Source organism: Cannabis sativa, chromosome 2 (assembly GCF_029168945.1).
Source record: "Cannabis sativa cultivar Pink pepper isolate KNU-18-1 chromosome 2, ASM2916894v1, whole genome shotgun sequence".
Classification (NCBI taxonomy): Eukaryota; Viridiplantae; Streptophyta; class Magnoliopsida; order Rosales; family Cannabaceae; genus Cannabis; species Cannabis sativa.
In genome coordinates, this window is record NC_083602.1 from 57,834,554 (window position 1) to 57,906,642 (window position 72,089).

Here is a 72,089-nt window from a genome sequence, read left to right on the forward strand (position 1 = left end):
TAAATTAGGTAGTTTTTATAATGTAGCTTAATATGGAATCTCTTATTATTCATATATTGAAACATACAACTTAAGGGATCCCTTTGTATGTAGGGCAGGTAGCATGGGCGGACCTAGAAAGCATTTTCAGCAGGCATATTCTTTGTTTTTTTTTTTTGTAAGATCTAACAGGACATATTCAAATACAATTTAAGTAACAAAATCAGATTAAAAAGTCTTTAGCACATTAGGAATATGCTCCCATACTTAGTCAGAGGTCTAGAGTTCGTGTCCCCATATCTTCAAAATTATAGTACATTTTCTAAATAAAAATAAAAGATAAAGATAAATTATTAGGAGTACTATTTGTTGAATATAGTAACTGTCTTTATTAGGAGTCACAAAATTATTAAAAAAAAAAAAGAAATAAAAAGAATATAAAAAGAATTAATTACTTATTGGTATAAAATAATAGAGTGACACGTAATGAAAAAAAATGTATGTATATACAGATGTTTTTCGTGACTCTACCTAAGTATTATTCAGGTTTATCATGCTAAAACTAAAAAAAAATTACTTAAATATGACAAATTTAGTGCATGTTTGGCATCATAACTAAAAAACTGTTTTTTGTTTTTAAAAACAGAAAATTGTTTTTAAAAACAATTTGACTTGTTTGGCCTTGTTTTTTAAAAATAGTTTTCAGAAAACAAAGTTACAAAAAACAAGAATTTTGAAAACAACAAAATGTTGTTTTCTGTTTTAAAAACCAATTCACTTTAGGTCAATATTGTTTTTAAAAATCACTAACCAAACGTGACTTGCTTTTTAAAAACTTCAAAAACTATTTTTTGTTCTTATTTCTAAAAACAATTTTTTAAAACAAAACAGAAAATAATCCCAAACATGCTCTTAACCTTATCCTTTTTTTATGGTATTTTGTTATTTTAAAACCTTTTTTATATATTTGTCATATTGTTGTAAATGATTTTCTAAATCTCATATTTAATGTTTTTAAAGCTTCTTTCTCTCTTTGAAGCACAACCAGAAAAGGTAAAGGTATCAAAATATCACAGAAACGAGTTTCTTAAACTAAAAAACAGGTTTCATAACAATAAAAAAAAGGCGAAATATATAACATTAACAGATTTTTGAATTTAAGTATGAGTACTTATTAGATTTTACTATTTTCTAGACGTATGTAAGTAACTATTTTTGTAGGCTACTTATATAATATTCTATAGTGATTCAGTTCAAAAACTGGTTATTGGATATTGTTTTCTTCATGTTATTTTTCTTTGATTTATTTTTTAGATGATTTTCATATTACATTAATATGTGGGTTGTTAAATATTTGTTTATTGTAATTGGTTTTTGTATTTAATTTTTATTTTAGTTATTTAGGTAACTGATTTATGTGAGTTAATTTTTAATTTAATTGTTTTACATATCCGCTTTTTCTGTGTTAGATTTTTACTAAGGCATTTAGGATTCGTTTGGAACGTCGTATTAAGTCGTATTGTATTGTATTGTATTGAATTGAATTATATATCATATTTTTATATAATATATATTAAACTTTAATTTATACTAAAATATTATATATTTAGGTGTCCATGAAAGTTAATACCACATATAGTTTTACATAAAAATATTACATAAAATACAATTCAATATAATACAATATAATACAATACAACATAATACGACGTTTCAAACGAGCCCTTAATGTAATTGGCTTCTGTGATTTAATAAATAAGTACATATATATAAATTAAGTAACTAATTTCGTATTTGATTTATCTTTTTATTATGTTTAGTATCATATAATTAGTCGATTGTATTATAAAACTAAGTTTAGATGTAATTATTTTTTTTTTATTATTTTACGTAATTAGTTCTAAGATTTAATTTTTATTTGATAAATTTATATAATTTGTTTTTCAGTGTCATATTTTCAACTAGCTGATAAATATAATTAGTTTCTCAGTCTCATATTCCAATGTCCAACTCCGCTAACAACTCCAACATCTAACACTGGTGACAACTCGGATGTCTAACTTCGGAGACTTCCTGGTAATAATGACAATTCTAATGACTTTTTTGATGATTTTTCTGACAATGATGACAACTCTACTGATAAATATTCTCATTCTATTTCTTTTTTGTCTTAGTGGATATTGACTATTTTGGTAAATGGTTGATGGTCGAATCTTGGAGCTTCTTAGAAGTTTGTAACTGATTTTAATTTGATTATTGTGTTGGTTTTACCTTTGGTGGTGGGTTGATGGTCGAGTCTTGGAGCTTCTGAGAAGCATGTAAAATTTATATGAGTTTTGGTATTTGTAACTGATTTTTTCATTAAGAAATTGATTTCGTTTATATATAATTAATTAATTTCTTAGCTTATTGCATTAACAAAATTATTTTTAGTATTGCTTTAACTTCTATAGTTTCGTTTTAATAAAAAAAAATAACTTCTGTAGTTGCTATCTCGCAAAAAAATCATGCTTTTTTTTTATGGTATTCCTCCTCTATAATTGATTTATTCTATATTTTTAGTTTTTTTTTTAAATATCATATTTAGTGCAATTAAGTTTGTGTCATGCGCTAGGGACGTTGCATGTGTGTTTTTATAAATTAGTTTATAATAATATATTGACGGTTAAATATGTAACGTCCCCGCTTCAAGCCTCCATTGGGTCCTTACACCCACAGAATGAATGGCTCTTATACACGAGTAAGTCACTCTGGCTGCTTCATGGACTGATGACTGACCCTACAGACCAACACAAGTGTTTCCAGCGTGCTTTGTCCTCACTCACACACTTCCTGGGAAAACTTCCCAGGAGGTCACCTATCCTAAAATTGCTCTAGGTCAAGCACGCTTAACTGTGGAGTTCTTTCGTGATGGGCTACCGAAAAATAAGATGCACCTTGTTGATATAGGTAGTATCAATCAATCCATTTAAGCTCTCTTCAACTGTGTAGTCCCATACCTACACAGTCTCAGAATCATCCCACTTGACATTCCCTAGGCGGTGTGGGATTGCACAGCTTACTCGGTATTTCCCCTTACGTATCACAGGACAGTCAGTAGTCCCGTGATCCATAAACAGTCAGTAGTCCCGTGATCCGTATGGGGAAACACTGGGTAAGCTGTGCAATCCCACACCGCCTAGGGAAGGTCAAGTGGGATGATTCTGAGGTTGTGTAGGTATGGGACTACACAGTTGAAGAGAGCTTAAATGGATTGATTGGTACTACCTATATCAACAAGGTGCATCTTGTTTTTCGGTAGCCCATCACGAAAGAACTCCACAGTTAAGCGTGCTTGACTTGGAGCAATTTTAGGATGGGTGACCTCCTGAAAAGTTTTCCCAGGAAGTGTGTGAGTGAGGACAAAGCACGGTGAAAACACTTGTGTTGGTCTGTAGGGTCAGTCATCAGTCCATGAAGCAGCCAGAGTAACTAGTCGTGTATAAGAGCCATTCATTCTGTGGGTGTAAGGACCCAATGGAGGCTTGAAGCGGGGACGTTACAAATGGTATCAGAGCCTTGACCCAGCCAGAAGTGTGGTCGACGAGGACGTCGAACCCTGTAAGGGGGGTGATTGTGACAGTCAGTAGTCCCGTGATCCGTATGGGGAAACACCGGGTAAGCTGTGCAATCCCACACCGCCTGGGGAAGGTCAAGTGTGATGATTTTGAGGCTGTGTAGGTATAGGACTACACAGTTGAAGAGAGCTTAAATGGATTGATTGGTACTACCTATATCAAGAAGGTGCATCTTGTTTTTCGGTAGCCCATCACGAAAGAACTCCACAGTTAAGCGTGCTTGACCTGGAGCAATTTTAGGATGGGTGACCTCCTGGGAAGTTTTCCCAGGAAGTGTGTGAGTGAGGACAAAGCACGCTGGAAACACTTGTGTTGGTCTGTAGGGTCAGTCATCAATCCATGAAGCAGCCAGAGTGACTTACTCGTGTATAAGAGCCATTCATTATGTGGGTGTAAGGACCTAATGGAGGCTTGAAGCGGGGACGTTACAAAATAAAATGTATGATTTAATTAAAACTTTACTAATTAATTTAAAATATAAAATTCATGGCATTACAAACTTTTAGATTCGGGGATCCCATTTAAAATTCTTACAAAAAGATTTCCACACTATATTATATCAAAATACACAGTGTAATCTAAAAGTGCTATAAAATCAAATCCCGGCAATTTAGCACTGTTAGTTGGATGAGTCGATATGTATATTTTTTGGGAAAGACCTCTAACTCATGGCTGCCCTAACTTGTCATTTCTCTTACTTGCACCATAAAATACCTGTAAGTCACATAGACTTAGCAAGAAAAAAAAACACAAACATTCATAACAATATGTAGATATAATCAAATATACACAACTAAACATAAGCAGGTAATCACATGCTTTATCCCATAAGCAGGAAATCGTACTAAGAATACAATCCATCATTACAACCTTTATTGAAGAGAATGACCAGATCGTAGATGATTATCCAAGAGTAATCACTCATTTTCTCTCTCACTTCAAGGGTTTTATGGGGTCTTCAAGTGTTACTACAGAAGCTATACTGCCACAAATTATTAGAGAAGGGCCTTTTCTTTCCTTAGATCTTCAAATCAATCTCATCAGGCCTTTTACTCAACAAGATGTGAAGAAAGCTCTATTCTCTATTCCTTACTTAAAGAGTCCAGGGTCGGATGGTTTTCGGTCAAAATTCTACAAGAGTACGTAGAAAGAATTGGGAAATGAAATCTTCTCTGTTGTTATTCAGTTTTTTCAAAATGGGAAATTACCAAATCAGGTGAATGAAACTCTTCTCATGCTCATTCCAAATATAGAAACGCCTTCACAAGCTGTGGACTACAGACCAATAGCATGTTGTAACACCTTGTACAAATGCATATAAAAAATGCTTTGCTTGAGATTGTCAAAAGTTCTACCAAAGATTGTTGATGAGAATCAAAGTGCATTTATTAAGAATCACTCTCTTGCTCATAATGTTCTTATTTTACAAGATTTGTTGAAGGGTTATCAAAGAAAGAACATCTCTCCTCAATGTTTGATGAAAATTGGTCTAAGCAAAGCTTACGATACAATTGATTGGGAGTTCTTGGAGCTATTACTAAAAGCTTACTGCTTTTCGAGGCAGTTATTTTATGGCTGTTGGTCTGTGTTAGGAATTCAAAATATGTATTGGTACTGAATGGGAAAGTTCAAAATAATTTCAAGGTGCAAAAGGATTAAGACAAGGGGACCCTGTTTCACCCCTTATCTTTGTTCTTGTAATGGACTATTTTACTCGGAACCTAAAATGAAAGACTAGAGAAAAGTATTTTGATTATCATCCCTTATGCAAAAGCTTGAAGCTAATTAACCTATACTTTGATGATGATCTAATTGTTTTCTGCAAAAGAAGTGCTAATTCAGTCAAGGGCATTGCTAAAGCTTTCTCTCATTTCAGCAATTTTTCGGGGCTAAAAGCAAATCACCAAAAAATCAAATATTTACTTTATAGGTGTTAATGAAAATGCTAGACAAGAGATTCAGCAGCTGGTTTCTTTTAACACATGGAGTCTTCCATTGAATTATCTTGGGATTTTCCTTAGAGCTACCAAATGGAGACAGGAGAATTGTGAGACCATCATCAAGAAGCTCAAAATGAGACTACATACTTGGGCTAGTCGACATATCTCATTTACAGGTAGAGCTCTCCTCATTAACACAATCTTGATTGGAATTATATGCTACTGGATGAGTATATTTCAGCTTCCTCAAAAAGGTGGCTAAAGAGATAGATTGGATTTGCAGGAATTTTTTATGGGGAGAAAAATGAAACACAAGTAAGTTGCACATGGCTTCTTGGGAGCTTGTTTGTAAACCAAAACAACTTGGAGGAGTGGGTTTCTGAGAGGGACCCAAATGGAACAAGGCGGCTTTAGCAAAGTACCTTTGGGTGATCACTTCAAAACGGGATATGCTTTGGGTTAAATGGGTGGATAACATTTATCTGAAGGACAAAGACATCTGGTCACTAGAGCTAAAAATTGATGTAAGTTGGTACTGGAGGAAGCTCTTGAGACTTAGAGATGTCTTCATCAAGGAGTATATTGATTAAGCAGGGATCACTGGTAAATTTAAGATTGGACAGATGTATAATAAGCTCGTATGTGGGGATCAATATGAGTTCTTGGCAGCTACTTGGTGTAAGCTATCGGCTATGAAGCACAGATTCATTATGCGGCAAGCTCTCCACAACAATCTCCTAACTAGAGACAATCTAGTAAAGAAACACATACCAATAGATACAAGATTTTGTCTTGTATGTGAGTGGGAATTTGAATCACATAGTCATTTATTTTTTGACTACTCTTGTAGAGTGTTACGAAAGATTAAGAGTTAGCTTAGAAGTCATCTTTGGTCTAACTCTTTTAAGAATCTTTGAATTTGACTCAAGGCAAAGAGATTGAGAAGACTTATTTTGGATGTGTTCTTTGCTATCCTAGCAAGTACAATTTATTGTATATGGTTAAATCGAAATGCATGTATGTATGAGAACAAATGTTTAAGTCCAAGATGTATAAATGAGAGTATTAAGAAAAATCTAAAGAGTAGACTTAATCTTGTAAATTAAAGGAGATTTCTAGTATAGATAGGTATGTTCTCAATATAGTAAAAGGGTTGTAAATTTGTACTGTGAGGGGCTTCCTTGAGTTGTCAATTCAAGTTGATTAATGGAAAATATTTTTCTTGATTGAAAAAAACATTAAATAAAATTTAGACTTGGAATATTAAATATATTATATACCAAATAGGTATTATTAAAAATATAAATACTATGAAATTTGTATTTCGATAAAAACACATAATACCAAATAGTTATTCGCCCACAACAAGAGAATAACAGAAGACACCAATATCCAAATATATCATAAAAGAGTGAACAAAGTCCAGCTTTACTTTTTCTGAGGCGAAACATACTACACTACTAGACACTAGTGCATCTTTCAATTCGTGGGGCGAAAAAGGCTGACGTTGGTTATAACTTAAACTTGTATTATACAATAAGTAAAACGCCCACCATTGGTACAAAAGGGTGAGAGCTGTGCTGCTGGTTTAGGAGATGTTGTAAACTGTTAAGAGGAGCTCAAGGAAAACAAAAAAGAGCAGGAACTCCATAATCAGTTAGCACCGGGAATGCCTCTCTCAGATTAGCGTTTGACCTTCTTATTTATCGACTTGTAAGATTTAAGATTGGATTTTTTACCTTTCGAGTTCTTTTTCTTGGAGCTGAATGTGTCACCATCAGAATTATCGCTTTCATCCCCATGACCACCACCGCGCTTCATGTCTTTACCACAAACTACAATCTTTCCTTCATCTTTCGGTTCCACACTCTCAGACTCCTTTGGCCGCCAGACAAAAAGAGACCTGGAAGTGTGTAGCAAGAGTACGTTAACACTTAGCATTAACAACTAAGAACCAACAAGAAAAAGTGAAGACGAACCAGAAAACAACAAAGTTTCATTCATTCCTTTCAAACATATATGACTCCAAACTTCAAATTAAACAGCTTTTATAATGGCAGTTAAAAGCGCATCCATGTTATCTATGTATAAGAAGTCAGTACAAACCACCTAATACAAATCAAAACCAGGTTGACCAATCTATCAAATGCTAATTGACTTGAATTCTGAATTACAAATCATCAGAAACCATGCAGGGATGTCAAAAACTTGAATGTGCAAGTGTTCATAACAACAGACCTTGAACTACCAGTTACCAAAATGTCCTCCCGTGGATGTAGCTTGTTTACAGGGCTAATAGTTGTAATATTTGGATCAATAACCTCAGCAACTAGTTGGCCTGTGCTAATGTCAATGAAATCAATGGGATGCAGGGCAGCACCATTATAGTTTTCGCTTATGTAACGACCTATAACAACAAGGGACTCAGATGGGTCCTGCAACGTAAACCATTTTAGATTCTCCAAATAATAAGAGATGAAAAGCATAAGTTAATGAAAGATAAATACTACAAGAAAATATGGATCACCTTTGGATCCCACTCAGCTCGAAAAGGAGTCAAGTGACGATTAAAATCATGACTGTGTACAATCTCTCGGCTTGGGGAATCTAGATTGCCAAATATAGAGTCCCATACACGAAGACGATTATCCTGCGAAGTGGTAACAATTTTGCTTCCTGATAGTGGGGAGAAATATGCAGAATTAACAACACGTTTGTGTGATAGCTCATATAATGAAGAACGTGCTTCAATATGACGCATGTCCCATATTCGGGCCTGAGGTGAAAACAAATGTCAATTTCAAGAGTTGTATGACCAGAGGTACAGACAAAATATGTAAATAAACATCACGTATTTCACATTGTACAAAGGAAATGCTTCACTAAGCATTTCATTGTCAACAATAATGTTGCATAAACATAAATTTGTACATTTTAATTTATACATACAAAAATCACGGATAAAGGTGTTGACCACACTTGGATGGAAGGAAGGATAGAGAGCTCAATAATCATTAAATATTCACATACAAATAAGCATTACAAAGCTTACATAGTGATCATTTCCACAACTCAAGAGAAGATCTGGCTGAACAGGGTTACAATGGAGTCCAACAACTTTGCTCCCTCTCTTATGGATCAAAATTGCCTCACCAGTTTTAGTGTTGGAGCGAATATCCACCCTACGTATTTAATAAAGAACATATATAAATTGTAGCGCATTAGAACTGCAAATAAATATCCCACATGAAAACGTAAACACTATACTCAAAGGGAATTCAAGATTGACACACTTAAGCTCATTATCTCTTCCAATGAAAAGAGTTAAAAGACCTAAATCAAGAACTCGATGGATATAAATGATTGCATGCCAAGCCACACCTGAGGTGTGCAATTAAAATGAGCTGACACGAAAATGATTAGACATTAACTGATCAATTTATGTAAGTGAACAATGTAGAGTGATGAAATTGAGCAAAGAAAGACAGCAACAATTGCTTAAACAAGTTGTTGACAATTTGCTTGAGTGTCCTCCCGATCAGTTAATAAAACTTTGTACCAAAAAGAAAAGAAAAATGAATACTTACGAGTAGAGATAACCAAAGTTATCAGCAACTAGCACAGCATTTCTCTCTTTGTTAAGATCCATGCCATACAACATCCTCCAGCTGTTTGGGCCCTAAAGGCAAACACAAGAATTAAAAAATTATAAAATAAAGAGAAACAAATTCCATTGCAAAAAATGTACATTAATTGTATATCTAAGCTCACCATTTAAAACAAATGAGAAATAGACCCCTTAGCTATGAACGTAAACTATTGAATAAATTTGCATAATGATCATTTTGAAACATAAAGAAAGAGAAAGTGAATCAATACCTGCCAACCATCAGGGTTAAGGTTCAGAAGGGATAATGAAATCCCAGTCTCCAAGTCAGTGCAGCTAATGGTTCCATCTGATGATGCAGCATAAACCGTACCATCATTTGCTGGACTAAATCTACAAAGTTTATAAAAAGAAAAAAAAAACGGATAAAGGGAAGGAGAAGCACAAAGTAAAACATATACAGAGTGATGAAAAACAGACATACAACAATGCTATGGCACAATAAAGAGATTACTAACCTCATGTTATTGACAATACAAGAGTGTATGTTTCCATATACAATCTTCTCATATACTTTACCAAAATCCCACACTCCAACTTGTCCTTTCTTTTTTGTGTAGCAATAGGTGTAAACCAAAAAGAGAGAAAGTGTCAACTACTAATGATTAACAAAAGCCCAAACAACTCATCAAAAAAATAAAAAAAAACACACAAAAGCCCAAACAAAGTACTCAAGTAGTGAATTTCAGGTTGCACAAACCTTATCACCAGATAAAAGGATGTTATTATTTGTTGGGTGAAATTCCAAGGTTGTGACTCGTCTACTGTGGTATCTAATAACTGCACAGCAAACTTGATCTGGAATGATGCGCACTGGTTTGACCTATCATGAAGCAAAATATAACAAACAACAAATTAAAAAAAATGAACAAATAAACCACCGAAATTAACTAACCTGCAATGGTTGCCCCAATAAATCATAATAAGAAAAGCCTGACGATTTCAAAGAGTTCTAGATAAGAACATTTGTATGGATTAGAACAAAGTGTTTATTTTCCATTGTAGAGAAAGAATGGTGACAATATTATTTTGAGACCTTGTATCAATATTTTTTCTTTCCTCTCTCCTTCTCTCTTTCTCTCATTGTGTATACTTATGCGTGTCTATTTACAACAGCAACCTCCATTTATATAATATATTCAATATACATCTCGCTTGCAAAAATAATAAGACCTAAAATGCCAAGAAAGTTAGGCCATCACTATGTTAGTTGAAAAAATCTCAAATCCTTAACTTCCAAATGACCAAATAATCAGACAGCAGAATGCTCTACTTAATTCCCAGTTCCAGTTCTCAATTTGAAGAAGGCAAGTACATGACTTGCCTCCATTTATTTTCATCTCGTACACTTAACACAACTCACAGAGAAACAAGTTCAAAACAGAAACTGAAACATACATGTATCAAGTCTTATTTAGACAGAAGTAACAGTATGTATGGATACATATATTACACAACACTTTAAAGTCCCTTCGTTAAAAACAAATGATGATCCATACCTGGGATCGCGTATGTCCAAGCTGGCGCTCAAAGACATAGAACAATTGGTTACTGCTACATTTATGGGATGCAGGGATGACCCCAAACTCGGTTGCAATTCGATGTGGGCATGACATTGTAGTGTGACCTTCACTCCAAAATCCACCATAACACAAAATCAAATCATTTCTGATAATCTCATTAAGAAAAAAACAAACTATTAAGTCAGTCATTTCTATGATTACCAGGCATTTTACAGAGGAAGCATGGTTTCATCGGACAATCAATGTAAGTAGCTCCTTTGAACCCCGCTTCATGTCCCGCCTTTTTGCATACCTACTCAATTTGAACCCCAAAAAACGCAAAAATAGAAATAAATAAATTAATAATAATAATTTTAGGAAGTGAACGAGAAAAATAGTACAGGGAAAGTGTAAAAAAGGTTACTTTGCAAACTTTCTTGAGACTAATACAGATGGGTGCTTTTCCTTTGTTCTTGGGGTCCAAAGACTGTTCGGGTTCCATTCCATTATTCCTCACGGCAACATCCTCTTCTTCCTCCACTTGCTCTTCTTCCTCTTCTTCGGACGAACTTTGTTCAGAGTCTGTATCATTATCAATGATCACACGCGGAAACGACGTCGTTCTCCTGGTTTGAGGGGCCATTTTATTAAGCTTTTAACGAGACGGAAACAGTGGAGGAGAGGAGGGTAAATAGTATCAAGGCAGAGAAGAGAGAAACTGAAATGACCCTGAAAACTAAGGGTTTGATTGGTTTGAGATTTGAAAATTGTGTTTTCTAAAAGAGTGTTTTGGAAACAAAAAATTGAATTTTGTAAGTGAAAAATTATTTTTAAAAATGTGATTGTTTGTAGTGTAATTTTGTGTTTTTGAGTTTTAAAAAATTAGATTTGTGATTGGTTGGGAATCCCAAAATATAAAAGTAAGAGAGTATTTGAAGAGTTTTTAAATTCATTGATTTGAAAACATAGAAAACATAAAATTGATGTTTTCATTTTTTGACTTAAAACTCAAAATCATATTCAAATTTAGTTTTTGAAAACACCAAACCAATCATGTATTTTTATGTGGACCCCCACATTTTAAGTTTTTAAAAACATAAAATTGTTTTCAAATTCCAAACCAATCAAGCCCTAAACTCTCATTAAATGGGAGGTTAATGAATTTACTGAAATACCCTTCATCTTATTGTTGGTGTAAACTGTAAAGGCGTTTGGCGTTGATAAGAAAAGGGAAGGTAGTGAGGATATTATTGGAAATGAAGTGTTAACGGTGGTGAGGATATGAAGAGTGGTGGGTTTATATTGTGGCGGGAGAGGACGTGGCACCAATACTCACCGCTTACGGAAGCTTGCCACCCAAGTTCTGCCTGTCCTGCCCAATGCCTATAAGCCTACGTTTGAATGTACCCTGTGCAAAACGGTGTCGCTTTGACCTTCAAACGCTAAAGAAAAAGAATGGGAATATTAATCAATAATGAAATTTGTACACATAAATATTTCAATGAGGCTACTAAAACGCAAGGAGCCTCAATAAAAAATTTCGTTTCCACATTTGTATGTAAATTATATGTGCATATTTTATTACTAATTATGTGTGCACATTTATGTGTGAATTATAGACTTTATTCCGGATGTAAATGTATTACGTGGTGTACGGTGGGTTTGTTTATAAGAGGTGATGAAAATTCTTACTTGGAATTGTCGTGTCCTGAGAAAGTGAGGTCGTTTGACAACTCAAAGAGTTAATTCATTGCAATCAACTTGAGATCATTATTCTTTTGGAAATGAGATTGTCGAAAGAACATTTTAACACTACTATTTGCAAGCTTCACTTTAATGATTTTGCTTATGTTCTTCCTCTTGGGTTATTAGGAGGTTTCACTCTCTGGTAGAAAATTGATGTTAGATGTTCGATAGATCAAAAAGATAAGAACTTAGTTGTTGGTACTAGTGTATCAGACCCTCCACACCAACAGTGGCAACTTTGTGCGATCTATGGCCCTCCTTTGGGCAAAGACAAAGAGGAGTTTTGGACAAGAATCGGGGGTTGGATTTTCAATGCTTCCACTCCTTTCCTCCTCCTAAGGGATCTCAATGGTACACTCCAAGATGAAAAAAGTATCAATTATGTGAAGCTTGGTAACACTTCTTGTTATTCTTTTGACCTTAGAAGGATGGTAAATAGGGCAGGTGTTATTGATTTTGGGTGTGTTGGGTACAAGTTTACTTAGACTAAAAATAAAATTCTTTTAACTCAGGGTTAGCTATTTAGAAAGCTATACTAGATAGAGGCTTCGGTTCCATTGATTGGAGGCTCCTTTTCCCGAATGGTATTGTTACTCATCTTATGGCTGCGACTTTTGATCATAAGCCCATTCTTCACCATACTAATGGAGGGGTTGGTCGACATCGAGGCCAATTTAAATATGAGAATATGTAGGATAGAATTTTCGATATTGGTTGTCTGAGCAACTTGGTTTGAGCGGAGGCATCAACACTTGATGATTAACTTTAACAGGAAATTAAAGATCACTAGAAAAGAGCTTTCGAAGTGGAATAAATCTCAGTTTCTCCACATTAGAAATCAAGTCGAAGACGCTAAATCTTACTTGGAAAAAATTGAGACTGAGGAACCTAATGATGTGGCCAAGTAGGAAGATGTTATGAATATTCGGAGATAAATGAAGCCTTGTTAAGAGAGGTTATTCATTGGAGACAGAAATCTAAGGTTAGCTGGATGGAAGAAGGAGATAAATGCTCCAAGGTTTTCATGGCTTCTACTATTGTCTGGAGAAGAAGGAATTTTATTCAGGCCATTAAAAACTCAGATGGAATTTGGGTGGATGACCCCAGCAAAATCAGTAACCTTTTTCTTTCCAAATTTAAAGAAATTTTTAGGAAAAACTCTTCATAATAAACTTGATCTTTCATGATGTAGAAAATAATGAATCGAATTATCTATATATTTCATAGAATAGTATATATATATATACAAAGCTAGAGACTAAAAAGGGAAACTACCAATAAAATAGGAAATTACTAAATATCTAATTCTTTTACCGCTAATATCTAACACTCCCCCTCAAGTTGGAGCATAGATGTTAATCATGCCCAGCTTGTTACAAAGAAAATCAACCCGCACCCCATTCAAAGCCTTTGTAAAAATATCTCCTAGTTGTTCTCCGGTCTTCACATATCCTGTGGAGATCAGACCTTGTTAAATTTTCTCACGAACAAAATGACAATCAATCTCAATGTGCTTAGTTCGCTCATGGAATACGGGATTTGAGGCAATATGAAGAGCAGTTTGATTATCACACCACAATTTTGCTGGAATAGAAGTCTTAAACCTGAATTCAGTCAAAAGCTGATAAATCCATATTACCTCACACACAGACTGTGCCATAGCTCTATATTCTGATTCAACACTGGATCTAGATACAACATTTTGTTTCTTACTCTTCCCAGAGACCAGATTGCCCCCAACAAATACACAATATCCTGAAGTGGATCGTCTATCTACCTTGGAGCCTGCCCAATCTGCATCAGAAAAACACTCAATCTGGGTATGCCCATGATCCTTGTAAACTATACCTCGTCCTGGTGCTCCTTTCAAGTAACATAAAATTTGCTCTAATGCTGCCCAATGATGAATTGTTGGAGAAGACATGAACTAACTGAGGACACTAACCGGGAATGCAATATCTGGACGAGTTACAGTTAGATAATTCAACTTTCCAACTAACCTGCGATATTTCTCAGGATCTTCAAATGGTTTCCCATCACGTGCAAGATGCACAGCTAGATTCATCGGAGCATTACAAAGTTTTGCTCCCAATTTTCCTGTCTCAGTTAACAAATCAAGTACATACTTTCTTTGAGACAGAAAAATACCTTGTTTACTCCGAGTAACTTCAATACCCAAGAAATACTTGAGCTCCCCTAAATCTTTCGTGTTAAACTGGGTGTGAATGAAAGACTTAAGGGATGAGATTGTTGGGTTTTATGCCCTAAATAAAACTCATTTCAATATAATCAGATTTACTTATTAATATAGATCAGAAATAACATTTAATGTTGCATGGTTCACATGATTTATTTCATGATTATATGTACATAATGTATAAATTCATCTGAAACCCTTTTCACATACTTGATCCTGTTTATTGTGCCGTCAACACATTGGAAAGTAAACATGACTATGTGAATAAAGTTTCCTAGATTTATCAGACACAGGGTTTTACTGATATGATAATCTACAACAAGAGTTTACTTGTATTTGGAGAAATACTATGTTCTTTCCAGAACATTGGTTAAAGTAAAGCTCAGGTTGGATGCATGGAGTATGCATCGGAAGGGACCGATATTGAACTTTGACTTAGATTTAATTAAACTTACCGTAAAATCTATTCAAGTCAATATCGCCAAGTTGACCCTAGATCAAATGATCTTAATCCTGTTATGATTAGGCTCAATCTTAAAAGGTTATTCGTGTTCCTTGAATTGTTAGTTAAGCCTACTTTTAGGTCAGGGTGATACGTACTTTTTGGGAACACGGTAGTGCAATTGAGTGGGAGCGCTAGCATAAACATGAAATCTATAGCTTCTATCTGGCGAATAGTAAGCAAAGGATGATCTCCTTCGAGCTTGACCAAACGAAAATAAATGGTGGAGATCTCATTTCACATAAGCTGAAATATCATTTATACGGGGTCAAGTGTTTTAAGGATAAAATACATAGTAGGGTGTTACGGTAATTTAATCCCTTTACTGTGTAGATCATTCATATAGAGGATCATTGATCAAATTAGGATTATAACAATGGATAACTAATGATGTGTCTATATGGTGGAACATATAGAGCATTCTATATACTGAGAGTGCAATTCTAAGTTCTATGCGTGGATTCAACGAATAATTAATAAGTTAGTGAATTTTAGTGCTAAATTCTTGATCTACTTATTGGAAGCTCGGTTATATAGACCCATGGTCCCCCCACTAGTTGAGCTAATATTGCTTGTAAGACTCATGTAATTGGTTTTGATTAATTTATTATAATTCTCAAATTAGACTATGTCTATTTGTGAATTTTTCACTAAGTAAGGGCGAAATTGTAAAGAAAGAGTTTATAGGGGCATATTTGTTAATTATGATACTTTGTATGGTTCAATTAATAAATATGATAAATGACAATATTATTTAATAATTATTTATAGTTATTAAATAGTTAGAATTGGCATTTAAATGGTTGAATTAGAAAATTGGCGTTTTTGAGAAAATCAGATGCAGAAAAAGGTAAAACTGTAAAATTGCAAAAAGTGAGGCCCAAATCCACTAGTATAGGGCCAGCCAGTTTTGTAGGAAATTTAAAGTGATATTTTCATTATTTTAATGCCAAATAATTCAAACCTAACCCTAGTGGAATGCTATAAATAGATAGTGAAGGCTTCAGGAAAATTACACTTAAATTTTTCTATTTTTCCTTCAGAGAAAAACCTGAGCCTTTCTCTCTCCCTATCTTTAGCTGCCACTTCTTCTTTCTCTTCCCTCTTGAATTTCGAAATCCTTAGTGTATGAGTAGTGCCCACACACATCAAGTGATACCTCAATCATAGTGAGGAAGATCGTGAAGAAAGACGTTCAGCAAGAAGGAGGTTTCAGCATCAAAGATTCAGAGAAAGAGATCCAGGTTCAGATATTGATAATGCTCTGCTACAGAAAGGAATCAAGGGCTAGATATCTGAACGGAAGGAGTCATTATATTCCGCTGCACCCAATGTAAGGTTTCCTAAACTTTATATGTGTTTATTTCATCGTTTTAGAAAGTTCATATTTAGGGTGTTAATCAACGTACTTGTGAGTAGATCTAAGATCCTGGTAAAATGATTTCCAACAACTGACCTTAGAGCCATGGTAATTGATTTACTTGCAAGAAATTTAGACTTTAAAACGATTGTTTGTATGTTTTTTGGATGGTATCATGTTGTATTGAGTGTTATTTGATGATTGATTGATGTTTGTAAATTTTCGTGAAAAATAATTGCGATTTTGTTTCTGGAATTATTTTTATTGGATAGTATGGGAAAAATTAAGCAAGTTAGCCTTTTACAGAACTCAATTTCGACTTCCGATTTTCGGTATAGTTTTGTATTTATACTATTACTATTCCTAATTCAATTCTAATTATCTTTTTGAATTAATTTAATATTTTTTAAATTTAATTCAAGATATTAGTGTAATTTGAATTTGAATAGAATTAGTATCTATCTTCTTGCTTAAAAATCTATCTTATTTTAAAATTTGATTATATGTTATCTTATTTTAAATTTAAAAATAAGATATTTATAATCATGTAATTTTTAAATGATATAAGATATTTTGCTAATTTTTTAAATTTTGTTATTTTATTTATTTAAATTACATTTAAAATTTGAAAAAGATATTTATTTATCATTTCTAATTTTTTATTTAATTTTTATTTATAAAATAACATTTAAAATTTAAAAGTAGTTAGCGAATTTTTGAAATGAAATTTAGGTTGGTTGAAACTTAATTTTTCAAAAATTGTAGGTTTAATTTTAAATTTAAATTTTTTAAAAATTTCGAATTTTTCAAATTTTTTTTTAATTTTTCGAAATTTTTTTTATTATTTAATTAATTATTTTCGAAATTAAATATTTAATTTAAAATTAAATAAATCCTACATCCAACTATCCAACTAACCTTCTTGCAGGAGTATGTGTTTTAGCTTATGTGTAAGTTTTCAAAACCTATTATTACTTGATTGCAAATAGCCATGGTTACTTTTTGCCAGATCTAATGATCTGATGGCTCCCTTGGTCAAGATAATAATTTGTAACAGGTATATTTACAATCTTCTTTCATATGTGTATGACCTAGCAACATGATAGGACCCATCCAAAGTGTGCCTGTGTGAGCCTATGTGTTTAATTTTATTATAGATGCATATAGGTTGTTGTTGCTAAAATAAATTATCATAGTTCTTGATAGAATTTATTTAGGCCCATTTAGTTTTTGGGCCTATTCAATTAATAACAGTTGTTCTTATTAAGGTTAAATTCCTCTCTTTTGGGCCTTGTGTGAGAGTTGGGAGTCATAGAAGTGGGTACGACATACTGAACCCAGCACCCCCTCACATGAACCACCCCAATTGTGAAGGCCCATTTGCCTGATTTGAACAACTGTACTAGGTTAATTACACTGGTTTAACCTAATGAAATTGATTAGCAACATAATTAATTTCATTTATTTTGAAATTAATTTAAGAAAATTATAGTTTAAAGAATTCTTTATTCTAAGCTAAACTATATGTATTTTCTTGTATTTAATTAAATATAGAATTATAACCATCTAGATTCTTTCTGGAGCTTAATTTAAATTTTTCATTAAATATTCCTATTTAAGTTGATATTTAGTTATCTACAACTAACCAACTTAAATCTGAATATCTTTTGGATTTAAAATTTCAAAATTAAGTTGAGGAATTTTAGGCATTGGTTATTAAGATTCTTTAGATATTTTTTAAGTTAATATCTTTTCGAATATTAACTTAAAATGGAATATTTTAGATATTTTTTAGGTTAATATCTTTTCGAATATTAACTTAAAATGGAATATTTTCAAATTAAGTGGTTACAACTTAATTTTTGATATTTAATTAAATTTAAATTTGAAAAATATTTAAGTTCTAGATTTTTTCTAATACAACTTAAATTAGATATTTTTTTCAAATTTTGTGGAAAAGATACTTAGTCAAATAAGATATTTTCTAGATAGTTATTTCTAGACTACTTATTATTTCTAATATTAAATAGGAAAATATTATACATTGTGAAATTAATTATTTTAAATAATTAATTTTGGTACAATTTATTTTAAGTATATTTTTCCTAGTATTAAACTAGAAATTAATAATTAAGCCTTCTCTACACTTAATTATTTATTTCTTGAATTTAATACATTTAATTAATTTGAAAATTAATTATCTAAGTTGATTTTTATCATCATACTTAAATATTTCTTTTTCATGACATTTAATTAAATAGAAAATTATTTTTAGTTGAAATTTATTTTTTCAACTAAATTTAAATAATTTTCAAAATATATTTTTTCTTTATTTTATTAATCAAATTTCGAAATTGCATTTCTTAAATGCTGGAATTTCAAATTTTATTTGAAATATAGATTAAGTTGTAAATTAATTATTTATTTTAATTAATTCTTGGATCAACTTAAATCAATGATTTTTTCATTTATTGATTAATTTAAAATAAATTGAATTAAAGTATATTATTAGAAATTGAATTAATTAGTCAAAGGAAAATCTAGATAGATGATATTTTTGCTTGAAGTATTTTTCTAGTGTATTTAATTAAATAGAAAATTAATATTTAAGTTGATTTTCATCATCATACTTAAATATTTGAAATTTTTCTTATATATTTAATTAAATAGGAAAATTATATTTTTTGTTGTAAATTAATTTTGGGCCAACATTAAATTAGAATAATTTTTCCAGGATTAATTTTTTATTTTAACATGCATTTTCGAAAATTGTATTCTTAAATACTTTAATTTTTCGAAATGCAATATATATTTATAGAAAATTAAATTTGAGTTGTAAATTAATTTATATTAATTTTGTAACAACTTAAATTGAATATTTTTCTAAATATTTATTGGAAATTATTACTAAGATAGAAATAATTCATGTTTTATATCCATCTAAGTAAAATTTATAAATATTAAATTAAAATTTATATTTAGAATTTTTCATTCTAAATTGAAAATTTTAAATAAATATATATTTAAAATAAATAAATTAAATAAAGAGAATCAAAGAAAATACAACTCACTTTAAATAATGAGCTTGATTATTATTAAGATATTCGATCTCCATTGTTGGTCTTACAAAAGTTAAATGTTTTCAATATAACCTCGAGACGCTAGACTTCGTCCCCCTATGGATGGTTATTCGTTGAACGCATTTAACACCGTAAGATTTCATTTGATAAGTGTTTTGTGAGTTTTCGTCTCTATTTAGACTCTCCCCTACGGTGACTACTTAGAGATAAACTCATAAAACATGAAACAATGGTGGAAGCTCATAAAATGAGAATAACCTTGACTCTCGCCTACCGGGACAACGTTGGATTCTTATTTTGATCGAATAAAAGGTTGCTAGAATGGTTTCTATTTTAGATGAGCTGACAACTCTATTCAATAAATGATACTTTGACTCTCGCCTACGGGACCTTTGTATCAGTTTGTTGAAAACCTTGGAAATTATTTAGGATTGTATGTTTTAGTATTTTCACTAGTCATTCCTACTTGCTATATGTTTATAATTTCTGAATTGTGTATGAATTTATATTGAACCATGTTATTTTCTGTTATTAAGTTGTAGTTTAATTTTGAATCTTCATTGTTGGTCTAACATGTTTGTTTTTCTAATGAGATAAATCCCTAATGGATTTTCACCATTAGACATACATAATAGTGTAAGATCTCGAAAGATAAATATTGTATATGCAACATCTAGTTGTTCATCAATTGATGACACCTTAGACTAGTATTTTTACAATATGAAACAAGAAGATTACATAAATAAGATTACTTTGTCTTTCGCTAATCGAAGCATCGTTGGATTCTTATTTATAAACGAAATTATCCTAATTCCTCTTAGCTTATTCATTTCGAATTAGCTTTAAAAACATATCATTGGATGAATGGTCTATAAATCATTTCATGTCATTATATTTTCTCTTAAGAAATTAAATGACGCATATGATTATAATCCCGAAATTCTATTCCCAATTGATATAAATCCTCAATCTTAGAAATCTCCTACTTGTATATGCAAATCTGACTTAGAGTTTGTATTAGTAGTGGTGGTCCAAGAAAGAATTACTCATTATATTTGGTTGAATTTAAGTCTTTGACTTTAATTTTAGAATCCAAACAGAAATTTTCTTATATTTCTAATTCCAGAATACAATACAATTACACTTTCTCAAGTGTTTAATATCCATCTTCTATTAATGGATTAAAACTGTATGGAATATGAGTTAGGTATTCTGTGACCAGGATCCACTTGCAGTATTCTAAGAACTCTTTGATGTAACTAAACCTATGTCATCAAAAGACACTACCACATTTTTTTTAATCTATGGCATTTGTATCTTGTTCATAGTGGATTCGACAAGATCAATCTCTGCAAAGAGTTAATATGCCTATATCCACTGAAAGTAGTTCATCTCATTCGCAGATGGATGTACATTCAGGGGTGGATATGAGTTTTTCGTTGTATTCTTAAAACGATAACTCTAGATTATACCTTTTAGCAAAGAAATTTGAAATGTTTGAAAAATTTCATTAATTTCTAGCAATGGTTAAAACCATTAAGGTAAGTGGTTAAAGATCTTGTGAACTGATAGGGGTGGAGAAATAGTTAGTAGATATGCAGTTCAAAGATCATTAAATTGATTTTTGAATTATATCCAAACTTACCTCCCCAGAAATTTCGAGTTGCATATTGATGATTAGTTACTAGTCGTTGCCTAAATCCTTCTATGGTAATACAATTTCAGAATGATGTAATGGTTGGGTACTTAATGTAAATCATTACTAGATTCATGGATGACCTAATCAAAATCTTAAGAAAAGCTAGAACTGTTAACCATGGTTTGTTAGCTATTCTAAGTGATTAGGGGTGGACCATCCCATTGTCAATAGATAAGAAAGTGTTTGTTCAAACAAATACTACTTTTCTAAGAAAATGACTAAGTCTGAAAAACAAGTAGCAAATAAAGGAGATATTTAATTCTTGATTCCAAAAGTGTTCTATCATCTTATATAACATATGATGATCCCACTGCCTCTGTTGTCTTGTCACAACCAAAGAGATCAATACCATTTAGTTTTCTTAGACATAATTCACGGTGCCTTGTCGTAGTGGGAGAGTTTCTAGGAACTCACCTTCTTATGACTTGGGAGACACTAGTGATTAAAATCCATTGTGAGTTTAAACAAGTAATGGATTGTCAAGATAAGAAACTAAGAAGAAAGCCAATAGAACTATGGTCTAATCCATTCACATGGAATAACCTAAAGATTTCTATTACAAGGACATAAAAGGAAATTTTAGTTAATAAGTCTATTCTATGGACTTAACAAACTTCCTGTTCCTAGTATTATAGGTTTGAGTTTATCTAAACCTATGGCTTGTGGTATACCTGGTAATTACTTACTCTAATGCAAGCAACTTATTTTAGTAAGATGCTGAAGCATTTTCTTTCTAATGGAAATCTATAGAAGCTTCACAACTTCTTAGGTATAGATTTTATTTATCTAAGGAAAAGTCTTAACTATTCCAGAAAAGATAAAGTCGTGAAAGAATTTCTTATATCAACAGTGAGAGGTCTTAGATATGCTTTTGTATGCCTTAGACCAGACACCTGCTGTTGAGTGGGAGTAATGAGTAGGTATCAGATTAATCCAGGAGAAGAACATTGGAAGACAATCAAGTAAATCCTAAGATTAAGAAGAGGAACTATATGTTAGTCTATAAGAGTGTGTTTAAAACTCTTAGACTACACCACATCAGATTTAGAAATTTGCCTATGTGCTAGTAAATATTTCTGATAAGATGGTGGTTACTCTGGGGGTGGAATAGTGATTTTGGAGAAGTGTAAAAACCTATCTGAAGTCTCTAGGTCTACCAGAGAGGGACTGAATGTTAAGGTTGCAGGAAAGGTACTTATTCAGTCTAAGAAAAGTTCTATACTTTTTTGGCATCATTCCAAATTGCCTTAAACTACTAGTGTTAATTTCCTGATTAACCAAAAGTAGTTGCCAAAGATATAGAATCCAGTATCCCAAGAGAGTAGACATATAGAGAGGAATTTCACATTATCAATGATTTTGTGATTAAAGGAAGAGTAATAGTGGAGAAAAGGTTGTGGTTAATTCAACCTTTCAGATCCTATTACGAGGAGTTTACTACTACTACACTTGATTTATATATCAAGGTGTTGAGATTATTTGAAACGCACTTTTTGTTTTATATTAGTGCAAGTGGGAGTTTGTTGGGTTTTATGCCCTAAATAAAACTCATTTCAATATAATCAGATTTACTTATTAATATAGATCAGAAATAACATTTAATGTTGCATGGTTCACATGATTTATTTCATGATTATATGTACATAATGTATAAATTCATCTGAAACCCTTTTCACATACTTGATCCTGTTTATTGTGCCGTCAACACATTGGAAAGTAAACATGACTATGTGAATAAAGTTTCCTAGATTTATCAGACACAGGGTTTTACTGATATGATAATCTACAACAAGAGTTTACTTATATTTGGAGAAATACTATGTTCTTTCCAGAACATTGGTGAAAGTAAAGCTCAGGTTGGATGCATGGAGTATGCATCGGAAGGGACCGATATTGAACTTTGACTTAGATTTAATTAAACTTACCGTAAAATCTATTCAAGTCAATATCGCCTAGTTGATCCTAGATCAAATGATCTTAATCCTGTTATGATTAGGCTCAATCTTAAAAGGCTATTCGTGTTCCTTGAATTGTTAGTTAAGCCTACTTTTAGGTCAGGATGATACGTACTTTTTGGGAACACGGTAGTGCAATTGAGTGGGAGCGCTAGCATAAACATGAAATCTATAGCTTCTATCTGGCGAATAGTAAGCAAAGGATGATCTCCTTCGAGCTTGACCAAACGAAAATAAATGGTGGAGATCTCATTTCACATAAGCTGAAATATCATTTATACGGGGTCAAGTGTTTTAAGGATAAAATACATAGTAGGGTGTTACGGTAATTTAATCCCTTTACTGTGTAGATCATTCATATAGAGGATCATTGATCAAATTAGGATTATAACAATGGATAACTAATGATGTGTCTATATGGTGGAACATATAGAGCATTCTATATACTGAGAGTGCAATTCTAAGTTCTATGCGTGGATTCAACGAAGAATTAATAAGTTAGTGAATTTTAGTGCTAAATTCTTGATCTACTTATTGGAAGCTCGGTTATATAGACCCATGGTCCCCCCACTAGTTGAGATAATATTGCTTGTAAGACTCATGTAATTGGTTTTGATTAATCAATTATAATTCTCAAATTAGACTATGTCTATTTGTGAATTTTTCACTAAGTAAGGGCGAAATTGTAAAGAAAGAGTTTATAGGGGCATATTTGTTAATTATGATACTTTGTATGGTTCAATTAATAAATATGATAAATGACAATATTATTTAATAATTATTTATAGTTATTAAATAGTTAGAATTGGCATTTAAATGGTTGAATTAGAAAATTGGCGTTTTTGAGAAAATCAGATGCAGAAAAAGGTAAAACTGTAAAATTTCAAAAAGTGAGGCCCAAATCCACTAGTATAGGGCCAGCCAGTTTTGTAGGAAATTTAAACTAATATTTTCATTATTTTAATGCCAAATAATTCAAACCTAACCCTAGTGGAATGCTATAAATAGATAGTGAAGGCTTCAGGAAAATTACACTTAAATTTTTCTATTTTTCTTTAAGAGAAAAACCTGAGCCTTTCTCTCTCCCTATCTTTAGCTGCCACTTCTTCTTTCTCTTCCCTCTTGAATTTCGAAATCCTTAGTGTATGAGTAGTGCCCACACACATCAAGTGATACCTCAATCATAGTGAGGAAGATCGTGAAGAAAGACGTTCAGCAAGAAGGAGGTTTCAGCATCAAAGATTCAGAGAAAGAGATCCAGGTTCAGATATTGATAATGCTCTGCTATAGAAAGGAATCAAGGGCTAGATATCTGAACGGAAGGAGTCATTATATTCCGCTGCACCCAATGTAAGGTTTCCTAAACTTTATATGTGTTTATTTCATCGTTTTAGAAAGTTCATATTTAGGGTGTTAATCAACGTACTTGTGAGTAGATCTAAGATCCTGGTAAAATAATTTCCAACAGAGATGCCTTCAGCATCATTTCCAGTAATAACGATGTCATCAACATACACCACTAACAAAATGATACCAGCAGTTGATCTTTTATAAAACACAGAATGATCTGACTTACTTTTCAACAAACCAAACTTCTCAACAGCCTGACTAAATTTACCAAACCAAGCACGAGGGCTTTGTTTCAATCCGTATAAAGATTTGCGAAGATGACAAACTCGCCCTAACTCCCCCTGAGCAACAAACCCAGGAGGTTGCTCCATATATACTTCTTCCTCAATTCTCTGCCATTTATTCCATGTGGGACAATGTCCACAATATTCCCCCTCAAGATGATGGCTATTTTTTGCTCATCAATCTTGAACCGTATCAGAGTGGACATGGTCACTATCTGTATAGGTGCGGATCGGATAGGATCACTTGTTCGCAAGGGATATGGCTCTGATACCATGTAGAAAATAATGAATCGAATTATCTATATATTTCATAGAATAGTACATATTTATATACAAAGCTAGAGACTAAAAAGGGAAACTACCAATAAAATAGGAAATTACTAAATATCTAATTCTTTTACAGTTAATATCTAACACATGATAATCTAAGTAATCATATCTCAACGGAAGAGGCTGAGAGGCTGAATGAAATACCTAATGAGTAAGAGATAAAGATAGCTATGAGTATTATGGGATAGGACAAGGCCCCATGCCCTAATGTCATGTCTCTCTCATTCTACAACCATCATTTGAATGTTGTCCTTCCGAACCTCAAAGATATGATTATGTGTTTTTTCCTTTCTAATGAGTTTCCTTTTTTCATAAATGACTCCTCAATTGTTATTGTCCCAAAGATTGATTGCCCTACTACAATAAATGAGTACAGGCTAATTACTTTATGCAATGTACCTTACAAAATTATATCCAAAGTGCTCGCCACTAAATTACAAGGTCTGCTTAAAGATATCATAGCCCCTAATCAAGTTGCATTTGTTAAAGGAGGATGCATTGCCGAGAATAATATGGTGGCATGGGAAATCGTTTAGTCCATGGGTACGAGGAAGGGCAAGAAGGGCTACATGTTGATTAAACTCGACGTGAAAAAGGCATATGATAGAAGTCTTGCTTAATGGTGCCATCTCAGGAAGTTTTACGCTAGAGTTTGGCCTTAGGCAAGGGGATCCCCTCTCCCCATCATTATTTATTATTGTTGCCAATGTCTTATCTAGACTTATTTTACACGAGGAAAGTAAGGGAAACATTGTTGGATTCAAGATCGGGAGGAATGGAACTACCATCAACCACTTAATGTTTGCAGATGATATTGTGTTGTGTGGTCAGGCAACAGTGAAACAAGCCATGGCATTTCTACAGTGTTTGAATGCGTACTGTAAGTGGTCAAGAAAGGTCGTGAATTTCAAAAAGTCTTTTGTATATTTCTCAAAAGGAGTTAGGGAAGACAAGGCGTGCAAGATTATTAAACTCCTTAATATGAAGAGAATGAAGAAAGATGCAATCTACTTGGGCCTGCCTTTGTTTAGGCCCAAAAATAGAGTCAAAGATCTTAACTATCTTACTGACAGAGTGATGAAAAAGGTACAAGGTTGGAAGTCGAAGCTTCTTTCAATTGCTAGACGAGCTTGTCTCATATAATCGGTTGGTTCTGCGTTATCCTCACATGTTTCCTCATCAAATGTCATCCCCAAGACTATTGCAAATAAGGTAGACAAATCCTTGAGGAATTTCTGGTGGGGGGATAGCCTAGAGTAAAGAAAACTTCATACAGTTTCTTGGGAAAAAATTTGTAAATCCAAAACTTAAGGAGGCATGGGCTTTTGAAACACCGAAATTATCCAATAAGGCTTCCTTATGAAATGGGCCTGGAAAGCTTTGACAGATGAAAACAACCTCCAGGGTAGAGTCATTGATGATAAATGCATACAATGCTGTGATTTCATGGAGATTAACAAGAGAAATAATGACTCACTTATGTGGAAAGCAATAATCAATGTGAGAGATTACATCCAAAAGGGGCTATGCAAGAAAATAAGGAATGGGCACTCCACTTCCATATGGTTCCACCCTTGGGTACCTAAAGGGAATCTTTAACCAACTCCTCTTAAAGATGCTATCCATGGTAGTAGTATGGTGAGAGATAGTTTTATAGTACTAAATTAGGTACGTAACGAAAGATTTGTATATATGATTAATATTGTATTGGGCTTATTCAATTAATAACAATTATTTAATTAAAAATTAAATTCCTCTCTCTTCGGCCTTGTGTTAGAGTTAGGGGATCATAGTAATGGGTACGACATACTGAACCCATCCCTCCCTCACATGAACAACCCAACTATAAAAGCTTATTTACCTTATATAAATACGTGTATTAAGCTAATTATATTCGTTTAACCTAATTAAAATTTATTAGAAACATAATAATTTTAAAATAAATGAAATTAATTTTTTATTAGATTATTTTAAAATTAATTTAGAAAAACGCACTCAGTTTAATGAAATAAATTCTAGATAGTAATTTTTAATAATTCAATTATATTTTCTAATATTTAAATAAATAGATAAATATATTTAAGTTGAAAATTAATTTTAATTAATTTTAGACCAAATTAAATTAGAATAATTTTCTTAGATATTAAATTAGAATTAATAATTAAGTTGATTTTATTCAAGATACTTAATTATTTTTTATTTTAATATATTAAATTAAATAGAAAATTATATTTAAGTTAAAAATTTTAATTTCAAATCAACTTAAATTAGAATAATTTTCAAAATATATTTTATTTTATTTTAATAATTATTTTTTAAAATAAATTTCGAGATGCATTTTTTTTAATGCTGATATTTATAAATTTTGAAGAATTAGATTAAAATTGAAAATTAATTATTTAATTAATTTTAGATTAACTTAAATCAAGTAAACTTTTCATTAATGATTCATTAAAATAAATAGACTAAAATATATTATATTTTATTTAAAAAAATTAATAATTAGTTTACGAAATATCTAGATGGTTATTTTCTGAGTAAACTTTTGGTATTTTTCTAGATATATTTAATTAAATAGAAAATTAATATTTAAGTTGATTATATTCAAGATACTTAAATATTAGATATTTTTTAAGCAATTTAATTAAATAGAAAAATTATATTTATGTTGAAAATTAGCTTATTAATTTTAGACTAACATAAATTAGAATAATTTTTTCAAGAATTATTTTATTTTATTTTATACAGATTTTAAAAATGTATTTTTTTAATACATTAGATTTCAAGTTTAGTTATATAAATTTATAGAAAATTAAATTTGAATTTAAAATTAATTTAATCAATTTTGGACCAACTTAAGTTAAGTAATTTTCGGAATATTTATTGAAAATTAATATTAATGATAAAAAATAATTTTATTTATTTTCAGATCATACTTTAAAATAATGAGCTTTAGTTTAAGGATATTCGATCTCCATTGTTAGTTCTACATAATTCTTATTTTAATGAGATTTGTCCATAATAGATGTTCATTTATTAGTAATTTAATGTCGTAGAATCTCAAAATATAAATATTATTCTAAATATTTTATTTCTTAGTGACAATCACCTTAATAGTGACTAAAGTATGAAAAAGCTTATAAGATAAGAAAGGCTTTGACTCTCACCTAAACAGACAACACCAAATTCTCATCTTGATCGAATAAGGTTGCTAAAGTAGTGTCAATTTTGGATGAGTTGACACTCTCGCCTAAATGGAACACTTACTTAAATGAGACTAGATATATTTATTTTGTATTTTCACATATTTTTCCTACTTGCTAAATGCTTACTAATTTTTGAATGTGTACAATTTTTGTAATGAACTTTATTTGTTGATATTTGTAGTTTCTAATATAACAACTAGATTGTATCACTATTGACCGAGAACAAATTCACGGGAGCTAACTTTGTCAAATGGAAAGAGAAAATTAATATTTCTCATAGGTGAAAACTCTTTATTTGTGTTAACTGAAGAAGTTCCTTAGCACTGAAGAAGTTTGGGCGTTCACAGGATACAATCGTTTGCATTTGATGTGCAAATGATATGTTTGCATTTGATGCGCAAATGAATTTTTAGTTGAAGATTAAGTGTTAGGTTGATTTGAGAGGATGTTCTACAGTTTTAATAAAGATTTTTTTTCGGAAAAAGAATTTCAAGAACTGCTCAAACAAACGACTTTAACCAAATTGGAAAATCAGAAAATCCAAACAAAATATTAACTTGAAAACGTATCAAGCCCAAAAAAAAACAATAGCGAAGAAAAGATCGATAAAATTAAAAAAACAAAATAAGAAAGAAAATAATATTATCCAAATGCATCCGAAGAAAAGAGTAGATTAATCGTTTGGGTTTCTTTTAAACATACATTTTACTCCCAGAATCTCCGATGTCAGCAATGTTTAAATTTATTCAAAATTCCTCACCGCAGATAGATTAAAACACATAATTTTAATGAAAAAGTACAAAACTTTTGTAAGGGAATGAGGTTAGAAACAGACCAAGAACAATGCATTCTAAAATATAAATTTTCTACAAGAATAGTAGAAGTAAACAAAATTGATCAGGAGTGATTAAGAGGTTTGGGTCAAGTTAAAACCACAAGTATCTACTCATCGTAATCTCATCAAAAGACCTATTTATGCCAAAAAGAAACAGCAAATAAAGCGAAAAACCAAGGAAAGCTCACAATTCCCAACGAAAACCTATCAAACAAAACTATATAACAATTACGGTAAAATAGAACAGATAAGCGGACCAGTGGTTACTAATCATTTCTAACAAAATAATTTATCAAAACATGAACATAAATTTCAGATTAACACAAATATAAGTCAAATCCATAAGTTGAAATATAAAATAAACTGTAAAACAAACAACAATATGACCAAAATCTTGTTAAAGGACTCCGCTGGAGTAAACACATTAACTACATAAATGGTTCCATGTCTTTCTTCTCCAAATGAACTAAAAACTAAAATAGGCTTAAAATTGAAAGGCCATCCACCTTAGAATCCGAGCTTGGTACGGCGCCAGTGCCTGCGCTTGGCATTGTACCTAATGGTGTTGTCGGTCCTCAACCGGATCCAGTGAGGAATCGGCCTGTTCTGGCGCATCTTCTTCGCCAGCTTCTTCTTGATCATGAAACTCTTGTGCGACGGCATCTTCGCTGAGATCGGCGGCTGTCTGGCTGGCTTGCGAGGCAGCAGAAGAAACCCTAGACAATCAAAAATACACAAATTAAAGAGCGAACTAAACGAATCATCAGAGACTTAAGCACTAAGAATCATGGAATAAATCCATCATATTAATGCAGTTGAATGCAAATCTCGAAATGAATAAGGGAGAAAGAGAAATAAAAGAGAGACGAACCTGGAGGATGATACAAGCTAGCCTCTCAATGTTGGCGAAGCGCCGTTTTATAGTTCTAGATATTGCTCTAGAGACGAAACCCTAAGGATCAGAATGGGCCTCAAAAAAGCCCACAAATGACATGACCCTCTATAAGCGTGGCCCTGATCTTGTAGTTTCAGAACCCAAATACCCAACCAAATCCATTGTAAACTGAGGAATTTAACATAAAGTGGTGGTAAAAGGATGCATGATAAAGTGGTGGGTCAAAGGCTAGTTTGGGCCTGGTGTCTGTTGGGCCGTACAAAGTGGAGGGCCGAGGGAGAGGCTCTTTTATTTGGGGAAAATTGAAAAATACTTTTTTTATTTATCAATTAACCAAATCTACCTCTAATTTATATTTAATTGAAACATACCTCTTTTTATATGTACTGTACTCAAAATACCCTGACATAAGAGAGTCACATGGAGAGTATATTAAAGGGACAGGGGCAAAATTAGTAAAGTGTTTTAAAAAAAAAGTAAAAATGATAAGACTTTAAAAAAGAGGGTAAAAATAAAAGATGACAATATAAAAATAGTATAGAGTCTAATTTCCTCCATTTATTTGTTCATCTGTTGGCCACGATATTATTTTTCCCTTATTCTCTTTGGGTTACGGGCTTGGAGGTGGTTCGGCCCAATTGGCTAATGTGGGGTCTGGTCTTTCTCTTGGGCCACCGGTTAATTTAATTCGAAGAATATTGTCTCTGGGTAGAAAGGTGGTTTGTCTCTTGCTAGGCCGAAAGGGAACTCCTATTTTGTTGATTTTTTTTTTTTTGAAAATAAGCGTAATCGTACCATTAATAAGCAAAGTTAAACCTCGCGGTCATTACATAAAAGGTTCTCCGGAACCGAAGAAACTGGAATAATCCCATACAACTTGTTAATAAAAGCCCAATTAGCCACATTATGGACTGCAAAATTACAAGTTCTACTAACATACATAAAATTACAACAATTAAAGGAGGGAGATGACTTAGCACAAAATGGATATAATTGTCAATCGCCCAATGAGACTCCGTCCCATTGAGAGCATTGATAACTAATCTCGAGTCACTCTCGATCAAAACAAACTTAAAACCTTCCTCTAGAGCCAACGAAACTGCTGCACAACAAGTCGTTGCTTCTCCACACAATGCATCCGAGAAGTCCAACCGATCCGTGTGTATTCGAACCACCGAACCTAGATTGTTCCTAGCTACCACTGCTAAGCACATACTTTCTGATCCCACCCTAACATAACAATTCAATTTTATCCAATCCTGAGGTGGCGGCCTCCAGGTCCCCCTCAAAGATGGTGTAGGGCAAGGTAAGAAAGTAGCATGAAGCTCTGCATAAGAATTATTAACCTAGTCAATACATTTCAAAACATCCAGATGAGAGTTATTATGTATAAAATCATTTCGCACTTTCCAGATAGTTTCGACAACAATCGAAGCATACAGGAAAACTTCTTCCACTCGGATCCCCCTAGAATTCAGATTCCATAAAAATTTGACCCAATCCCAAATTCGAATCCCAGTATTGCAGATAGGATAGATGCCCCAAGGTGACGATCGCCATAAATGCATCGCCACATCGCAGGACAAGAAAAGTTGTTCCATGGATTCCTCCCCCAAGCCACATAAAGGGCAGCAGGTATCCTCAATGTGGAATCGCCTCCCAATCACAGATCTAATAGGGAGCGCATTGGATATGATGCACCACCACATGATCTTATGCCTTTCTAATATTCTACTGTTCCACGACTTGTTCCAGAGAGCCGGAGCTACCTCACAATGACGAGCTCTATCCATAGCTTGAGACAAATAAGCAGATTTGCTTGTAAACTGGCCACTTTTATCCAGTGTCCACACCCATCTATCATCCCCTTGGCCAGAGGGTTTTTCCCCTTTAGCGATTGCTGACACCGTTTCTTTATCAAATAAACCATTTAGCTTTGGGATGTCCCAATCTCCATTCTCAAGCAATAAGTCATCAACACAAAGATCATTGGTTAAGACCCCGCCCTTTGGTTTCGGGGTAAAACCTTTTAGGTGAGGAATCTAGGGATCCCTCCAAATGCTACTCGCCCTTCCATTTGTTACCACTTTACAAGCCCCCTTCCTTAAAATGGATTTGGCTTTCACGACATTCTTCCAGAACCAGGAATCTGAGTCCTAGTAGTTACAGCTGAGAAACTCCTTCCCTTTTAGATACTTGGCTTCCAAAATTTTGCAACATAAAGATTGAGAGCCTTTTAGCAAATTCCATCCCCATTTGGCAAGAAACGCCAGATTCATATTGTTAGGCTATTTTTAGCCTACATTTTGGGTCACTTTTTATAGTTGTTTTCCTTCTTTGTTATTCTTTTTGGAATAGAATTACGCTTGTTTTCTTTGATTTCAGGTTTCACACTTGGAATATATCAATTGATCAAATTTCGGAAAATAACTAACAATGGAATAGAGAAAATTCTGCAAGAAAATAAAGCTGAAACTTCAAGCTTAAATTTGACTATGTTCCAATCAGATTTTGGAAAAAGTCAAAACATAAAAGTTTTAGATTTCTTTTTCTTCTTTTCAACGCATCTTGAATCAACTCATTTGGAGTTCGTATGTGAAAGTTATGCACATTTTACTGAAAGATGCTGAAGCTGTCAAATTTTGCTCCAGTAGTCGCGACCACCACTTTCCATGGTCGCGACCCTTTTTCATGGTCGCGACCATGGTCGCGACTAGGAGCCAAACAGCGAGTTTTTTTTTCATATTTTGCCCATGGTCGCGACTAGGCTTTATGTAGTCGCGACTAGGGGCGAAAGACGAGATTTTTGGGCAGTTTTTGACTTTTTCAAAGAGGTAGCAACCCTAATTTCTATTTAAGGGGCTCATGTTTTAGAAGGAAGGGAGACAGAAATAAAACCCTAGAGATGAAGAAGGAGGCAAAGGAAGCAATTGTGGCGATCCGGAATGCAATCACCAACTAGTTCTTTATTAAACTCTTAGTTTCTATGTTAATTTTTGTTTTAGTTTTGATTATGGATGTTATTATGGATTTTATGAACTAAACTCCTATTTAGGGAGATGATGAATGTTGATTGAAATTACTTTTGGTTAATGATACTTGCTATTTCTCCTTTCTTGATTGTGAATTTACCCATATTTGTGTTTAATTACATGTTTAAGATTGATCACCTTCTTCATGTTCTATGATCCTAATTCAAAATCTGAAAAGTGAGAATTGGGAATGCTAAAATTGGATAAACTAGGTTTTGATGTGAAACGAAAGTATTTGCATAGCCTTTGTGACATTTAGATTATTGCTTAATGCTGATTATATGTTAATCTATCCCAGAGATGATTAGATAACATGTGATTTAGGACCTAAAAGATCTGAAAAGAGTTAGGTTAATTTTTATAATCTGTCATTCACATTGAGAAAGAGAATAGTAATTAGCATTAACAATTGGGTAATTAAATCAACATGATTCTTTTCCCTAAATATTCATCCATAATTAATTACACTTTTTGTTATTATTATCCTGCTTTTTAATTTTTAGTTATTTAATTATTCAACCTTATTATTGATTCTGCCAAATAGAAATAAGAGTTCAATTGATTGGTACTTAGCTACAGTCCTCGTGGGAACGATCTTACTTACCTGAGTATTACTTGTTAAAACGATACGTATACTTGCGTGTTGGATTTATCACAACAAGTTTTTGGCGCCGTTGCCGGGGACTGTTTTAGTTAATATCAATATAGTTGAATTCTGTTCTAATTTGGTTTTTCTTTTTAGTTTTAGTATTAATTTTGTTGTTTCAATTTTTTTATCTTTTTAGTACTAATTTAGTTTTATTTTTTAATTTTACTAATGTTTTACTTATGAGTTTGAACTGTAAGATAAATCCAGATGCTATATCTTGAGGATTTTGTCCAACAACACAATGAACCATTCTATTCTGCTTGGAGGAGATTTAAAGAGCTTGGAGAGAGATGTTATCCCACTTTCTCAAGTGGATGTTTTACATGGCTCTTGTATAATGGACTTAACGATGAAACAAGAAGCTGGGTTGATTATGGAGCAGAGGCAACTGGAGCACCTTTATTAATGAGAGGCTATGATGTAATAAATCTGTTGAATGATATGGCAGATTTTGATTATGATTGGCATTGGAATCCATCACTTCAGGGTTGGAGGCACCAATACCCACCTTATTGCTCAAATTCATCCCAACAAACTGAAAAAGAGGAGCAACTACTATCACTTCTACAATCACTTCCAGGAGAAATTAATCGCTTAACTGACATGGTGAGATCTTTATGTGATAATTCAAAGACTCGTGATTCAGAATGTAATAACTCAAATGATGAAAGTTATGAGAGTTGTTGGTACAATGAAGAATGGTCATTATTTGAATATAAGGAAGATAATGAGCCTACAGTTGAAGATCAAGATCCTTGTGAAAAGGAAATCATTGAATATGAAATCATAAGTGAGGGTATGGATAGCCAAGTGAAGAGTGAGCAACAAGAAGAAGGGTTGTTAGATGAAAGTGTTGAAACTGTGACATTGGAGGATGAGGAAGAACATGACATCATCGATTCAACTGCATCAATGATATTGACAAACAAACCACCAATGGATCCATATATTTCATCAACACCATATTATATCCTCTACGAGCTACGAAAGGCTTCTCCCCAAGCTCATCATCGAAAGTCTTGTGTTGTTGGTGTGGCTTTTGGTTCAAACTCATTACATGCCAAGCTTGAGGGCATTTTTAAAAACAACTTTCAAGTTGTCCAACATGATGCTTATTACGGGCGTCAACCGCTTGTTGATGTGGTGCTCAGGTAAGTTTCCTTTCCTTTTTCTTTAATGTCACATTGGGGACAATGTCATATTTTAGTTTGGGGGGAGAGACTTAAAAATTTTAAATTCTGCACTTTAATTTCTGCATTTTAATTTTCTGTTTTAGTTTTTTGTTTTAGTTAAGGAATGGCAATAAGCTTGACGATAGTTGTACACTGCTGATTAGTGTGATGTGATCTGAAACTGTAAAATAACTGTGTGCTTGATTTTGTTAACTCTTTGGATTAGTTTGGATGCTTAGAAACCTGTGTTTTTCTGCAAATACTCAATTTGTGAAAATTGTTATAACTGTTTTACTATGGTTTGTGGTAAGATTAACAGGATAGCTTAGAACTTGCATGTTTATTCTTTTGAGGCGAAATCCTTGATAGTGTTCAATTGGAATATGACTTAGGCATTTGTTGGATAGTTTGAGCCTTTCAAGCCTACCATAATAATGTGTATCCCTAGTTAACCTTTTGAGCCTAAACCTGTTTTGTTTTTCATCCATTGATTTGAAAAATTTTGCAACCACACTATTAATTTTTTTTTCACCATGTTATCCATGATATCATAAGCTACATGATTAGTTTGGGGGAGGAGAAACATTTAGTGTGAGGAAATAGTGAGAGGGAGAAAAACTTGTAAGATTGAGAAGAGAAAAAATTGTGTAATTCAATGTCACTGAAAAAAAATATGAAAAAAAAAAACACTATGAAAAAGTAAAAATATGTGTTCAAAAAAAAATAAAAATAAATAAAATATATGATTTCAGTGATGTTGGAAAATAATAAATATATCTTCTCTCAATCTTGGTAAATGTGGGAACACTATGGGGTATTGAAAAAGAAAAGTAAGAAGCTTGTGGGTTTTGTTTGTGTGCTTATGATATCTTGAGCCAAAACCGTCCTTTGTTGATTTCTGAATATCTGAGCCATAATGCCTAAACCTCGAAAAGACCTAATGATTCCAAAAGATATTGTCAACATTAGTGGAGAAAGGTAAGCATGCAAGCTTATGAGTTATCGGGTTGTGGAACTGTTGGAAAGAGTAAAACTTTTATAACAATGTTTCACATATGATAAATTTTGTGGTTATACATAGTGTTATGAATTGAGCATCTGAGTTAATTGTTAGAGTTATTAGGGTCGAAATTCTAGTTTATGCAAAGAAGAAAGCAGAGCATGAGTCAGCAGTGTAGTGATTATCTGATAGCGTAGTTAGTTTTTTTTTTTTTTATCTTACTCGATGGCGAGTAAGAATCTAGTTTGGGGGATTTGTTAGGCTATTTTTAGCCTACATTTTGGGTCACTTTTTATAGTTGTTTTCCTTCTTTGTTATTCTTTTTGGAATAGAATTACGCTTGTTTTCTTTGATTTCAGGTTTCACACTTGGAATATATCAATTGATCAAATTTCGGAAAATAACTAACTATGGAATAGAGAAAATTCTGCAAGAAAATAAAGCTGAAACTTCAAGCTTAAATTTGACTATGTTCCAATCATATTTTGGAAAAAGTCAAAACATAAAAGTTTTAGATTTCTTTTTCTTCTTTTCAACGCATCTTGAATCAACTCATTTGGAGTTCGTATGTGAAAGTTATGCACATTTTACTGAAAGATGCTGAAGCTGTCAAATTTTGCTCCAGTAGTCGCGACTACCACTTTCCATGGTCGCGACCCTTTTTCATGGTCGCGACCATGGTCGCGACTAGGAGCCAAACAGCGAGTTTTTTTTCATATTTTGCCCATGGTCGCGACTAGGCTTTATGTAGTCGCGACTAGGGGCGAAAGACGAGATTTTTGGGCAGTTTTTGACTTTTTCAAAGAGGTAGCAACCCTAATTTCTATTTAAGGGGCTCATGTTTTAGAAGGAAGGGAGACAGAAATAAAACCCTAGAGATGAAGAAGGAGGCAAAGGAAGCAATTGTGGCGATCCGGAATGCAATCACCAACTAGTTCTTTCTTAAACTCTTAGTTTCTATGTTAATTTTTGTTTTAGTTTTGATTATGGATGTTATTATGGATTTTATGAACTAAACTCCTATTTAGGGAGATGATGAATGTTGATTGAAATTACTTTTGGTTAATGATACTTGCTATTTCTCCTTTCTTGATTGTGAATTTACCCATATTTGTGTTTAATTACATGTTTAAGATTGATCACCTTCTTCATGTTCTATGATCCTAATTCAAAATCTGAAAAGTGAGAATTGGGAATGCTAAAATTGGATAAACTAGGTTTTGATGTGAAGCGAAAGTATTTGGATAGCCTTTGTGACATTTAGATTATTGCTTAATGCTGATTATATGTTAATCTATCCCAGAGATGATTAGATAACATGTGATTTAGGACCTAAAAGATCTGAAAAGAGTTAGGTTAATTTTTATAATCTCTCATTCACATTGAGAAAGAGAATAGTAATTAGCATTAACAATTGGGTAATTAAATCAACATGATTCTTTTCCCTAAATATTCATCCATAATTAATTACACTTTTTGTTATTATTATCCTGCTTTTTAATTTTTAGTTATTTAATTATTCAACCTTATTATTGATTCTGCCAAATAGAAATAAGAGTTCAATTGATTGGTACTTAGCTACAGTCCTCGTGGGAACGATCTTACTTACCTGAGTATTACTTGTTAAAACGATACGTATACTTGCGTGTTGGATTTATCACAACACATATCCTTTGTTTTCCTAAAACCGAGCCCACCCACAGATTTGGGAAGGCACAGCTTATCCCACGCCTTTAGATGAAGACCATGATTGCCTTTATCAAAACCCCACCAAAAATCCCTGACTAAACCATCAACCCTCGTGGCCATACTACTCGAGAGTTTGGTGGTTTGCATAGCATAGACCGGCATCGATAAACCCACAAACTTAATAAGAGTAGCTCGGCCCGCCTTCGACAATCTTTTTGCTTTCCAACCCTGCAGTTTAGAGGTGAGATTATCCAGAATAAAGTTGAAGTCTGCATCCTTCTGTCTAGATCTGAAAAGGGGCAGACCCTGATAATTTATAGCACCTTCCGGAGATTATATGCCCAGTGCTTCCTTAATCCCTCTCCTCATACCATCAGGGGTATTATTACTGAAGAATATAGATGTTTTGAGTTTATTAACTCTCTGTCCAGACCAAGAGCAAAACCTCTCCAGGCAATTCCAGACACCATTAGCTTCATTTAGATTGGCCCTACCCACCAGGATAAGGTCATATCAAAGAGAAGATGGGTAATAGTCGACCCACCTCTACAGAGTTTTATTCCATGGATATTTCCTTGCCCCAGAGCTTCTTCCAAAAGTCTCGAGACAACCTCCGCAGCACAAATGAACAGATAAGGGGAGAGGGGATCACCCTGGCGGAGACCACACGAAGGCATAATTTTTCCGACCTAACCCCCATTTAGGCAAATGTTGAGAGTGGTCGTGGAAATACATTGCGAAATCCAAGCACGCAGCTTCGACGGGAAGCCCACACAATCCATAACATGGTCAATGAACCTCCAACTGAGCCTGTCATAAGCTTTAACAAGATCAATTTTGATTGCAAAAAAACCCTCCCTGCCTTTCTTCCGTTTGAACGAATGGATAATCTCTTGAACAATAACATTATTATCTTGAATGTTTCTTCCCAGAACGAAAGCCGCTTGGTTTGATTCTATTGGCAATTATTTTGGATATGACCTTATAAATAACATTGCAAAGAGAAATGGGTCTGAATTGACTTGGTCTCTTCGGATTCTGGACCTTGGGGATAAGAACTACATTCGTAGTATTTATACCTTTATGCATATAACCATTCCTGAAGAAATCAGAAACTGCGTCACAGAAATCATCTCCCACAGACTCCCAATAATGTTTGAAGAAGAGTACTGACATTCCATCCGGTCCCGGAGCCTTATGACTATTCATAGCAAACAAAGTATTCTTTATTTCATCCCGAGAGGGGCAGAGAAGAGACCCCTCTTGGTCCTCAAGGGAAATCCTTTCCTGAAACAACCTCCTGCAATCCAGGCTCTGGTCAGTGTCTGATCCCTCAAAGATACTCTTGAAAAACTCGGTAAATTCTAGACCAATGGCGTCTCTATCTGTGATCCAGACATTGTTCTTGTTCAAAATACTTTCAATGGCATTTCTCCTTCCTCTTATTGCAACCGAGAGGAAAAAGAATTCCGAGCATCTATCACCTTCCTTGAGCCAAGTGATCCTAGCTCGCTGCTTCCAGTAAAGCGCTTTTCGTGTCAACATTTCATTCAGCGATTTCCTAATTTCACATTCCTTCCTCCACTCCCTGGCTCCCGCAGGGAGTCTCTGAAAACTATCCAGTTTCAGTTCCAGGTCTTTAATTACCCAATCAAGCCTCCCATACTACGATCTATTCCAATTCAGAAGAGCAATCCTAGTAGCACCAACCTTTTTGAAAAAACGGGCAGGAGCCCAAGAATGAGCTACCGTTTGCCAAGCATTGGCAACTACAAGTTTGCTTCCATCATCCCTCGTCCAACCTTCTTCAAACTTGAAGAATCTCTTGAAGTTAGGGGGATGACCACTAGTATCCAGAAAGAGAGGTCTATGGTCCGAGTTGCTCGTCTGGGAAGAGCAAATAACAGCTTTAGGAAACAGTTGGATCCACGCTCCATTCACTATCCCTTTATCGAGAGCAGATTTCACATGACTACCCCCCAACCTGTGGTTATCCCAACTCATCTTGTCGCCTTGTATACACAGATTGATCAACCCTCTAGAATCAACAAGGTTAGAAATGAAAGGGATAAAAGGGTCTCTTCCTGAAGAACCTTCTCTTTCAGAGTTGCTAAGCACAAAGTTGGTGTAACGCCCTAATCTATAGGGACGCCACGTGTGTGATTTTATAAACTAGTTTAATACTAATAGAATAATTAATTATTAAAAACCGTGATAATATTAAAAACTTGACTACAATAAAACACTGAAAATGGACATTATAACGACATAAAAAGTGTGTTCCAGGAATCCCTGTTGTAAAAAGTTTTACTAAAGAAATATATACGACAACTATTTAAACATAAAATCAAAATACACAACAGATAAATCCAGTCTAAAATAACTCCTGGCAACTCGGCACGCAGGCCGGCGAGGTCAATATGTACATTGCTGGAGAAGACTGCCACCTCATGGTTGATCTAGCTTTTCTTTGCCTTTACCTGCACCACATAGCACCCGTGAGTCACAAGGACTCAGCAATAAAAGTAATAATAACAATCATATAGCTTATTATTCGAATATTGTCATTTATACACAATAAGAATCAAACCATCACACTTTGTTCATAAGATGAAATCCAAATCACTACTGGCATCTGCCACGGATAAACATTAGTATACAGATATTTGGTAATACAAAACTATTATACCAATAATGGAATTCATATTCATTTAATCATATAAATAATATATATGTTACCTCATAAAGCAACCATCTTCATGACATCATGTTGCCTAATTAGGCAAGTCGATGCTTTAATCTGATGATCTTGTATTGTATCGCCTAATCAGGCAAGCCCGTGCCATAGCCTGGCACCCATATGTCGCATAACTGCATCACCTAATCAGGTGAGCCTATGCCCAAAAACCTGCACCCATATATCATATAATTGCATCACCTAATCAGGTGAGCCCGTGCCACAATCTGGCACCAATATATCACATCGTCTAATTAGACGAGCTCGTACCTACGCCCGGTACTTATCATGTCACTGACGCACGTACTTACGCCCAGTACGTCGCCAGGAAAATCGCATCACCTAATCAGGTGAGCCCACATATCACATGCATAATATTATCACATTATCAATACTCAACCAATCATTCTTTTTAATATATAACAATATTAACTATATCTCAATATTAATCAATTCATAACAATACTAATTGTATTACATACAACGTACTATGCAGTACAATATACTTTTCAATATATAACAATATTAACTGTATCTCAATATTGATCAATTCATAACAATACTAATTGTATTACATACAACGTACTATGCAGTACAATATACTTTTCTATATATAACAATATTAACTATATCTCAATATTGATCAATTCATAACAATACTAACTGTATTACATACAACGTACTATGCAGTACAATATACTTTTCTTACCTTTAATCCAGATTCATATATTTTAGCCAACCCAAGTGGAGAACTATCCCCGATGATCTTGGCCCTATGTCACAACAACGATAAACCAACAAGTGTTTATCCCAAAACACTGCTTATATTCACATAAGATAATCGAGGGTTTTCTACCAAACCTCGCAGTATAAATACACTAAAATAAAACTTATATTTTGGCTCTAAAACATACACATATTGTGGAGCTCGTCGCAAGCTTCGAAACGGTATATAGAATGTCCAAAACGGACACCTGAGTCAAAAGTTATGACAAAAATACGATTTCTGATCTCTTAGGAATTTCTATAAACTGTGAAATACGAAAATTTCAATTTTCGCACTCACCGAAACACTACCAAAACTTATCCAAATCACTCCAAACTTCACAGGGTGCATGTATGCCATAAATACTACCATCCTTACGTAACAGAAATAAAAATCGACCCCTTAAATGAAAAACGCCATTAACGTTCGGACTAAGCTTTAAAAAGTTCCACTCGATTTCTAACTCAAAAATAACTTCTAATTCAACAAGAAAATATCGAAACTAGTCCCATGACTACCCGAGAACAATTCTATAAGGTCAGAACCTTCATAACTATTCTAATTCACAAAACCCCTATACGAAACCAATTGTTTTTAAACTTAAAACGAAATTAAACCATACCTTAAGCTTTCCCTCTTCAAGGATTTGCTATCCTGCTACTACCAGAGCTTAGATCGCTATGTTTTGGATTGAAAATTGAAGAAAATAGATATAAGGGGAGAAGGTTTTATCAAAGGAGGGAGAACGAGAGTTTCGTTCGTCGTTCGTTCTGTTCTGTTTCACTGATAACTTAATATATATATATATATAAAAGTTAACTTACGTTAACTTTATATATAAATAATATTATAATAATATATTAATATTAATAATAATAATAATATATTAATATATTAATAATAATGTAATAATATTAATAAAAAATTTATTATTAATAGTTATCTTATTATTTCTTAGCCACTAAGAAATTTCTATTTCTAAAGTATTTGGCTAACTTCGAGTACTCTAAAATACCCCGATATTTTTAAAATCAACTTATCCCAATAATCTCATCAATATTTCTAACTAAAACTGTTGTGACATTTTTGGCCTCCAATCGGGTCTCTAGGGTCGCCAAACTTGAAAATATTTTTATTTCACAAATAACTCATATTATATCCACGTATTTCAAATAAATCCCAGTAATTAACAAATTACGCTTATGTATCCACTTATTAAGTCTCCAGGGTCGCCCAACCTGAAAATATTTTTATTCCACATATAGCTCATATTACATTCACACATGCTATATAAATCTCCGTAATTAACAAATTACGATTATTTACTTACTTATAGCAAAATTTAAATTTTATACTGAAATAGATTAGTAAGATCATAATCCCACTAATTACCTGATTAACTCATAGTATAATATAAACTCCAATTATTTACCATTAGGCTTATTGTTGGATTTTATGCCCTAAATAAAACTCATTTCAATATAATCAGATTTACTTATTAATATAGATCAGAAATAACATTTAATGTTGCATGGTTCACATGATTTATTTCATGATTATATGTACATAATGTATAAATTCATTTGAAACCCTTTTCACATACTTGATCCTGTTTATTGTGCCGTCAACACATTGGAAAGTAAACATGACTATGTGAATAAAGTTTCCTAGATTTATCAGACACAGGGTTTTGCTGATATGATAATCTACAACAGAGTTTACTTGCATTTGGAGAAGTGCTATGTTCTTTCCAGAGCATTGGTTAAAGTAAAGCTCAGGTTGGATGCATGGAGTATGCATCGGAAGGGACCGATATTGAACTTTGACTTATATTTAATTAAACTTACCGTAAAATCTATTCAAGTCAATATCGCCAAGTTGATCCTAGATCAAATGATCTTAATCCTGTTATGATTAGGCTCAATCTTGAAAGGCTATTCGTGTTCTTTGATTTGTTAGTTAAGCCTACTTTTAGGTCAGGGTGATACGTACATTTTGGGAACACGGTAGTGCAATTGAGTGGGAGCGCTAGCATAAACATGGAATCTATAGCTTCTATCTGGCGAATAGTAAGCAAAGGATGATCTCCTTCGAGCTTGACCAAACGAAAATAAATGGTGGAGATCTCATTTCACATAAGCTGAAATATCATTTATACGGGGTCAAGTGTTTTAAGGATAAAATACATAGTAGGGTGTTACGGTAATTTAATCCCTTTAATGTGTAGATCATTCATATAGAGGATCATTGATCACATTAGGATTATAACAATGGATAACTAATGATGTGTCTATATGGTGGAACATATAGAGCATTCTATATACTGAGAGTGCAATTCTAAGTTCTATGCGTGGATTCAACGAAGAATTAATAAGTTAGTGAATTTTAGTGCTAAATTCTTGATCTACTTATTGGAAGCTCGGTTATATAGACCCATGGTCCCCCCACTAGTTGAGATAATATTGCTTGTAAGACTCATGTAATTGGTTTTGATTAATCAATTATAATTCTCAAATTAGACTATGTCTATTTGTGAATTTTTCACTAAGTAAGGGCGAAATTGTAAAGAAAGAGTTTATAGGGGCATATTTGTTAATTATGATACTTTGTATGGTTCAATTAATAAATATGATAAATGACAATATTATTTAATAATTATTTATAGTTATTAAATAGTTAGAATTGGCATTTAAATGGTTGAATTTGAAAATTGGCGTTTTTGAGAAAATCAGGTGCAGAAAAGGTAAAACTGCAAAATTGCAAAAAGTGAGGCCCAAATCCACTAGTATAGGGCCTGCCACTTTTGTAGGAAATTTAAACTGATATTTTCATTATTTTAATGCCAAATAATTCAAACCTAACCCTAGTGGAATGCTATAAATAGATAGTGAAGGCTTCAGGAAAATTACACTAAATTTTCTACACTTCTGATTCAGAAAAACTGAGCCTTTCTCTCTCCCTATCTTTAGCTGGCACTTCTTCTTTCTCTTCCCTCTTGAATTTCGAAATCCTTAGTGTATGAGTAGTGCCCACACACAGCAAGTGATACCTCAATCATAGTGAGAAAGATCGTGAAGAAAGATCATCAGCAAAGGAGTTTCAGCATCAAAGATTCAGAGAAAGAGATCCAGGTTCAGATATTGATAATGCTCTGCTACAGAAAGGAATCAAGGGCTAGATATCTGAACGGAAGGAGTCATTTAATTCCGCTGTACACAATGTAAGGTTTCCTAAACTTTATATGTGTTTAATTTCATCGTTTTAGAAAGTTCATATTTAGGATGTTAATCAACATACTTGTGAGTAGATCTAAGATCCTGGTAAAATAATTTCCAACAACTGGCCTCAGAGCCATGGTAATTGATTTACTTGCAAGAAATTTGGACTTTAAAACGATGTTTGTATGTTCTTTGGATGGTATCATGTTGTATTGAGTGTTATTTGATGATTGATTGATGTTTGTAAATTTTCGTGAAAAATAATTGCGATTTTGTTTCTGGAATTATTTTTATTGGATAGTATGGAAAAAATTAAGCAAGTTAGCCTTTTACAGAACTCAATTTCGATTTTATTTGAATTAGTTATGAATTTTTGAAGATTTGAAAAAATCGGGGCTGTGCTGATATTTTTCTGCGATCGCAAATCTGTCCGTACAGTTCACAATTTTTTCGTTTTTCTTCGATTTTTCATGCTTTTTCATGGAATTAACTTCCGATTTTTGGTATAGTTTTGTATTTATACTATTACTATTCCTAATTCAATTCTAATTATCTTTTTGAATTAATTTAATATTTTTTAAATTTAATTCAAGATATTAGTGTAATTTGAATTTGAATAGAATTAGTATCTATCTTCTTGCTTAAAAATCTATCTTATTTTAAAATTTGATTATATCTTATCTTATTTTAAATTTAAAAATAAGATATTTATAATCATGTAATTTTTAAATGATATAAGATATTTTGCTAATTTTTTAAATTTTGTTATTTTATTTATTTAAATTACATTTAAAATTTGAAAAAGATATTTATTTATCTTTTCTAATTTTTTATTTAATTTTTATTTATAAAATAACATTTAAAATTTAAAAGTAGTTAGCAAATTTTTGAAATGATATTTAGGTTGGTTGAAACCTAATTTTTGAAAAATTGTAGGTTTAATTTTAAATTTAAATTTTTTAAAAATTTCGAATTTTTCAAATTTTTTTTTTAAATTTTTCAAAAAATTATTTTTAATTTAATTAATTATTTTCGAAATTAAATATTTAATTTAAAATTAAATAAATCCTACATCCAACTATCCAACTAACCTTGTTGCAGGAGTATGTGTTTCAGCTTATGTGTAAGTTTTCAAAACCTATTATTACTTGATTGCAAATAGCCATGGTTACTTTTTGCCAGATCTAATGATCTGATGGCTCCCTTGGTCAAGATAATAATTTGTAACAGGTATATTTACAATCTTCTTTCATCTGTGTATGACCTAGCAACATGATAGGACCCATCCAAAGTGTGCCTGTGTGAGCCTATGTGTTTAATTTGATTATAGATACATATAGGTTGTTGTTGCTAAAATAAATTATCATAGTTCTTGATAGAATTTATTTAGGCCCATTTAGTTATTGAGCTTATTCAATTAATAACAGTTGTTCTTATTAAGGTTAAATTCCTCTCTTTTGGGCCTTGTGTGAGAGTTGGGAGCCATAGAAGTGGGTACGACATACTGAACCCAGCACCCCCTCACATGAACCACCCCAATTGTGAAGGCTCATTTGCCTGATTTGAACAACTGTACTAGGTTAATTACACTAGTTTAACCTAATAAAATTGATTAGCAACATAATTAATTTCATTTATTTTGAAATTAATTTAAGAAAATTATAGTTTAAAGAATTCTTTATTCTAAGCTAAACTATATGTATTTTCTTGTATTTAATTAAATATAGAATTATAACCATCTAGATTCTTTCTGGAACTTAATTTAAATTATTCATTAAATATTCTTATTTAAGTTGATATTTAGTTATCTACAACTAACCAACTTAAATCTGAATATCTTTTGAATTTCAAATTTCAAAATTAAGTTGAGGAATTTTAGGCATTGGTTATTAAGATTCTTTAGATATTTTTTAAGTTAATATCTTTTCGAATATTAACTTAAAATGGAATATTTTAGATATTTTTTTAAGTTAATATCTTTTCGAATATTAACTTAAAATGGAATATTTTCAAATTAAGTGGTTACAACTTAATTTTTGATATTTAATTAAATTTAAATTTGAAAAATATTTAAGTTCTAGATTTTTTCTAATACAACTTAAATTAGATATTTTTTTCAAATTTTGTGGAAAAGATACTTAGTCAAATAAGATATTTTCTAGATAGTTATTTCTAGACTACTTATTATTTCTAATATTAAATAGGAAAATATTATACATTGTGAAATTAATTATTTATATAATTAATTTTGGTACAATTTATTTTAAGTATATTTTTCCTAGTATTAAACTAGAGACTAATAATTAAGCCTTCTCTACACTTAATTATTTATTTCTTGAATTTAATACATTTAATTAATTTGAAAATTGAATATCTAAGTTGATTTTTATCATCATACTTAAATATTTCTTTTTCATGACATTTAATTAAATAGAAAATTATTTTTAGTTGAAATTTATTTTTTCAACTAAATTTAAATAATTTTCAAAATATATTTTTTCTTTATTTTATTAATCAATTTTCGAAATTGCATTTCTTAAATGCTAGAATTTCGAATTTTATCTTGAAAAATAGATTAAGTTGTAAATTAATTATTTATTTTAATTAATTCTTGGATCAACTTAAATCAATGATTTTTTCATTTATTGATTAATTTAAAATAAACTGAATTAAAGTATATTATTAGAAATTGAATTAATTAGTCAAAAGAAAATCTAGATAGATGATATTTTTGCTTGAAGTATTTTTCTAGTGTATTTAATTAAATAGAAAATTAATATTTAAGTTGATTTTCATCATCATACTTAAATATTTGAAATTTTTCTTATATATTTAATTAAATAGGAAAATTATATTTTTTGTTGTAAATTAATTTTATTAATTAATTTTGGGCGAACATTAAATTAGAATAATTTTTCTAGGATTAATTTTTTATTTTAACATGCATTTTCGAAAATTGTATCCTTGAATACTTTAATTTTTCGAAATGCAATATATATTTATAGAAAATTAAATTTGAGTTGTAAATTAATTTAAATTAATTTTGTAACAACTTAAATTGAATATTTTTCTAAATATTTATTGGAAATTATTACTAAGATGGAAATAATTCATGTTATTTTCTTATCCATCTAAGCAAAATTTATAAATATTAAATTTATATTTATATTTAGAATTTTTTATTCTAAATTGGAAATTTTAATGAAATAAATATATATTTAAAATAAATAAATTAAATAAAGAGAATCAAAGAAAATACAACTCACTTTAAATAATGAGCTTGATTATTATTAAGATATTCGATCTCCATTGTTGGTCTTACAAAAGTTAAATGTTTTCAATATAACCTCGAGACGCTAGACTTCGTCCCCCTATGGATGGTTATTCGTTGAACGCATTTAACACCGTAAGATTTCATTTGATAAGTGTTTTGTGAGTTTTCGTCTCTATTTAGACTCTCCCCTACGGTGACTACTTAGAGATAAACTCATAAAACATGAAACAATGGTGGAAGCTCATAAAATAAGAATAACCTTGACTCTCGCCTACCGGGACAACGTTGGATTCTTATTTTGATCGAATAAAAGGTTGCTAGAATGGTTTCTATTTTAGATGAGCTGACTACTCTATTCAATAAATGATACTTTGACTCTCGCCTACCGGGACACTGTATCAGTTTGTTGAAAACCTTGGAAATTATATAGGATTGTATGTTTTAGTATTTTCACTAGTCATTCCTACTTGCTATATGTTAATAATTTCTGAATTGTGTATGAATTTATATTGAACCATGTTAATTTCTGTTATTAAGTTGTAGTTTAATTTCGAATCTTCATTGTTGGTCTAACATATTTGTTTTTCTAATGAGATAAATCCCTAATGGATTTTCACCATTAGACATACATAATAGTGTAAGATCTCGAAAGATAAATATTGTATATGCAACATCTAGCTGTTCATCAATTGATGACACCTTAGACTAGTATTTTTACAATATGAAACAAGAAGATTACATAAATAAGATTACTTTGTCTTTCGCTAATCGAAGCATCGTTGGATTCTTATTTATAAACGAAATTACCCTAATTCCTCTTAGCTTATTCATTTCGAATTAGCTTCAAAACATATCATTGGATGAATGGTCTATAAATCATTTCATGTCATTATATTTTCTCTTAAGAAATTAAATGACCCATATGATTATAATCCCGAAATTCTATTCCAAATTGATATAAATCCTCAATCTTAGAAATCTCCTACTTGTATGGGCAAATCTGACTTAGGGTTTGTATTAGTAGTGCTGGTCCAAGATAGAATTACTCGTTCCAGGAAGCAATACAGTTACACTTTCCAAGTGTTCAATATCCATCTTCTATTAATGGATTAAAACTGTATGGAATATGAGTTAGGTATTCTGTGACCAGGATCCACTTGCAGTATTCTAAGAACTCTTTGATGTAACTAAACCTATGTCATCAATAAACACTACCACATTTTTTTAATCAATGGCATTTGTATCTTGTTCATAGTGGATTTGACAAGATCAATCTCTGCAAAGAGTTAATATGCCTATATCCACTGAAAGTAGTTCATCTCATTCGCAGATGGATGTACATTCAGGGGTCGATATGAGTTTTTCGTTGTATTCTTGAAACGATAACTCTAGATTATACCTTTTAGCAAAGAAATTTGAAATGTTTGAAAAATTTCATTAATTTTCTAGCAATGGTTAAAAACCATTAAGGTAAGTGGTTAAAGATCTTGCAAACTGATAGGGGTGGAGAAATAGTTAGTAGATATGAAGTTCAAAGATCATTAAATTGATTTTTGAATTATATCCAAACTTACCTCCCCAGAAATTTCGAGTTGCATGTTGATGATTAGTTACTAGTCGTTGCCTAATTCCTTCTATGGTAATACAATTTCAGAATGATGTAATGGTTGTATACTTAATGTAAATCATTACTAGATTCATGGATGACCTAATCAAAATCTTAAGAAAAGCTAGAACTGTTAACCATGGTTTGTTAGCTATTCTAAGTGATTAGGGGTGGACCATCCCATTGTCAATAGATAAGAAAGTGTTTGTTCAAACAAATACCACTTTTCTAAGAAAATGACTAAGTCTGAAAAACAAGTAGCAAATAAAGGAGATATTTAATTCTTGATTCCAAAAGTGTTCTATCATCTTATATAACATATGATGATCCCAATGCCTCTGTTGTCTTGTCACAACCGAAGAGATCAATACCATTTAGTTTTCTTAGACATAATTCACGGTGCCTTGTCGTAGTGGGAGAGTTTCTAGGAACTCACCTTCTTATGACTTGGGAGACACTAGTGATTAAAATCCATTGTGAGTTTAAACAAGTAATGGATTGTCAAGATAAGAAACTAAGAAGAAAGCCAATAGAACTATGGTTTAATCCATTCACATGGAGTAACCTAATGTTTTCTATTACAAGGACATAAAAGGAAATTTTCGTTTATAAGTCCATTCAATGGACTTAACAAACTTCCTATTCCTAGTATTATAGGTTTGAGTTTATCTAAACCTATGGCTTGTGGTATACCTGGTAATTACTTACTCTAATGCAAGCAACTTACTTTAGTAAGATGCTGAAGCATTTTCTTTCTAATGGCAATCTATAGAAGCTTCACAACTTCTTAGACATAGATTTTATTTATCTAAGGAAAAGTCTCAACTATTTCAGAAAAGATAAAGCCATGAAAGAATTTCTTAAATCAACAGTGAGAGGTCTTAGATATGCTTTAGTATGCCTTAGACCAGACACCTGCTGTTGAGTGGGAGTAATGAGTAGGTATCAGATTAATCCAGGAGAAGAACATTGGAACACAATCAAGTAAATCCTAAGATTAAGAAGAGGAACTATATGTTAGTCTATAAGGGTGTGTTTAAAACTCTTAGACTACACCATATCAGATTTCGAAATTTGCCTTAGTTCTAGAAAATCTTTCTGATAAGATGGTGGTTACTCTGGGGGTGGAATAGTGATTTTGGAGAAGTGTAAAAACCTATCTGAAGTCTCTAGGTCTACCAGAGAAGGACTGAATGTTAAAGCTGCAGGAAAGGTACTTATTCAGTCTAAGAAAAGTTCTATACATCTTTGGCACCATTCCAAATTGCCTTAAACTACTAGTGTTAATTTCCTGATTAACCAAAAGTAGTTGCCAAAAATATAGAATCCAGTATCCCAAGAGAGTAGACATATAGAGAGGAATTTCACATTATCAATGATTTTGTGATTAAAAGAAGAGTAATAGTGGAGAAAAGGTTGTGGTTAATTCAACCTTTCAGATCCTATTACGAGGAGTTTAGTACTACTACACTAGATTTGTATATCAAGGTGTTGAGATTATTTGAAACGCACTTTTTGTTTTATATTAGTGCAAGTGGGAGTTTGTTGGGTTTTATGCCCTAAATAAAACTCATTTCAATATAATCAGATTTACTTATTAATATAGATCAGAAATAACATTTAATGTTGCATGGTTCACATGATTTATTTCATGATTATATGTACATAATGTATTGTTGGGTTTTATGCCCTAAATAAAACTCATTTCATATAATCAGATTTACTTATTAATAAAGATCAGAAATAACATTTTATGTTGCATGGTTCACATGATTTATTTCATGATTATATGTGTATATAATGTATGAATTCTTTTTAAGTCCAGAACATATGAGTTGGTTAAAGATTATAGTGTTGTCAGCACAGTGGAATATAATCTTTATTATATGTTCAAAAGTAGATTCCCTGATTTGTCAGAACACTGGATTTAGACTGACATGGTATAATCAGCGATAGGTATTCTTACACCTTGGAAAAGTGTTATGTCCTTTCCAGGGCATTGGCAAAGTTTACCAGTATCGGATGCATGGAGTATGCATTGGAATGGACCGATATTGAACTTTGAATTAGATTTTGAAACTTACCGTAAATATCTATTCAATTCAATATCATAAGTTGATCCTAGATCACATGATCGAAATCCTGATATGGTTAGGCTCAATTTCAAGAGTATTATTCGTGTTCTTTGATTTGTTAGTTAAGCCTAATTTTTAGTCTGGGCAATACATACATTTTGGGAACACGGTAGTGCAATTGAGTGGGAGCGCTAACATAAATATGGAATCTATAGCTTCTATTTGGCAAATAGAAGTAAAGGATGATTTCCTTCGAGCTTAACCAAACGAAGATAAATGGTGGAGATCTCATTTCACTTAGGTGAAATATCATTTATACAGGGTTAAGTGTTTTAAGGATAAAATACATTGTAGGGTGTTACGGTAATTTAATCCCTGTACAGTGTAAATCATCTATATAGAGGATCATTGATCACGTTAGGGTTATAACAATGGATAACTAATGACGTGTCTATATCGTGGAACATATAGAGCGTTTCTATATGACTGAGAGTGCAATTCCAAGTTCTAAGTGTGGATTCAATGAGTAATTAATAAGTTAGGGAATTTACTTGGTAAATTCGGTTCGACTTATTGGAAGCTCGGTTATATAGACCCATGGTCCCCATACTAGTTGAGGCCATACTGCTTGTAAGACTCAGTTAATTGATTTTAATTAATCAATTATAATTCTAAAAGTTAGACTATGTCTACTTTATGAATTCTCACAGTTTAAGGATGAAATCGTAAATAAAAGGGTTTCTAGGTTTAATTATTAATTGAGAGACTTTGCATGTCTAATTAATAATTATTTTAAATGACAATATTATTTAATAATCTATTTTAGTTATTAAATAATTAGTTTTGGCATTTAAATGATTAGAATTGGAAAAATAGCATTTTTGGAGAAATTGAAATAAAATTGAGGAAACTGCAAAATCCAAGTGAGGCCCATTTCCCTCTATGGCCGAGCACTCCTTTGTGTTTCCCAATTATTATTTTTATTTTTTAATTGCCATGTAATTGCTAATCAAAGCCTAGCTATAATAGGAAAGTGGTGGATCACACTAAATAAGGCAGTTAATTGATTACACAGTAATTAAGGAAACTGTTTTATTTGGAAAGTTGTGCTCTCCTTTTTCCCTATATAAAGGAACCTTGCTCTCTTCTCTTGTATGGACCATGAGCCACGAAATTGAGAGAGAAAAATAGAGAGAAATTTCGAAATCCTTGTGAGATGAGTAGTGCCCACACACATCAAGTGGTATCTCAATCATAGTATGGAAGACTATGGAATTTCTGCATCAAAGAAGGAGAAAAGAAGATCCAGGTTCAGATCTTGGTGATGCTCTGCTACAGAAAGGAATCAAGGGCTAGAGATCTGAACGGAAGGAGTCATATTATTCCGCTGCACCCACTGTAAGGTTTTCTAACTTTATATGTGTTTATTTTCATTGTTTTAAAATTCATATTAGGTTGTTAATCCAACATACTTGTTAGTAAATCTAGATCCTGGTAAAATAATTTCCAACATGTATAAATTCATCTGAAACCCTTTTCACATACTTGATCCTGTTTATTGTGTCGTCAACACATTGGAAAGTAAACATGACTATGTGAATAAAGTTTCCTAGATTTATCAGACACAGGGTTTTACTGATATGATAATCTACAACAGAGTTTACTTGCATTTGGAGAAGTGCTATGTTCTTTCCGGAGCATTGGTTAAAGTAAAGCTCAGGTTGGATGCATGGAGTATGCATCGGTAGGGACCGATATTGAACTTTGACTTATATTTAATTAAACTTACCGTAAAATCTATTCAAGTCAATATCGCCAAGTTGATCCTAGATCAAATGATCTTAATCCTGTTATGATTAGGCTCAATCTTGAAAGGCTATTCTTGTTCTTTGATTTGTTAGTTAAGCCTACTTTTAGGTCAGGGTGATACGTACATTTTGGGAACACGGTAGTGCAATTGAGTGGGAGCGCTAGCATAAACATGGAATCTATAGCTTCTATCTGGCGAATAGTAAGCAAAGGATGATCTCCTTCGAGCTTGACCAAACGAAAATAAATGGTGGAGATCTCATTTCACATAAGCTGAAATATCATTTATACGAGGTCAAGTGTTTTAAGGATAAAATACATAGTAGGGTGTTACGGTAATTTAATCCCTTTACTGTGTAGATCATTCATATAGAGGATCATTGATCACATTAGGATTATAACAATGGATAACTAATGATGTGTCTATATGGTGGAACATATAGAGCATTCTATATACTGAGAGTGCAATTCTAAGTTCTATGCGTGGATTCAACGAAGAATTAATAAGTTAGTGAATTTTAGTGCTAAATTCTTGATCTACTTATTGGAAGCTCGGTTATATAGACCCATGGTCCCCCCACTAGTTGAGATAATATTGCTTGTAAGACTCATGTAATTGGTTTTGATTAATCAATTATAATTCTCAAATTAGACTATGTCTATTTGTGAATTTTTCACTAAGTAAGGGCGAAATTGTAAAGAAAGAGTTTATAGGGGCATATTTGTTAATTATGATACTTTGTATGGTTCAATTAATAAATATGATAAATGACAATATTATTTAATAATTATTTATAGTTATTAAATAGTTAGAATTGGCATTTAAATGGTTGAATTTGAAAATTGGCGTTTTTGAGAAAATCAGGTGCAGAAAAGGTAAAACTACAAAATTGCAAAAAGTGAGGCCCAAATCCACTAGTATAGGGCCTGCCACTTTTGTAGGAAATTTAAACTGAGATTTTCATTATTTTAATGCCAAATAATTCAAACCTAACCCTAGTGGAATGCTATAAATAGATAGTGAAGGCTTCAGGAAAATTACACTAAATTTTCTACACTTCTGATTCAGAAAAACTGAGCCTTTCTCTCTCCCTATCTTTAGCTGGCACTTCTTCTTTCTCTTCCCTCTTGAATTTCGAAATCCTTAGTGTATGAGTAGTGCCCACACACAGCAAGTGATACCTCAATCATAGTGAGAAAGATCGTGAAGAAAGATCATCAGCAAAGGAGTTTCAGCATCAAAGATTCAGAGCAAGAGATCCAGGTTCAGATATTGATAATGCTCTGCTACAGAAAGGAATCAAGGGCTAGATATCTGAATGGAAGGAGTCATTTAATTCTGCTGCACCCAATGTAAGGTTTCCTAAACTTTATATGTGTTTAATTTCATCGTTTTAGAAAGTTCGTATTTAGGATGTTAATCAACATACTTGTGAGTAGATCTAAGATCCTGGTAAAATAATTTCCAACACTTATCGGGATATTACAGTTGGTATCTCCTATAATTAGCCATGGGCCCCCAAACCTGTCCCCAAAGGCCATTAACTCCGCCCAAAACTTTTTCTTAGCGTGGAGATAAGGGGGGCCATACACACACGAGAGGAGCCACGGATTGGAGGGGGGATCCGAGTAAACAATTCCAGATATATGATTTCAAGAACAAGAAATACATTCAAAATTAAAGCCAACTTTCCAAGCCAAAATAATACCTCCAGCAGTACCAATAGATGGTACATTGATATTAAAATAAAAGTGGAGGGATCTAAGTATACGTACCAGAGGAGTCGCATCCACTTTAAGCTCGGTCAGAAACACAAAGTCAGGAGAGCGCGATCTAATTAGGGACTTCAGTTCACGAACTGTAGAGGTCTGCCCTAACCCCTATAGTTTCAGGCAATCCCTCTCATGGCGCTTGTGGAGGAGATTTGACATTCTCCTCCACAGGGTTTTGCGAATACATCGATAAGCTGGAGCCAGAGTCTTCAATGACAAAGGAACCTATCAACGGGTTCTTCATAATTCCTTCATTGCAGCTCATAGAGTCAGACGCTTCTTCGGATGGATCGTCATAAATCACCTTAGATTCCCGGTCCTTCTCTTTAGTATCCCATGGAAAGTCTTGAACCACATCAGGATGAGTCCTGATAGTCTTGTGGGGTCTAGTGCATAAAGAAGTTGAGCCTTCAAATTTCCTTTTCTTAAAAGGAGTTGATCTTTCATTAATTTCCGAGGTGGTCGACACACCTATGTCACCTCCCAACCTTTTAATCTCATACAAATCTAGCTTTCCAAAATGTTTCAAGTCATAAAGTAATTCCTCTTGAGCTTTAAAAAATTGAGACAAAGCTTTTCCTTCATCACAAGAGGGAACGACCAAGCTTCCATTACCACTCTCATGTTGAGCGACAACATTTAGCAAACCACTTTCTTTCCCAATGCATGAGTGGGCCGCCCCAACAACAGCCACTTCATTCAGATTGGGCTCGGGTTGGGAGCTATCCCCTTTCTCAATAGCCCTTTCAAAAATAGCATTGGAGTTATTCAATAACCCACCGGGCCCCACTTGCTTGGAATTAAATAAACAAGGCCCACTATTAACTAGAACCATCGGCCCACAATCATCATCACTTCCAAAAATCCCATTTTTTTCAAACTTGTCCTTCGGCCCAGCCAGCCCAGATGCCAACTCCCCTCCCAATGGACAAAGTGTCCGTTACAGTACCAGTCACAATCATATGTGGCTTTTCCATATTTGTAGCATTATTTAGACCCACTAGGTTTTCTCCTTTATATCCCCTAGTCAACGGTATCAAATTAGGCAAAGAGGCAGGCAACTTTCCTTCACAATTCAAATTTTCCATAACCTTATTACCCATTACAGCTCTACCTCGACCAAACCCAACACTCTTCTTCTTGGGAAGCCATTTTTTCTGCACACCTTTCCCACGCCCGGAGAAGTCACGATCCATCATAGTCAAAGCTCGTCTCGGACTTCGATCCCCAAATTTTTTCGAAGGGGCTCCGGCACCGGCTAACCGAGGCACCGTCTCCGTCCCAACGCCCAAACTATTGACTTCAAGAGATCCAGTCATAGAAGCCGTCCCCCTCTTCATCGCAGCACTGGTAAATACGTCATGATACTTCGAAGCCGTGGAAAGCCACGGTCCGAACACTGGAAATGGATTACCGTCAAGGTTAGCCACCGTGGACGGAGAAGACAAAGTGCATCCCCTTCGTTGATGCCCCAGGCGCCCACAGAAGTAACAAAAGATCCCAACTTTCTCATATTTAAACTGGAGCCATCTTTTGACTCCGGAGTCGAGATCAAAGAAACAGCCCGAAGAAAGCGGGTTCTCAATATTAAGCTCCACAAGAACTCTGAGAAAGAGATGCCATGAACACGGTTTATCTTCCTCAAGTTCCACATTAAGTACCTTGCCAATTAATCCACCAAGGAGCTTACCATTGTCCACCGAAAAGTACTCATGTGGCAAATTATGAATCTGCACCCACAAATTGATTTTATCCATAGAGTTATTGCCTTCACCACCCAGCTTCCAAGCATAGAGAGCAAATGTGTATCCTTTAAAAGACCAGGGACTTTGATCCAGAGCCCATTGCCTATCCTCCTCACAATCAAAACCCAGTTTAAAGCTATTGGGTTTTGTCGATACATCAGCCATAGCAAAGACAACAACCTTCTTAAGCCAATTCTTGGTAACAAATTCCTTGACATCATCCACATCAACAGCCATTGGAGCCACCACTCTCCCAACCAAATACAAAGATGACAGTGCCTTAAGAGAAGAGGCACTCGGATTGAGAGAAATAGTAGCTTCAACACAGGAGACAACTTTACCTCGAGCATTGACCTCAGGAGCATTAACTATCTCCATAAATGAGAGACAGAAAACGACAAACCAACAAACTAAATCCCACAGACCTGGACCCAACCGACCTACCACACCCCACAGACACACAAGACCCCACACACGCAGAAAAGAAAAGAAAAGAGAAAAAGAGATAAAGCAAGCAACGAAAACTAACAAGAAAGACTAACAAAAGACCAAAGGGAAACCAAACACAAAACACAAAACCCACAGGAAGCAAACTTAGACGAAAATCGTGCTCTGTCCAAATCTTGAAAAGATTTGGATGATTATTTACATGAGCTTGAGGAAATTGGTAACTCTCAGAATTACAAAAGAAAATCTCCGAGTATCGATATTGGTGTTCAACCGTCGTTTGATTTTAATGAGCGAACCACTCTTGTGAAGAAGCGGAGATTAGATTTGAAGCTGCTTCTCTTGGCGACAAGCCGATTCTGGCCATTAGAAGAGTTGAGAGAGTGGTTAGAGATTTTTCTCATGGAGTTGGGCCATGGTGTGCATTGCAAGTTGAAAATTGTATTCTATATTCGGAAAAGTCTTCGAACGAGCCTATGGAGACTGATGGACCGACAAATGATGTTGTGTGCACTATGACTAATTCTATTGGCCTCCAGCAAGTGGACAAACCAGTCTCCTTGGGTCAATCGACTAGACTTTTGGCCTGGATAGCTAGAGCATGCTTGATGGATGTTGTCATCCCAAACAAAGTTGATATTATTATTGAGGATGAAGGTTCCGCTGTTAGAGTACCAGTTGTTGTTACCACCCCTGTGGATGTTGGATTTTGTGCCCTAAATAAAACTCATTTCAATATAATCAGATCTATTAATTAATAAAAGAACAGAAATTGCATTTTATGTTGCATGGTTCACATGATTTATTTCATATTTATGTTTAATGTATAAATTCTAATAAGTCCAGAACATATATAAATATATGCATATATTTATTCATGATTATAGTATCGTTAGCACAGTGAAATATAATCATGATTATATGTTTAAAAGTTTAAATCCAATCTTCTACAAATCACTAAGTATATGAAAATCGGTTGTCATTATTCGGGACAAACACAACAATATTCTTTTAAAGGAGAATCACGTTTCCTCAAAAACTAACCTAACTGCCATTTTCACAAAGACAAATCACTTATTTTCTTCTCATTTTAATGAGATTGTAATCAAGATACACGTTAAACCTTAAAAAATTAGTTAGAGTCATTGAGTTAGTTACAGTTTATTAATTTTAGTTATTCTGTTAGCTAGCTGACTAATACAACTTACTTTTCATTCCATCTTCTATAAATACAATATAGTTGAACCATTTTTGTAAACTTGATTCGATCAATAAAGAATCAATAAAGCAATTCATATGCTTTTCTTCTCTGAATACATTTCTCTAGTAACTCTTCTTATGATATGTATTTTTTCCTCCCCATAAAGTTGAAAAAGGAAAATATAAAAGAAAAGTTGAGCATAAATTGCTAATAACGTTTAATTGTGACAAAGTAATCACCGATATTTTATTAGTCAAAAAAGGCATTGAAAGAGCGTTTTATTTTTATATTTGGTTGGTGAAATAATATTCCTAAAGTGGATAGATAATACTATGGATTTAAAGACTCTAACTTATGAATTAAGAATCTATGAACTAGCGACTTAGGCACATAATGGTTGTTGGACCTAGAACTTAGAGACAAATTGCACTAATAATAGTTAATGTTTTTTTCGATTCCTCTTATAAATTATTAGGAGAATATGATATTGACTTCTATATTTTTCATTAAAGTACATTAAAAAATACAAGGACTTTTTTTAAGGAGAAAAAATACAAGGACTTTGTCAGCAGTAGTTATCAGAAAGAAAATTAACGCAAAAAAGATATTTTTGTTTAAAAATCTTGGGCCTATTGTTTTAATGTTTGGTGACACTTGTTCAATTTCAAAAGAATATCATCAATCATACTATTTAGGTCCCATCAAAGGAAGAAAAAAAATCATACATTTTTAGGTGAAAAAATAATACTAATACACATATAATGCAACAATCCATCATAAAAAATTGAAAAAAGGAATATTATTAATTATTAATCTGGCATTAAGAAAAAAAATCAACCAATGATTGCATCACGTGTCAAAAGTTTGGTTTAATGGGAAATTGGAGGGATGATGACAAGGATGATAAAACATTATCCAAAAAAAAAATTGCTTTTAATACTCAATACATGAGATTTTTTTTTTTTGAAATGATACATAAGAAAACTAAAAATTGTTTGTTAGAAAAATGAAAAAAAAAAAGTATATATTTTTTATCTATGAAGAAGCGTATATAGAATTTTTCGATTATATATAAATAAATAATTTAATATCGGTGTCCTACTCCAATTACGATAAAAACTATATAATTGAAATAATAAAGACAAATAAATGAATAAAATATCTGAAGATAATATAGGCAGTAGTAATATAGTAGTAATTAGATATGGTTGATCTGGGTGTGGGGTCATTTTGTACGAATGCCGCCCTGAAAATAATGAAACTTGGGGCTACTTTGCTAGGTTTTGGTTTTCCCAAACAAATGTTTCTATCATTACCATTTACAACTCACTATCCAGAAGTAAACACGTCATAGAAAGAGAATCTCGTAATGACGTGGCAAATTTCTACTGGATGTATGTGGGACGAAAAAAGAAGTGATGAGAACAGAGGAGCGCACTTTCTTAGATGGATAAGATGTATGAAAAGTCAAATCAAGCCGATGAGGGTAGAAGGGTAATTTCATCACCTGTCCTCTTCTTCTTTTTTAATGAAGCTTTAGCGAACAGTGGACTGTGTTGGTTTCTGGGTTTGTCCTGTTTAGAGGGCTTTTGATCTTGGAGAACGGGAAAAGTTGTGCAGATACATATATAGAGATATATAGAAATTCAATATTTAGGGGTTTCTTTATTAAAATCTTCTGTTTGTTGGATGGGAATAATTTTCCGGTGAAATTCCTGGCAATGGGAAAATCATTCAAGGACTCACTGAAAGCGCTTGAGGCAGATATTCAGCACGCCAATACTTTGTGAGGCTCTTCTCTGTTTTGATTATTATTTTATTCTCTTTATTTTTGTTTCTTTGTTTGGAATTCGAGATTCATCACAAATATGAATTTTCTTTTTGTTTCTGTTTTTGTTCCAACTTTTTACTGTTACCAAATGTATAATGATTAGTGTTTTATGCAACTAAGCTCTGGAAAACCCATTGTCTAAGTATAATATTCCAGAACTTTTTTTACAAACGATGAGCGAAGGAAAGTGAGAAATTTTTAATTTTTAATTGTTGTTAATATTTTTATTTTCCATGTTTAGTCTTTCGTTTCAAGGTTTTGGAGATAATTATCACAACCTATTTGTATAATTAGTGTAACTTCTTTTTGTGAGTTCAATGAATATAAATACAGCTCATGCAATTTGTGAGTTCAAGGTCTTTCATTTTTCTCTTTGTTCAATATATTTGCAAGGAATCCGTTTTGCAACTCTCCAATATACATAATATTTTACAAACTAATTTGTTTTGCCTATTTTCTTCTGAAAATAATGTGCAATTTCATAGTGCTTTTGGGATGATATCAACAATTACAGATGTTTAGATTGATTTTTCACTCATCTTTACTCCAGGGCTTTAGATTATCCGAGAGATAAAGATGGAGCACGCCTTCAGATGAGATTATCTTACAGTTCGGTCGCACACCTCTTTCTTTTTCTTGTGCAATGGACTGATTGTCAACTTGCTGGAATGCTGGGCTTGCTTAGAATACATATTTATATGGTAATTTATTTTTCATGTATATGAATGTTTGACCTTATTGTTTCTCCAATTCGTTTGTGAATTTTATTTTCACTTATATTTGCCAATTTGTTTGTGGGCTTAGCATCCCAACTCATCCCAAAAAGAAAACAATGTTGCAATTTTATGGTGACTTACTTATATGTTTGGGTTTGGCAATGTGGTGGATTGGTTTAGACCTTTGCAGATGGCAAGACTACCATGTCTGTTTATGAAAGGAAAGCAAGCATCAAGGATTTTTATGGTGAGTGAGGTCATACATGTTTGAAAGCTAGGGTATATGATCATAACATTGTTACAATTTCAAGGATTGAGTATTCATGCGAGTTGTCATTTTTGCTTCTGTGGGCAGCTATTATATTTCCTTCTCTGTTGCAACTTCAGAAGGGCATTACTGATTTGGAGGACAGGAAACAGAAAGAGGTATGCAATGTTAGATACAAAAGAAGAGATGAGTTGGAGAAGGGTAAGCTGTCTGAGGCTGACAAAGAGAGAGAAGAAGAATGTGGGATTTGCATGGAGGTGAACAAAAAATTTGTATTGCCCAACTGCAGCCATTCAATGTGTTTAAAATGTTATCGTGATTGGTAAGTTCTTGCTTTTCCTTTACTTCTTTCAAGTACCGGTTGTTCTCTACAAACTAAGAACATAGAAAAAGCATAATGCACCATGGGCTCACTTTTATGGGTGCAATGAAGTGAGGGTTGTAAGTTGAGCCCTCCTGAATGTGTTAACAAAATCATTTTGTTAATTATCTTAGCTGACACTAAGGGAACTTTACAAAATCTATAAATACATATTCGTAGCTTTGAAATTTTTTCTTTGTCCCTAAATAATATTTCTTCTGTGGCAACACAATTTACCAAAGTAGATATGTGTAACTGTAATGTATTTCCCATGAATAAAGATGGCAGTACCTGCACAAAGCATTATTACTTCATTGCTTACCCCCTCACTCTCAGCAAAAAGTGTTGCTTGTTGTTGACACATGCATGTTTAGTTTCTTCTGCTGTTTTTCTTTCTTTCTTTCTTATATGTAATGGGACTAAATGATAATTTTCATGTTACTTTTAGGCGTGGACGGTCCCAATCTTGCCCCTTCTGCAGGGACAGCCTCAAGAGAGTAGATTCAGGAGATCTTTGGGTCTTCACAGAAAAGTCAGATGCTATTGATTTATCAACGATTTTGAGGGAGGACCGCAAAAGGTTATTTATGTACATTGATAGACTGCCACTTGTTGTTCCAGATCCTATATATATTCCCTACGATGCTCATGTTCGGTGAGCCGCATGTTGCCTATATACTCTGTACATAACAATCATGGTTGTAACTTGTAAATTCCTTCGAGACATTTTGAACTGCATTTTCTGCTGGCCTTGGTTATGTAAATGTCCTAAGAATTAGGATATATAATGCCTTATTATGGCCATTTTTTTTATTGGTCCGGGTGCTGGTTTATGGTTTCACATTTAACCTAAATATGGCGATGAAATATAGTTCAAGCTTCAACTTTCTACTCTGCTATATCTCCTTGTCTAAGTTTTTTTCTTTAGTATACATGCATGCACCTGTTAATATCTTTCATTGCTTGCTATTGTCAAATCACCATTGATTTTTGTTAAGGTACATGTTTTTCTGTTAGGTACCTGGTACCTTGCCTTCCAAGGTAAGTGCACATATATTAGTTTCTCATTGAGGCGTACTATCATTGATAAGTAGCTCAACTCCTTCGGCCTTCCATCAGTAACAAATTGAGTTGTAATATGATACTAGAAGCTAATTATATGTACACAAATCAATAAATACAGGGTCAAGATTGTTCATTCTGCATGCGTACATAATCTGTGTAGAAGCGACCATTGCTTTCTTCTGTTTGAGTATAGGCATAGCCTCCATGGCTGGAGATATCTAAGCCAGCAACTTCTTCATCCACAGTGATCCTCAAAAGTCTAAGCTTATGCAGAATATAGAAAAGTGGTCCCATGGTCACACTAACCCAGCCCACAATCGCAAAAAGCTCGACAACTTGAGCTCCAAACAGACCCCATCCTCCACCCATCAGGACACCATAGGACCTGACCACACCACTCTTTCCCGAATCGTAAGCTTGAATGACAAACTCCTCCTTTGCAAACAGCCCAGTGAATATCAATCCCCAAGCACCACACCCTCCATGTAATTGGGCCGCTTCTAATGGATCGTCATATTGCAACTTCAGGGCCAGAATGTTGAGCCCAATTAAAACCCAAGCTGCAAAAAACCCACAAACCACACCGGCCCATGGCTCCACCACTGCGCAGCCAGATGTGATGGCGACAAAGCCACCAAGCACTCCATTGCAAACATCTAAAGTATTCCAGTGACCCACCAACAACCGCCGCCCGAACAGAGTAACAATCCCGGCGGTCGAACCAGAAAGGGTGGTCACAACCGCTGCACGGCCAATTCCGGTCCAGTTACCTTGGTCAGTAGTGGTTGGATAAGCCACTAAAATCTTTTCAAATGAACCAGGGTTGAACCCGAACCACCCAAACCACAACAAAAAGGTACCCAAAACCACAAGTGTGGCGTTATGACCTCTCATTGGTACGGGGTGACCAAAAGCGTCGAATCTACCTACCCGCGGGCCTTCAACAAGGGAACCCCATAGACCCGCGACTCCACCGACCAAATGAACGACGCCACTTCCAGCAAAATCGATTGCACCGGAACCAAAAAGTAAGCCGGTGGTGGAACTCGGGCTGAGCCAGCCGTGGGTTGACCAGAGCCAGTGGACTACAACTGGGTAGACAAAGCCAGAGAGGAAGAAGGAGAAGACAAGGTAAGCACTGAATTGGGTTCTCTCAGCAATGGAGCCACTTGTGATACCGGCCACAGCAATGGCGAATGCCCATTGGAAAAGGAAGAAGCTGTAATCGTAAGAGGAGTTGGGTACGTTGTTGAGAGCGAAATAAGTTGAGCCAATGAAAGGGTTGGTGGTGAAGTCTGAACCGAAAGCAAAAGCGAAGCCAAAAAGGTAAAAAGAGAGACTACCGACAACAGCGTCGACGACGTTGGTGAGCATTATGTTCATTGCGTTTTTGGCTCGGACTGAGCCAGCGCAGAGCATAGCGAAGCCGAGCTGCATGATGAAGACAAGGTAGGCGGAGAAGAGAAGGTATATAGTGTTGATACAATCTTCTACACTTTGCTGCCATGGTGATAAAACACTGTCCATGATTAGCAAAGTAATGTATAATAGTAATAGTTCTTTAAACGAGTAAGATCTTGAAAGATATAAAGCTAAATAGTTAAGATAGGTTGAATGGTAGCTACATAAACATTATATGGTGTGTAATTCAAGTTGAGCATTCGTTGTTGACTTGCTGTTCAATTCTACTTCATTGATTTTTTCAACTGAAAGGATAGGCTGTGGGCAACATATAATACAACTCCATCCTTTAAACCATACATACAAATCACCTTACCGTACTTGATATACTCGGAAAAAAAAATTGTATTGCAATTAAAAGGGAAATTTGCGGCATAAATACTTATTTGTTGATTTTGTTGCTAATAAGTACCCAATTTTTAAAAATTGCGGCATTAATACTCAAAATCTCACTTCTTAAACTCTGCTGTTGGTACCACTTAACAGACTTATTACTAAGGACACGTGTAGTGTCCTGATAATTCTTCATTTTCTTTTTACCTAATTAATCAAGTAAATACATAAAACTAATTAAAATAAAAATAAACAAATTAATAATCGTTTAAAACATATATTATCAAAAAAAAAAAAAAACCTAAATTAGTAAATCTAAAAGTACTGACCTAGCTACCCACCCACGCACTCCTTCACCACCACGACATGAGAGATCAGGATTGCATTTCACACCTTCTTTCTTCTTAAACCCAGTTTCCAAGCGAACACCTTCCAATCGCCCATCACTATCACACCACACGAAAGACCTCAGGAGAGCCATCAATGGAGGAGGACGATTACTGTGGTATGGGTTCTTACTTTTTCCTTAACATGGTTTCTTTTTCTATTTTATTTTTGTCTTTGTTTTCTTCTGGGTTGTCTTGGAGAAATGAGCTGATTAAATTTGGAGGATTTTTTATTGTGTAACTGTAGTGCTTTTCTTCTCAAAATCTGTGTTAAATATATATATATATATTTTGTGTTGAGTGATGGTATCGTTAGACATTTATTTTGTTTTATTATGGTGGGGTAATTTTTGTGGGAAACAAAATTGGGTATTGTTGTTTTGTGTGACTATACAATTAGAATCTTTGCATTTTTTATTTGGCAGGTCTTTATTGGACTATTTGACTTTTTACAAAAGTTCTTTTTACTTTATGACTTTTCTGTTTTAGGTTCATCCATAATTGTAGATAGAATCCATGTGCTTATGTAATAGCATATTACTATTTTATCATAACCAATAAATGTACATATGGTCCTATTGCAGAGAAGTATTATAAAGAAATAGAGTTTACCAATATCACTTTATTTTTCTACTTTCTGTCAAAAACTTTTGGAAGATAAAAATAGCTCTTAAAAATTTATGATCATTATTGTGTAATATTCAATTATAATATGATACAGTGATAAAATTTATTGAGCTATACAACAACAACCAAAATATATGGCACTAGTAATAACTAACACGATGAACTAACATGCTTTATTATAGCTTCCTTGCCTTTCTTTCTCGTATTTATTGAGCTAAAAACCACATCTTATTATCAGAGTGTTGCTTGCTACCCTTCACTGTATATGCTATATATATTTATACATTATTGACATGTTTTTAATTGTTTCAATTAATATTTTTTGTTTTTTTTTTCTTTTTCAGACTGTGAGGCCCAAGAAAAGACTATTTTTGAAGGTTCAATTGGATCTAAAACTCAAACAAGTGAGCATGTTGCTCAAGGCCAAACTGAAGCCCAGCTAGATGATGTATTTAAGGAAGCAGAATATGCTCCTGAGGCTAAAGACTTAGAGGAAGAGGGCATTGCAGATCCAAGTAAATGGTGGGGTTCTGTCAATAATTTTTGCAGCCAAATTAACCAAGAAGACTCTGAGGGGGGCTATGAAGAGGAAGATGAATTAAGAAGCTTGCCTAGTGATGATGAAGATGTGCATCGGCCAAAAAAGTCTAACATGGAGTTTGATCCAAGGACTAAGCCTGAGGAGATCAAGTTTGAAGAGGGTATGTTGTTCCCTACTAATGAGCATTTAAGAAAAGCTTTGAAAGAGTATTTTGTTACTAGTGATAGAGAATTCAAGTATGTATCCAATGATAGTTTAAGGATTCGAGCTAAATGCAAGGGCAATGGGTGTACATGGCTTCTTTATGCTAGAAGAATGAGAGATGATGGCACAACATTCAGGATCAATAAAATGAAAGGCAAGCATAATTGTGGGATTGTATTCGAGAACAGCTTAGTAGATGCAGACTGGATTGCAAAACATTACTTGGAGAAGTTCAGACAAAACCCAAACATGAACTTCAAGTCTTACAGACAGATGACATCTGATAGTAAGTACTCTAAAGTTTCCTTTTGGACTTTTTATCGGGCTAAAAATAAAGCTAGACACATTATTAATGGTACAGTGAAAGACCAATACGCAATTCTTCACGACTATTGTACACAAATATTAAAACTCAATCCTGGTAGCACAGCTTTGATCAAAACCAACTTGGTCAATGAGAAAAGAGTTTTTGAAAGGGTGTACATATGTCTTGCAGCATGTAAAGTTGGTTTCAAGTATTGTAGACCCATCATAGGATTAGATGGATGCTTCTTGAAAGGTTATTGCAAAGGTATGTTACTTGCTGCAATTGGGATAGATGCAAATAATAGTATGTTTCCTCTTGCATATGCTGTTGTTGAGAAAGAAAATACTGACAGTTGGACATGGTTTGTCGGGCTGGTTAAAGAGGACATAAATGTAGCAGACACAAGAAGCTTCACTTTCATATCTGATAGACAGAAAGGCCTCGAGAAAGCTTTGGGTACAACTTTTGAAGGCTCTGAAATTAGATTCTGTGTGAGACATCTTTATGAAAACTTCAAGAAGGAGTTTCCTGGATTGTTGTTGAAACAAGCACTATGGGCATGTGCTAGATCGACTACCTCTGAAGAGTTCAAAAGAAAAATGAATGACTTGAGGGAGATTTCTGAACCAGCATATAATTGGTTGATGAAAAAGGCACCCACAGAATGGTCAAAATCACACTTTAGGACTTCAGTAAAGTGTGATATGCTCCTTAACAATCTGTGTGAGAGCTTCAATTCAGCAATCTTAGATAGCAGAGACAAAATGATAATCACTCTTTTAGAGTCAATACGTTTCTGGTTGATGGAAAGGATGTGCAAGCAAAGAGATAGTGTCTCTAAATGGAATTTTTCTGTTGGAAAGAGGATCTTTGATATCATTGAGAAGAACAAAAAGGTAGCACAACAATGCATTTGCACAAAGTCAATTGGTGGATCATTTCAAGTTACTTACATAACAGGCCAAGTATTATCTGTTGATTTGGAGACAAGAACATGTACATGTAGATCATTTGATCTAACAGGTATACCATGTGGTCATGGCATAGCTTGTATATGGTTTTCTAATCTTGATGAATACCAATTTGTGGATCCTTGCTACAAGAAGGAAGCCTTCAAAGCTATCTATGCAAAGGGTATTGCACCAATGCCTAGTCCTGATGAATGGGAGAACAAAGGGAAAAGTCCAATCCTTCCTCCACCTGAAACTATATTGCTTGGGAGGCCAAAAAAATCAAGGAACAGAGAAAGGGATGAACCTCCAGCAGGTGCAACTAAATTGAAGAAAACGCCACAAACCAACCAATGTTCAAATTGCAAACAACGAGGGCATATTAAAACTAGTTGTAAGAACCAAAAAGTCAATCAGGTATATTTCTTCAAATTAAACTTCTATTTGAATTGTAATTTCTTGAATTGTAACTATAACATGTCCCTTTAAATTACTTGTCTCAGGATCCTCCTACTGAGAAGAAAAGGAAGGGTCGTCCCCCCAAGAAGAATCCAGACCCTGAAACTGTGAAGAGGAACAAGCGGAGAATGAAGCAAAAGGCAAGAGAAGCTAGTTCATCCCAACAACTACCTAATGCCCAGTAGTGGTCTTTTTAATACGTGTTTTATGGTAGTTATGATTGCTTAAATTTTATTTTGGTGAAGTAGTGTTAAGTTGGGTATGGTTTTGTTGGCTAAAGGGCCTTTGCCTTGGACCTTTTATTTTTTGAAGTATAAAAAATGACAGATGATATATCATGTGATTCTATTTGTTGTACATGATGTTATGGTGGATGTTTAGACATGATAAAGAATATATGAATTTTGTTTGTTAAAAAGTTTGTTTATTATTGATCTCAGAATTGAGCATTGAAATGTTGTTCTTTGAACAAGTTAAATAATTGGGAAATTGTCCCTTTTTACTTGCTTGGATCAGTAAATTTTTTGTTCTTTAACTAGTTTTTGAACAATTAAAATCCTTATAGCAAAGTAGTTCACATAGAATGTAAACCAGTAGTTAATTTGGTTTTTCAACAGTATCTTTACTAGTTTTTGAATTCTCAATAGCTACTCTTTTTAGTCACATATTCAGTAGTATTTTTACTGGTTTTCAAATTCTTTTCTACTAGTTTTTGAGCTCTCAATTGCTACCCTTTTTAGTCACACTTTCAGCAGTGTTTTTAGTGGGGTTTTTTTTAGCTATTTCTACTGGTTTTGAGCTCCCAATTGCTACCCTTTTTAGTCACACTTTCAGCAGTGTTTTTAGTGGGGTTTTTTTAGCTATTTCTACTGGTTTTGAGCTCTCAATTGCTACCTTTTTTAGTCACACTTTCAGCAGTGTTTTTAGTTATTATTCTTTTTTACTGGTTTTTTCAGCATGTATATTCTTAGTGTTACAACACTAAAAATATTATTTTCTCAATTATGATGCCAAAAGATTTTGAAATGCAAGAAAAGTTTTCACAACATGCATCTACTATATATAGCAAACGACACAAGCATATTCTAGTTTGTAAAACCATATTCTGTGTACAACATGTATCTTTCACAACACTCAGTACTCAATATCAATATTGTGTATCTCTAGTTTCTAAAACCATATTCCAATAAATAGGAATTGAGTAACATTCTTTCAAACTTAATCATCAAGCTGTGGAATTCAGAATCAGATAATGGATTTACAAAATAACATAATGTACAATTAAGCAACCTTAAAAAAATGCAGAGCTAAAGCGATTCAATTGAACTAAAAAAAGATATATATTGTTCACCTCAATCAAACACTAATTTATCATAAATATGACAACAACAAAAATAACAGTTTATCATATTGATTGAACAGGATAGTAGTTACAAGATTTTGATTTCATTATTCATTAACATAAGCCAAATTGGCATTGCAGTTACATAATATAAGAGCATGAAATTAAAATTTCACCTCAGTCAAACACTAATTTATCATAAATATGAGAACAACAAACATAACTACAATCAACACATGTTTTTTCAAAGTTTTTAACACCCAGGAATGAAAACAACACTCATGAACATGACCAATTAACCCTCTTTTATTTTCCAATCCTTCATTTGCTTCATAATCCATCAATTGATGCTCATTCATCAATCATTCTTCTCATAATCCATCAATTAGCCCTCTCTGCACCTCACACAACATTTCATGTCCACCCATTCAAAGAAATCACACACCCCTCAACCTAAAATTACAACATAAAATCCCAAAAATCAACATAAATGAATTAGTGCAAATCACATCCCCTTCAAAGCCTTGGTTTTAGAAGAAAAAGAAGACAAAACTCCCTTTGTTGCACCATACCACCTCTTCCTTCCACTTTCCTTTTTCTTCAACTTGTAAATGGCGTTTCAAGCTGCTCATCACTCGTTATCGCCGGAAAGGATTACATTTCTGGGTTTAAGGTGCGATTACTTAGGTACAATGGGTTTAGGAGAGAGATGTTGCGATTGGGTTTCTTCTCCTTTTTGGTGGTGCGAATTGCTTGATCGATTCCCATGTGGTGGTGTGATGGTGGAGGGTTGTCTAGGTGGGTGGCTAAATCAGATGCAATTTTTTTTTTTTTTGATAAAGCTAGGTCAGATGCAATTAGATTTAGTAATTTATGTTTTTTTTTTTTCTATCATATATGTTTTAAATGATTATTGATTTGTTTAGGTGAAGAAAAAAAAAAGAGGAATTATCAGGACACTACACGTGTCCTTAGTAGTAAGTCTGTTAAGTGGTACCAACGGTAGAGTTTAAAAAGTGAGATTTTGAGTATTAATGCCACAATTTTTAAAAATTGGGTACTTATTAGTAACAAAATGAACAAAATGAGTATTTATGCCGCAAATTTCCCCAATTAAAAATATTAGAGTGGTTTTTATATGAAATATTATTATTAGCTTTTTTTTTTAAGAGAAAACTTTACATTTATCTATGAAACTCTAATTTTTATATGTTTTTTTTTTTGTTTCATATATATCTTAAAATGGCAAAAATAGTACATAAATATATTTATAAGACATATTAATAGTGGTTTTGTTTCCATAATAGGGAAGTTTTTACAATAATAAATTTAATGGTGATAAATAGATGAGTAAATAATAAAAGCTAATATTTTAACTACACTAGATTGTAAAATTATTTTTTAATAATATTTTTTTTTTTTAAAAAATTATTTAATAAATCAATCAAAAAATAAATTAGTCTATTTACTCTCTCTCTCTCTCGCCTCTTCTGTTTCTAGTATTTTTCATTGAAGCACTTGTATGGCTTAGCCTCAATTCTCAAATATATCATCCACATGCAAATTATTATCCAAATTTCCGATCGAAACTCCCACGATTTTCCCATTCACTGACCATAAAATGGCTTGCTAGGGATATACTAGGCTAAAGAACCATAGATCAGATGAAGAGAGCTTAAGTAAGAAGTCACAAATACTTCTCTTGTGTCTATGAATATGATCAAACTAAATTCAAGGCAACTAACATGTACGGATTTGCTCCAACAAAAGTTTATTGTGTTTCTTTTGTTTCTTACGAATATATATACCCAGCTCCACTCCACTCCACTCCTGATCTTGAGTTCGAGGTGTTATGGCTAAAAGCTCTTAGTTTGATTACTCTGTTCTGCTTCTAAGTAATCTGATTCTTCACATCTAATCTGTAACACCCTTTAACCCATTTTTCTCTTCTAATCATTTTCTTACCTCAAAAAACTCAATGAGTTGCAGTGCAATAATATTGCCTACAAATGCGCGTGTTGAATTCAGATTCAGTCCCACAAAAGTATCAAGGAAAGAATGATGTAGTCGACCCTATCATGGCCACAGTAAATTTTTGGGCCTTTGAACCTTGGGATTTACCTAGTATGTGTGCTATTTCTTCATTTTTAATGTTGTTTTTCTTTATTTTTACGTCAATTCATATTCATTTTTATGTGGTTTTGGTTTCTGAGTTTGTTGGTGTTGCCCCTGATTTTGCCCAATATACGTGGACCAACCAGATAAGGACACGTGGATCAAGCGATTCACAATATTTGCTAAGTCTTTATGCCATAAGGTAACGTCCGGGACGTAGCCCCCGGAGAGGGCACATGGAACTCTATATGCTCCTGGAAGCTCATATAACGCTAAGGCATCTCCGCGAGGTGTCAGGCTTCTTCTGAGTAATCAAGTCGCATTAAATGCCGCATGGGAGGAAGCGTGTTGGGACTGCTACACGCAATAAAGTCTGACGGCACAACCTCCAACCAGCAGCGGCACAGTAATGATCATTTAAGTCTAGCGACGGCTACACTGTGAAGAGTCACGTCAATCAAAAGGCAAAAAGGACATTCCACATAAAAACCCTACAGCACCTAGGGATTTGACCATGCATTACCCATGGTATATTCATTGGGAACACCCAACTTTATGGATACTTACAGATACACTTGTAAGGACAATTCTAGGGATTACCCCACCAAAAACACTATAAATACCCCCCTCAAAGCTCATTAAATGGGATCGAGAATCTTGGGCTGCATATGAGCAAGTAGAGTAAATACTCACCAAGAACATTCTCTGTATTTATAAGGGTGAAATTCTCCCAAATACATTCTCTGTATTAAGGACATCCATAAATAACAAAGACTCGTGGACTAA

At 33.3% G+C, this 72,089-nt stretch overlaps 6 protein-coding genes and 1 non-coding gene across 7 annotated transcripts; 2 read left to right on the forward strand and 5 right to left on the reverse strand.

Annotated features, from left to right (window-relative positions):
• Nucleotides 1-6,784: 6,784 nt before the first annotated feature.
• LOC115721098 (protein DAMAGED DNA-BINDING 2) lies at nt 6,785-11,445 on the reverse strand. The gene is made up of 11 exons (XM_030650345.2): nt 11,130-11,445; nt 10,928-11,018; nt 10,703-10,830; nt 9,904-10,026; nt 9,662-9,750; nt 9,416-9,536; nt 9,124-9,215; nt 8,589-8,718; nt 8,064-8,312; nt 7,775-7,971; nt 6,785-7,439 (listed from the first exon to the last, which is right to left on the reverse strand). The coding sequence occupies exons 1-11, from the start codon at nt 11,346-11,348 to the stop codon at nt 7,220-7,222; spliced, it is 1,659 nt and encodes a 552-aa protein (XP_030506205.2). The 5' UTR covers nt 11,349-11,445; the 3' UTR covers nt 6,785-7,219.
• An 18,092-nt stretch (nt 11,446-29,537) lies between these two features.
• LOC115721097 (large ribosomal subunit protein eL39z/eL39x) lies at nt 29,538-30,262 on the reverse strand. Its single transcript, XM_030650344.2, has 2 exons — nt 30,121-30,262; nt 29,538-29,965 (listed from the first exon to the last, which is right to left on the reverse strand). Exon 2 carries the CDS (start codon nt 29,910-29,912, stop codon nt 29,757-29,759), a length of 156 nt encoding a protein of 51 aa, XP_030506204.1. The 5' UTR covers nt 29,913-29,965; nt 30,121-30,262; the 3' UTR covers nt 29,538-29,756.
• Nucleotides 30,008-30,089, reverse strand: LOC115721580 (small nucleolar RNA Z199). The gene has a single exon (XR_004012595.2). It is a non-coding gene; the product is annotated as a small nucleolar RNA Z199 (small nucleolar RNA).
• Nucleotides 30,263-31,490: 1,228 nt separating the features above from the next.
• LOC133034396 (uncharacterized) lies at nt 31,491-32,423 on the reverse strand. The gene is made up of 2 exons (XM_061109477.1): nt 32,312-32,423; nt 31,491-32,170 (listed from the first exon to the last, which is right to left on the reverse strand). The coding sequence occupies exons 1-2, from the start codon at nt 32,421-32,423 to the stop codon at nt 31,491-31,493; spliced, it is 792 nt and encodes a 263-aa protein (XP_060965460.1).
• A 27,401-nt stretch (nt 32,424-59,824) lies between these two features.
• LOC115719455 (E3 ubiquitin-protein ligase AIRP2) lies at nt 59,825-62,412 on the forward strand. Its single transcript, XM_030648516.2, has 5 exons — nt 59,825-60,123; nt 60,719-60,869; nt 61,065-61,131; nt 61,240-61,474; nt 61,962-62,412. Exons 1-5 carry the CDS (start codon nt 60,059-60,061, stop codon nt 62,170-62,172), a joined length of 729 nt encoding a protein of 242 aa, XP_030504376.2. The 5' UTR covers nt 59,825-60,058; the 3' UTR covers nt 62,173-62,412.
• Nucleotides 61,239-64,105, reverse strand: LOC115719454 (ammonium transporter 1 member 3). Its single transcript, XM_030648515.2, has one exon. The coding sequence runs from the start codon at nt 64,103-64,105 to the stop codon at nt 62,699-62,701; it is 1,407 nt and encodes a 468-aa protein (XP_030504375.2). The 3' UTR covers nt 61,239-62,698.
• A 629-nt stretch (nt 64,106-64,734) lies between these two features.
• On the forward strand, nt 64,735-68,347 carry LOC115716926 (uncharacterized). Its single transcript, XM_030645847.2, has 3 exons — nt 64,735-64,877; nt 65,730-67,804; nt 67,891-68,347. The coding sequence occupies exons 1-3, from the start codon at nt 64,856-64,858 to the stop codon at nt 68,029-68,031; spliced, it is 2,238 nt and encodes a 745-aa protein (XP_030501707.2). The 5' UTR covers nt 64,735-64,855; the 3' UTR covers nt 68,032-68,347.
• Nucleotides 68,348-72,089: the final 3,742 nt, after the last annotated feature.

What these genes read in the sequence shown, in the direction of transcription:
- LOC115721098 (XM_030650345.2), bottom strand. Translation starts at nt 11,348, where the DNA reads ATGGCCCCTCAAACCAGGAGAACGACGTCGTTTCCGCGTGTGATCATT. An exon ending in GTCTCAAGAAAGTTTGCAAA is followed by an intron (nt 11,019 to 11,129) that starts GTAACCTTTTTT and finishes CAAATTGAGTAG; the next exon opens with GTATGCAAAAAGGCGGGACA. An exon ending in GTTGTGGAAATGATCACTAT is followed by an intron (nt 8,313 to 8,588) that starts GTAAGCTTTGTA and finishes TTTTCACCTCAG; the next exon opens with GCCCGAATATGGGACATGCG.
- LOC115721097 (XM_030650344.2), bottom strand. Translation starts at nt 29,912, where the DNA reads ATGCCGTCGCACAAGAGTTTCATGATCAAGAAGAAGCTGGCGAAGAAG.
- LOC133034396 (XM_061109477.1), bottom strand. Translation starts at nt 32,423, where the DNA reads ATGAATCTGGCGTTTCTTGCCAAATGGGGATGGAATTTGCTAAAAGGC. An exon ending in AGGGAAGGAGTTTCTCAGCT is followed by an intron (nt 32,171 to 32,311) that starts GTAACTACTAGG and finishes CTCACCTAAAAG; the next exon opens with GTTTTACCCCGAAACCAAAG.
- LOC115719455 (XM_030648516.2), top strand. Translation starts at nt 60,059, where the DNA reads ATGGGAAAATCATTCAAGGACTCACTGAAAGCGCTTGAGGCAGATATT. An exon ending in ATTCAGCACGCCAATACTTT is followed by an intron (nt 60,124 to 60,718) that starts GTGAGGCTCTTC and finishes TCTTTACTCCAG; the next exon opens with GGCTTTAGATTATCCGAGAG. An exon ending in TTAGAATACATATTTATATG is followed by an intron (nt 60,870 to 61,064) that starts GTAATTTATTTT and finishes GGATTGGTTTAG; the next exon opens with ACCTTTGCAGATGGCAAGAC.
- LOC115719454 (XM_030648515.2), bottom strand. Translation starts at nt 64,105, where the DNA reads ATGGACAGTGTTTTATCACCATGGCAGCAAAGTGTAGAAGATTGTATC.
- LOC115716926 (XM_030645847.2), top strand. Translation starts at nt 64,856, where the DNA reads ATGGAGGAGGACGATTACTGTG. An exon ending in GGAGGAGGACGATTACTGTG is followed by an intron (nt 64,878 to 65,729) that starts GTATGGGTTCTT and finishes TTTCTTTTTCAG; the next exon opens with ACTGTGAGGCCCAAGAAAAG. An exon ending in AGAACCAAAAAGTCAATCAG is followed by an intron (nt 67,805 to 67,890) that starts GTATATTTCTTC and finishes TACTTGTCTCAG; the next exon opens with GATCCTCCTACTGAGAAGAA.